Genomic DNA, 72089 nt, shown 5'->3' on the forward strand with positions numbered 1-72089 from the left:
CTTAAATGCATTCAAAAGTCGTGTTGGACTATATTCACCTTCATAAGAATGACTTTGTTTATATATCGGCTTTAAACCCGCGATCATCTTGCTTTAAAATGGCTTGGTAACCACATGAATAATTAGTGTTCATTAGGAGTGGTCCGACGAAAGAAATAGCATAGTTTGATCGATGTATATTTAATTTGCGCTATCGATGGCAGCATGATAAGGTAGGAAATTAGGACAATTGTCCAACCCCTCTGTGATGATGGGACTATCTCAGACTCAATTGTCTTTGAACGTTGGCATATGTCACAGGAAGTATTTCTTGTAGCTAGTACGTCTTGCATGTACATGTAATGCCACATGCAATCGTTCCATAGATAAGTATACCGGGCTACTATATCATCAATCACATCAACGCTTGATACGATGAACTCACCACAATCAAGTATCTGATAACCTTGTGTACCCAACGTCTATAATTCAGATCAAAGCTACTTCATAATGCACAATTCACGTATTCTACTGTAAAAGTACATCAAAACAACGTATGTATGTATGTATGTATGTATGTATGTATGTATGTATGCATGTATGTATGTATGTATGTATGTATGTATGTATGTATGTATGTATGTATGTATGCATGTGTGCATGTAGGTAGATATGTAGTTAAGTAGGTGGGTATATATGTATGAGCACATGTTTGTTACTACAACGCTTTCTAACAGATTGGAACTGACAAACGATCGACTTGATATTTATCGGCGGAATCTCAAGAAACCTGTATAAATATCTTGACAATTTCTCTATAACTGTTTGATGTCAAACGGTTTATGATTATTTTTCATCACCTCATCTTCTGTCAATTTGCAGCTGTTACTGAGATTGAACTATGTTTATGTCTTTTCTTGCAAGCTTGGTGGTAAGTCCTGTAGTCGTGGTGTGTCAAGAATTATGTTCGAAATCTGTTAAATTAAGCATGTTATTTGACCTTTATTGACTGTTGGATGATGTTTATGGCGTGTTTTTAGTTTTACGGAGTACTTTGGTAGTAGGCAACAACGCGTGTTTTGAAACAAGATTGGAATATCAACACAATTTGATTAACTCATATTAGTATCTGATGTCATTCATTTATCATCAGACTGTGTTACTACTGGACGGTAGCAAACATTCCTTCGTCGTATTTGAGACTCTTGTATGAGTTCAGAACTTTTACCACTAACCAGTAAATGGCCATATATACAAACAAACAAACAAACAAACAAACAAGCTGACACAGATAGACAGACAGACAGAAAGACAGACAGACAGACAGGTAGGTAGGCTGGCAGGCAAACAAACAAACAAACAAACAAACAAACAAACAAACAAACAAACAAACAAACAAAACACAAACAAATAAAACACAAACAAACAAACAAACAAACAAACAAACAAACAAACAAACAAACGAACGAACAAACAGACAAACAGACAAACAGACAAACAAACAAACAAAATGTGAGTCGAATACATAGATCAAGATAACCCGATAGCGCGGATCAAGGCAAATTACAAAAGTATAAAGTGTAAAGTATACCAAACCATCGTAACACATGCAAAACATGCAACAAAAGGAAACCAAAAACATCACAGTATCCACTAAAAGCACACCGTAACAAATCACATTGATAAAACTCAAAGTGGTGACTTCTGCTGAAAAATGAATTGTTTTTTTATTTGTTGTGTTGTCTATAGCAATCATGATGGGCTCGGGTGAGCCTTTTTATTGAAAACTGATATGAAGTAAGTATCTCTTTACCTGGGTCTAAATGGGTATAAAGGCTCACTTCTAACATAGAAAATAGTGGAATATGCTATCATTGCTGACAATGCTTCTAGCGACGTACGTTGAACGCACCGCACGGACCTACAGTGACAGTGAGGAGTGACTTGCAGTGCATACTCTATTTTTAGCTTTATAGTATCTGACCCCCTGAAGGGTCATCAAAAATTGCATCTACGACGGTATTTCACGTCGTTGTGCGGGGTATTGGGGTAAGTTTTCAACTAGCAATAATCACGCCTCGGATGGACCTCATTGGCTATGATATCGCCCCTGCGCAAAGATAACCTCTATGTGGTTTGTTCGTCTATACGTAGTTGAGTCATATAAACACGACTACGGTTTACTAGGAACGTTTACTGTACGTATGCTTTTGTAATTAGCATAACAATAGATGGATAAACAAAGTGTCCTTCATCGTTATGTCTAGGTCGCATTGCTACTCCCACAAACACCAATGTTTCCATAGACAGACCCTCTTTTCAGCTATAGTCCTTTGTTTTGTATGTTTTACATATGTACAGATAATTTATGTAAGGTATTTGGAATTCCAAAACGAATGGACGAGAAGAATTTACGCGTGTAGGTTTTTTTTTTTACCCTTAACCAAAGTATGTGAACAAAGATAATTGATTTAACGGGTGACAAAACAAACCTGAAGGACATTGAGCCAAACTTTATACGTCACAAAGACGTTTTGAGGGAGAAAATCCCTCACAATCATTTTATCGACATGTCCTAATAACGGCACGCTGTAGGCATAGCGGTCTGAGATTTGGGTCAGGTGACGTGTATGGTACATAGTCAGTCTTATTTTTCAATTTTCCAGAACTCATACTTGTGATTTGTATTTTTGGTTGATCAGAATTTATTTTTCATCTTGTATTAGAGGAAACGTGTACCCTGTTTGAGTCTGTGCGACAGATACTTCAATGAAGGGAGGGTATGTATTTAGTATTTCTTGAATTGACACGCAAACGAAATAATTAGACATAATGGTGAGTGGTGGCGATATATACAAATACGATGCGTACGCAGCTTGAATCAACAGAACGACACGACGTGGCTTGTGGAGAGCCTGAGGAGCGAACACAGGCATTTGTTTCCCGAGTTATGTCTCAGAATATTTATATCAGAATACAATGAAATGTCGATAATATTGTTAATATTGACGTAGTCAGCCAACTATATATGGAAGGGGTAAAATTACACTTGTTTCTGTGATCGCGCAGGTTCACTCACTGCTAAAGAAGACATTTCGCGGTGAGGAACCTGCGCGATCACAGAAACAAGTGTAATTTTACCCCTTTCGTATGTAGTTGGTTATGTACGTCAGTATTAATGATATAATCGACATTTTATTGTATTCTGATAGAAATATTCTGAGAAATAACTCGGGAAACAAATGCCTGTGGGGAGCGAAGTTGCCGCGGAGCATTCAGTAACTACAAAGGGGGGGGGGGATCAGGCCGGGGCTGTTGCGTAAAATATGACCATGTTATAAACTCATTATCTGAGCTGAAGGTCACAAACTCCTAAAGAATAGACAGGCACCCTCCTCGTTGACGGGACTGTTGTCAACATCGCCTCATTATTATCCCTTATATCGTATCCAACTGATTTACTCCTGTGAAACCCACTTCTCTCCTCACATCACAACTGGGAGTTAATTGAAAACATGATTGTTAGCAGCGATTTCATTGATATGGGCTGATATTATGATATCTAACCATGACCCAAACTCTTCCCCTTAACCCAAATGGCAGCAATATGGGAACCGGTAGCAGCGAGCGATCGGAGTGGCAAAACAACCCCATAATACAAAGTTGGACAACATAATTACGAGTCAAAGTAAAACGTGACCCTCCCATTTTCTAACACCCCCCCCCCCTTCAAAGCCACCCCCCCCCCTCAGCTGCCCTCCGTCCATTTAATTCCCCTTGTAAATACTGAATGTTCCCTATAACCCGGTTATTGAATCCACTGTATGTACATTGTATGGCCACAGATGATAAATGCGTAAAGCTGGAGAATCCGGGGAAAATGTGTCACATCCCTTTGCGCAATAAATTGATCTCTCGTAATCAGAACTCGGATGCCAAAATTGGTCAAAAAAGACACGTTTCCCGGTATTCTTTGAAAGGATAGTTAACCGTTTTTCGATCATGTTCATCCTGTATATTTAGAAAAACACCCTCTAACCACCAGAATATGGAGAAACGTAAAACGTGAACGCTTTCTTTCGTCTTTTTTTCAATTTGTTCTCATACTTGAAGTAATTACAATCTTTTCCATACAACCAAATCAAGCAAAGGAACAAACTTTCTCAGAAAACTGATACCGCCGCCGACGGAGGGCCTAATTGTCGACATACGTGAAATAGTTATTGGAAACCCCTGACCACTGGCAGGTCAGTGCACTAATGTGCATGTGTTCGTCTTTAATTTTGCGCTATTTTCTACTTGTTTACGTTCAGAAATGATGCTTATATGCAGTAGGCATGTAGTCAATTACATGTATATATGTCATAGTTCATTGACTTAGATAAGATAAACCAAACTACACTGTAATTGCGAGATAAAATATATCAGGAAATATAATGTATATATACAAACAAAATGTAGACTTTCATTTTTAAGAGGGGATATGAATGTTAATCCGGAAGGAGCCTGACATTTGAACGTTTAGCGTCAACTTTGCAATTCAAAAATGAACGTTCCATTTCAAACAATTAACCGACATTTCAATAAATTTCAAGAATAAACCAAAACCTGGTTGCAACTATACATTCTATGACAACACACGTCGTCGTGTGCCGGGAACGGAAGTGTTTGGCTTGTTTACGACTGCGGGTTAAGTTATTCATGCTATGTACATTGTATATGGGAAAAGTGGGAATGCTAAAATGAACACAGCTGCACCAAAATCACCACATTTTAGGTAGGTTGTGTGTAAACGTGGGAACTCCATGAGTACGGTAATCGGAAGTTTTTTTTTCTATATTTGTCGACCACCCGTGTGTGTGGTAAAATACTAGTGTTTGAATAAAAACAATGGATATAATAAATTCTTAGCTATAGTATAGTACTGGCTAGGTCTAACAAGAAACGTTGTGTGGTTCCGATTACGCTCAGTTTTAGAATACGTGGGGTAGGTAGATTTTTTTAACTGATTTTTTTTCATATGTGAATGTCTCGTTCAGGTAGTTATGTTTTCCATTGTTTTCCATATGGTCTCTGTGTTATTGGTTTCTTGTCATCAGATGTACAGCCATTACAGATTGGAAGAACAGTTTTATATTGTCTTTTCTAGTTGATGTCAGTTTCGGTGTCCGCTCTTCCTTGCGAGAATTCACAATTTTCTTGATTTTTTTCTCGAATACGGAAAAAAAAGTTTAGGGTCAGCGTGAAAAACTAGATGGGACCGTCGGGTAACCGGAACCAAACATTTGTTTATTAGACCCTACGTATACGTCGCTGAAAATATGTGCCACGCTAGGGATCGTACGTACCTGTTCTACTACTACGATGGCTATCGTTCTCACGGGTACAGAGCTATAGAGACTTAGCTAGGATCAGTGGAAAGAGATCGATTACTTGATCTTCTGAAGAGCTGTGTAAACTTGTACTCAACTATCTTAAGTATAGTTGTATAGTTGAGAGTGTCAGTATGAGACTTGTTTGGTATTTTAGAGGGCATTGTAACGATGTGTTTACGGGTACTTGGTTGATTTTACTGTTGTCGCTGTAGTTAGTATATAGCTGTTATATTAGCAGTCCTACACATGTACAACACGCATGCCATGTGTAGAAGAATGCTTTAATGGAATGACCGCCATATGTACTTTTCTGCGGTGTACTGTGTAAATTTTGCAAGCAACTAAAGATCAAATAGTCGTTTATTCTGTGCTTTAGGCCACTGGCAAATAAAAAATGTGTTTCCGATGACCTGACCGACACTAGCTCAAGCCTCCGACCCTAAACGTTTTTTAAAACCTTTAAAACACAAAGATAAGAACTTCTTTGTCTTCTTGGCCTTCATGCATGTCTGTTTTCTTTCCCCAGTGATGTCTGTACATATTTCACCAACCTATCACAGAAGGGTATTCTGACCGACATTTTGTTTGTTTTTATATGAAAGCCATGGCAATATTTTTTCACAAATAAAAACAATTTAAAAAAAATATGTAAAAAATAAAACAATGTAAAATAAAATCCCGACCTACCTATCCATTGTGTGTATGGGGGGGGGGGCATGTTATCGGAAACACACAAGTATATTTTTTTTCGCCATAGGGTCTATTCTTCAAGTCACATCTGATTCTAGATTTCAGTTACGAAATAAACCTTCCATCTACATTGGATAATATTTGTCCTTTTTGCCGATCCGAAACGTAGTAATAAAAGGTTTTAAATTCAACCTTATTGAAAGCAAGTTACTGTCATGTTATATTGAACTCGTAAAATTTATATTTCAAATTTGATTTTTTGCTAAAATTATCAATTGTTGTCACGTAATTTCTAGTGGAAGGGAGAGGCAAACTACATTGTTGTACTGCATTGATTTAATAAGTTTATTATTAAAAGAACCCTTTATCCAGCTGCAGTCTTGTCACGATAATAATCAATGTACCATTCTATAATAAGGCGTAAACAAAATTTGTGTTGTTCCGATTACATTTAATTTTAAAATAGGTGGGGTAGGTAGATTTTTTATTCTATTTTATTATATATTTTTTTCATGTGAGAGTGTCTAGTTCAGGTTTTCCATTCTTTTCCAAATGGTCTATGTGTTGTTTATTTCTTCCTATTAGATGTACAGCCATTACGTACAGATTGGAAGAATAGTTTTATATTGTCTTTTTAAGTTGATGTCAGTTTCTATTTCTTGCGAGACTTCACGATTTTCGCAATTTTATTATTATTTTTCTCGAACACGTTAAAAAAAAACGTTTAGGGCCGGCGTGAAAAACTAGGTGGCGTCGGGTAACCGGAACCAAACAACTGTTTTTATTTGGCCTATACTGTACGTCATATTTGTGAAGTTCAATTATGGCCCCAGTGCATTGGAAATTCAGATGTTAGGTACTGTTGGTGTTTTCATTTGATTTTTACAAACTAGGCACTGACTTTAGGTTCAAATATTGTAGAGGGCAGTGGACCGACTGTATTCCATAGTATCCACACTATAGCACATGTCGCTTGGATTGAGCATTTGGGTTTTATACCATTGACGGATACGGACTATCTAATAATGTTACTACGTATAAGCGTATACGCTATGCATGCTCGCTTGATACTTTTTTCTCTATATACTACATATTTTTGTATCCATCCATACAAGTAACGTCTTTTATATTCGTAACATTATATTTTAAAGTATCCACGTCCCCATGCCATACAAGCAAGATTACACGTCCCCTATGGCTATGCACTAGAGAGATAGGGCTCAAATAACAATTCTGTTGGTTTCTGTGGTTACGGGTTAAGGCTACGTGACACCACTAATGAACTGTAGTCTCATGTGACTTGAAGGTTAAAGATGAGAATAGAGTAAGCCTCATGAACTTAGCTCATATCGTCTGCAGTGCTATAAGATGACACTATTCTACATGTGCCCCAAAGTTCACTGCAATTTGGTTCTTGGGTCACGGGAATTAGTTACACTACAAATTCTAGCAGGCGTACTTGTATAGTTGTGATAGCACTGTGGCAACATTCAGAGTGTCACACTGCATAATGGAACATTCAGGTTGCATAGAATCACAAACACCAACACCAGCACCAACACCAACACCAACACAAACACAAACACAAACACAAACACAAACACAAACACAAACACAAACACAAACACAAACACAAACACAAACACAAACACAAACACAAACACAAACACAAACAAACATTGTAATCTGAAAATCGATTGTATGGATATGGTTTACCAATATTCATGTGGATGAATTTTCACTTGAAGATGTAACGAATACTGGTGTTACACTGTGCTACAGCACTGTAACAGCCCAGCTATACATAAGTGGTGGTGTTACTTCACCTCCCAATAGTATCATATTTACCATGGGATTCACCATGTCACATTCGTGGTTGACCGCGTATAAAGGAAGTAAAAAATTCAAAATCTCGATTGAAGTCACCACGTGCTCTTTTGACAAAACCGGACATCCCTGTTGAAAATTTGTGCTATTATAAAATCAAAACCTGTTCAAGCATACTTTCGCATTTTTGTAAAAAACAAACAAACAAAGTTCACATTATACCCAACGTATATCAGACGGTCAAGTACCTACCCCTCTGTGAGTTGTTTTCGATTTCATTAACACGTTATAACTTGCGAATTCATATTGACGGTTCTATAAAAAATATAAATTATTTGATAATATAAAATGTGTTGATTTCATTCATTTTCATGACAAATATCAATGGAGCGTAGTACACACCTACATTATTAATTAATCAACATCATTTGCAAAACAATGTTAAAATTAAAACACTTGTACAATAACAGACACATTTCGTTGACGTAATCAAACGTTGCCGATACGTTGTTTTCAACCGTTAGGTGCTTTTCATTCATACCCAAGATATCCCAAAACGTGTCAGTTCATTGTTATTCTTGCGCAGAGGCGATATCATAGCCAATGAGGTCCATCCGAGGCGTGATAATTGCTAGTTGAAAACTTACCCCAATACCCTGCACAACGACGTGAAATACCGTCGTAGCTGCAATTTTTGACGGCCTTTACGAAGGCCTGGTTACTAAATGCTAAGATTAGGAAACAATTCCTGTTCCGAGGACGAAGGGTGGGAAATACAAAAATTCGGGTGTTCCGTCTGCGAAACTTCCTCCCGTACATAATTCCTCCCACACTCTCCACATGTGTCCCGAATTTTGTTATTTCCTAATTTAGTTTGTTTTTATATTTGGCGGGATTGGTACTTGTTCCCATCCGTATTTCGTTTAATGTAATGTGGACACACCCCACCCAACCCCAGGCTATGTTACGACGTACATCATGTACTACTATAGATATGTATATACTACCTAACCCAACCCCTAGACTATGTTACAACATACTAGTATATTATACTTTCTGATATTATGTTAATGGCCGGAAACGAATTCTCCATCATAATTTACTCTTTTTATATTATATTACACTTTCCCTGGCTTTGCACTCAGCTGTCTTATAATAAATTAATGGCGGAACTTTTCTTGAGACCCTGAATTTTCTATTTAAAAAATCACGGCACAATTTCATAATTAGTTTTTGATGTTTAATTTCGTATTGTGTTGAAACACATACATACATACATACATACATACATACATACATACATACATACATACATACATACATACATACATACATACATACATACACACACACACACATTCATACATACATACATACATACATGCATACATACATACATACATACACACACACATACATACATACATACATACATACATACATACACACATACCTACATACATACATACATACATACATACATACATACATACATACATACATACACACACACATATACATACATACATACATACATACATACATACATACATACATACATACATACATACATACACACATACTATACATACATACATACATGCATACATACGTACGTACGTACATACATACGCACGCACGCACGCACGCACGCGCGCGCGCGCACGCACGCACACACACACACACACACACACACACACACACACACATACATACATACATACATACATACATACATACATACATACATACATACATACATACGCATATTACATAATTTGAAAAAGTCCTTGTTACTGGACAGTTTTTTAGGGGGGGGGGTTAAATTAACAACATTCATAATTACGGATCTGAACAATAACAAACACGCGGAAATCGCGATTTCCAAGACAAAGTCCATTTCTATTATTAGCTTCTGGTCATGACTTGAAACTAAAGCCTATCAATCTACACTACGTATTAATATTGTTCCTGAACTGCCTAAATGATAATAGGAAAACAATGTATCCGCGTGACCTAAATTGTAATTACTCATTGAGGTTGTGATGTTGCCCTTAGGCCTTGTAGTGGATTGTATATGGAGTGTGTATTGTTGACCCTAAAGTACGTGGGGAACGACCGCCGTTACTGTTCGTGGGTGATTTATGGTGACTTGTATGTACAGTACACACCCCGAGCAAATATTTCCAGTGACGATATAGCTCACACGCAGTGTAGACCCGGTCTATATGCGGCTCGATCCTGAAACCATATCGTCGCCTTTTGTTGTTGTCATGACTAGTCATGTGGCCGCATGGCTATAGTTGGAGAGTTCGTGCTGTACGTAGTATTGTTATAGTTGTTGAGAGCGTGCATGTCAATATTATCCTATTGGGGAGTGTCACTGATTATAGTATATGAAGTTGTGTGAGTCCTACACAGGTGTTAGTCGAAGTTGAGTTGTTGGGTTGAGACCTTCTATATATTTGTCGAGACTATTTTGAGGGAATACCCACAGCAAGAATTCCACGCCTACTGACTCAGACTACGAATTTCTCACAGAGGGTGTGTGACACATGCTAGATCGTGGGTGTGAGGACATTTACGTGGTTGGAGTAGTAATAGTATTGAACTTTGTGTTTTTTCACACCGTTTTGAGTTCAGAACTTCTGAGGTATGCGTTGGTCGTGGTGATAACAACGGTATGTGTCGCAGCACGATCTAAGCAATCAATCTTTTCATTTTGGGATATTTCCGTCGCGCATGTGAAACTTGGAAGTATTTTTCTCGAGGAATATTTCAAGCATTTAAGGAGTCTGATACCTGGAACAGTTGTTAGAGGTGAGTTGTGCTGTTGTATAACAATAAGCTTCATTTCTATTGTAGTCGTCAATGTAATTGTCAAATCCTCGGAATTGATCAACACTCCGAGGTAACTTTTGTCATTTGTAACCGTTTGCGTTTTCTTGATCAACCATGTTGAATGTCAGAAAACCTACTTCAGGGGTGTGTAATATGTTTGTTCAAGTTTACTCGAGTGTTCAATACTCCTCATGCCGGTATTTAACCTCGGAGACATCATAAACCTGAGACAGTGCATGGAATGTTATCACCCACATATACATTTGATAACTCATGATTGCCTCAACAATTCCGATATTAACCTGTTCTTATGGCTACACAAAACTGCAAGGTTCAAAGTCAAATACTTATCACCCGTTCTGGTCTAAAAATGTATGTCTTTACTGTCCCTGGACCCTGACCTACATAAATGTCAGAATTTATCAAGTTGTCGCAGCAAGAAATCACCAGTGGTATAGAATTCTAATTTTAGCATGGAAAGTTAACCGTTGGAGACGACATTTCGAGAATTTTCTTAAATACTTGTTTGTACCTATAGTGATTCCATGTATTGCAATATTGCTGAGACTGTGTAGAAATTGATAGGTCGTATTAACGCATAAACTATTGCTGATGACATTTCAAGAATTCTGTTGCATGCTTATCCGTTTAGTCTGTACTACCAGGTGATTGCACATTCATCGTGAAACTATAATTGGCGTGAAACTCAGTGATGAATCATTTTGGCGCGTAAACATCTGCAGACGACATTTCAATGATTTTTCTGAAGCGTAAATTGCAGACGATATTATACGAAAGTTGTAATTCATAATACGTGTCTATGTACATGTGACCGGTCTAACCGACCGATTGTATTGTGTCAATATACCAATGTGTGAAACCAAGATAGTCCTTTTGACGCGAAGAAAGGTCCAGACGACAATTCGCTCGTCTGCTATGAAAACAACTTCAGGTGTTAGAGTCTACCATATCACTTCAGGTGTTTAGAGTCTACCATGTCACTACCACGGCATTGACAACATTTTATTATTTGCCTAAAGGTCATTCTAAGTTGAAAAGTTTTGTATGGTTTTTGTTTGTCGTAAAAGAAATAACGAATGGTATGATGTCAAATTAGTTGTTAAGGTACGGGTATATTGTCATTTTGCACTTACAGTGCCTCGAACCGTCCTTTTATTTCAAGAATACTGGAGAAACCTGTTGATTGCATTCTTTACCGCCAACTGCAGTGCGTCGTTATCAGACAGTGTCGATAAATCTCTGTTTCTTACAAGGAACCCACCTGCCGCTTACAAGCTTCTAGTAGGGGCACGATTTATGTTCGGCTTCTCAAAACTTTGACCTCTGTGACTGTTCGGAATTAAGACTAAATTATGACTCGTACAAATTCCTAGCTATAGCTCTTTTTGTTGGTTTGTTAAATGTTTAATGTCTAAATCTTTGTGTTGGAAAAAAGATATCATTTTCACAAATTATCAAATAATGCTGTTTTCAAGATTTAACTTCATTACGCCGAAAAAATGGTGGCTTATTTGAGACATGGTCGAATTATATTATATGGTCTGTATGATTAGTGGGACATAAATGAGATCTCGCGGCGGTGTATACATTTCGGGGGTGGGGGGGGGGGGGTTCTACATTCGTCTCGACTGATGCAAAGACCTACTTAATGAAAATAAAAGACAAACATTCTTTAAAAGTGAGAATGTAACATATTTTCCAGACAAATAAGAGGGTCAATTGTTTTAGTTTAACAAAGAGACAGACTTCTGAACTCGAGGCGACAGAATATCGTGATGAGGAGTATCATCGGAATGGGAGTGTAAAGCGTTCGAACTACATTGCGCCCCTCCACTGTCTATATAATTGCACCACCCACGCTGGTCATTTTCATGACAACCGACTTCGCCATTCTTTGTACAGCCGATACCAAGTCGACTATTTCTTCAGATCTGTTTTGTTTCTTTTCGGTTTACAAGTTTTCGGTATTTTCTCCCTTGAACAAATTGATTATTCTGAAGACCATTCAGCCGTGTTTTGTTTTCGTTCACGCTTCATTTCAATTGTGATAAAGTCCCATTCTCACCCAACACCATTATTAGTCAAATATTGATTTAAACAATGTACTATTTTAGTTCAGTTGTCAGCATAAGAATCATTAAATACTATCTGTCAATTCTAAAATTTTCTAGTTCTATACGTAAACCACTGTTATTTTTTTACCTGAGATTTACATGTAAATGGACTTACTGACACATAGCAATACATTGCTTGTCTAACCTTCGTTGCCACGAGGCTTTCGGCGGTTAGTCCAAATCATACTCACGCCTTGTATACAGGCGATCGTAAATGCCTTGTATACAGGTGATCGTAAAAAAATAGTTTCCGAACAAAATATTAGGGCCTAGCATTGTTATGCAAAGGCTAAACTGCATATCACTGGTTGTGGAAATTGTCGTGATTCGCGTGAACAGCCTGAGTGCAGACACGGAGCGGTCACCCACGCTTTGCTACTACTATAGGGCCCGACGCGACAGTCGACCAACTGCGATTTCTGCATATACCTTGCATGACTACATGTACATACATACATTCTATTTATTTTGAATTCTTTGTAAACCTCCGAAGTTAACCAACCCCTACTCTCAAGTCTCAAGCTGCACATTCATCGATAGATCAGTAGATCAAGTGGTATGTTTTCATTGCTTTTGTCAATAACACGAGTACATTGGTCAAACAGCTACCAGTCGGTCAGGTAATCAGATAAAGGCAGACGTTCCGTGACGTGTTCAGTAGACCAGAGACATGGCTTGTCACTAGCTCTGCCAGAGACGTGTCTTTCGGGCTTGCCATTTCTATTCGGGTGATCTGGCGAACAACAGCAACGTCTCAGCGAAGTCTGTAGGTTAATCTGACGAACAATGCTATCGAACCTCAGACTGACAGTCAGGCTAGGCATACATGTACAAATGTAGATAGCCAAGCCCGTGGGCGACGTTTTCTGTGTACTAAACTTCTGTTTTCATCATTCAAATCACCGCGTGTTACGCCTTCTTGGTATTGATGTACAGCCCACGAACCACAGTAGGGCAAGTGATAAAAAATGTTGATCATAAAACACACTTGAATGGTGTACAGCCGTCTCTCTCTCTTTAATATATAGACTTAGCTAGATATATCAACATAAATTTACTATAAGCCCAGTTCGGTTTAAGATTGAAATGTGGGTTCGAAATTTTAACAGTAATTGTGTGGCTGAGACTCTCACATGGCTTTGCAAGGAGAGATCTCACATTGGGACGTAGCCTAATACTTGGAGATATTTTAGCAGAGTTCGCCTCGTCAATCTTGATTTGGTGAAAAAACAAGCGACCTATCGGTCAGAATAGCTCCGCTGGTTTTTTTTTTAATTTAATTTTTTATTTTGGTGACATGTAGAAGTGGTTCAGGTCTTCACTATGCAGTTTTGTTTTAGCGATGCAATAAAGTGGTTAGTGGTTTCATATGATGTCTCACTATAAAACACATTTTACACAGAAGTTGGTAATGTATTGTACTTTTATACCATAGTCACCATTTTATAACAAAAATCTACTGTTATGAAAAATTGCACAAAATCTCAGAAAAAAATGACTGGGAAATGCACACAAGAAAAAGAAAAAAAGAGGATTTTGAGGTTGGCTATAAATAATTCCAGTGTCTTACAGCTGTAACCCTGGAAAATTTTAATGATGAATGAAATAAACTAGGGATCTAAAATAATTTTGAGGCAATTTGAATTTCAATTTTCTAACAAATTTACAAAGTCAACAACATTCAACTTGTACTAGTTGTGGTAGATATACTAGTATATAGGGAAGAAATGTATTAATCGCCATCTTAGTTTCCGTACGGCGACAATCTCAAGTACCCGGAAGAGAGTCATTCTCAGCCATACGTTACAGTGGTAACACTCGTTCATGTTCGGTTACCTTTCACAAAGAAAACACAACGAAATGGTTGAAATGATCTTTTTTTTATTTCTTTTCATCACAACAACAAAATCTGCGTGATTGATCAAAAGTGTTGTAAACTAAACCAGAAAGAATTATCGGACTGGCTAAACTTCCCGATGAACTGGAGTAAGGTCCTACTACTTCCAAGTAAGCCTCGATAGTACTATAGTACGTGAGAAAATCGTCTCAAACTAGCGATACAACTTTCAAAATATAACTTGACATGTCTTCATTTGTTAGAGTTATACAATTCAAGACGGGTTTTCACTCGAAAACAACAATTCTGTGAATAATGACACTCTGAACGCAGCGATTTCTCGGACGATGTTACCACTGTAACGTATGGCTGACAACGACTTGCTTCCGGGTTAGTCCCTCGTGCATACGGGTGGATTGTCGGCGATTAATACATACATCGTCTGATATTTTAATTCACAGTGTTTCTTGTGACCGGCGCCTGTCAGCAGACTCTGCCATTTTTTTCATCATTCCATTGTATTTAAACCTTGTACTTGACATTTCGCAATATTTATAATTCTCAACAAAATACCTCAACATGCCTCACTTCGCTCGTACTCAAAGCAGCCCCGCGCGGTATGATCACTGACACTGATGACATGATGAGAGAGAACCTTTTCGGATTTACATGTAAAACGGGGAAAGATACGCAAAACATAATGCAAAGTCTGAAGCCAAATTAAAGTTGTAATTATTTTAATTATTTTTACTTGCCAAATATTTGCATTTTGGAAAGGCAAGACACGTTCATGTCGTTTAACTTTACATGTGAACTGTCGGCCATAACTTCAACCGCATGTCTGGCATGCCCTTCCTTACGCAAGTTGTCTGAATTCTGGTTCACTGTCATTCCAAATTGCACGACAATATAGAATTAACCACAAGTTACATGTTATCTGAAAACATCACACTTTTATAGTGGGTCTGAAGTGTGATTTTAGTGAGTACCAAGAACGTCCTGTGTTGATACTCAAGATACTTGCTGTGGAAAATCGCTCGGTCAAATGAGGTCACCTTCAGCTTCTGGTCGAATCAGGATAGAGTATGCAAATGAGGATGTTGCGGACTGATTTGAAGTTTACAACCCTGTTTCGAACAAACGCTTGTCATTTGGGCGCCCAATGCGTAGAATTATGACTATAGCACATATTACATTGCTTGTTTGACGTCAATAGTGTCTTTTGAAAAGTGGCAGTTTACTTAAAGTCTCGTCGACTGATTTCCAATATGGCGTCGGTCATTATGCTCATTAACATATTCATTTTTTTTTCAAATTACAAAAAAAAAATCATAAAAAATAAAAATGAGGATGTGCTGACTTGAAATTAACAAATCTGAGTAAGCTACCCCCTGCGCATCAACACGCCAGATATCAAAGCAATCTAATAAGAGGTTTTCAAGGAGTTGATGAAAATGACATTTTATGAAAAAAAATCATAAAAAATTGAAAATGGCACAGATCAACTTGGCATGAACAAATCTGAATAGCCTCCCCCCAGGGAACATGCACACCAAATATCGAAGAATTCCGACTGTCACTTCCGGAGTAGATAGTAAAAATATAAAAGTTTGACGGACACCTATGATTCACTCTACTCTCTATACCTCAATACCCACCTATACCTAAAGCTACGCTTTCAGCTTTCGCTGACAGCGGAGCTAAAAAACAGCATCTGATTCACCATAATCGCTGCTAAGGGAGGGGATGGAAAGGGTGTCTCCTTCCCATGGTGAGCGCACTTTTTTGAAGATAAGGACATGTAGGAGACATTTAAAGGGATGGAATCTCACCTTACACATTATTGAAAGCTATAGGGTACTTGAATATTGTCTTCAATACACCAAGTTTACTCTTTATACATTTATGATATAACTATATTGTCTACATTTTAACCTATAATAAAGATACGTTATGGCAGACAAACATTCACTTGTTCGACTCTACTACCTATCCTCTATACTTTGAACGTATTCATCAGTTCCTGGTATTACAAACAAAATGAGTTTAGCTATATGATAGTGTTCAACATCTTTCCTTTTTATAATACTATTTTTACATATTGTATTCGCATTCGGAAACATACAAAAAAGAACAATCGGTAGAGCAAATGAAATTTCGAAGAAATTTCTGAAAGCACCGCATCATCGTAGTCTAGTCCCTATACGGTATCGTCACGATTCACACCTCCACTCACTTGTTATAGTTAGAGACTACAATGGCATCCAGACTACGCGGTGCACATTGTTAGTACGGTTGCACATTACGCTGTATACCTGCAACTTTACGTTTTAACAATTAAAAGCACTTTGTGAGTGTCATCTTATTTATTTAACAATTTTAAAATACAATTTTAGGAGAAAAATCCGAAAATGACACGTTTACATACATATTATTTACATGTTAGGTATAAAAAGGTGTGTGAATATTTTCAATCTGTCAGTATTTTAGATATACCTCCGACAATATGGTAGCGATTCCACACACCCCCCCCCCCTCTATTCGCGATTTCGTGGCATTTGCACGTGAATTGCTTATCTTATGTTAATATTATAGGCGTGACAAATCCGTCTACCGTGGATTAATGATAAGATACGTGAAATGTACCAGTATACTTGCACGTGCAAACAGTTTACCTACAAACCGATTCAACTATTAGTAAATAGTGTGTATTGTTGGTGGTCACTGTTTTTGGTGTACATTTCAGATCGTTAGGTTGACATAACTTCTCAAATTTGTACGGGTATTTACTTTTATTACATCTATCTATTTATATTTCACCCAATTGAACAAACATGGTTCGCACGTTCCAAGATCACCACAGATATTACGAATATGCTATGGATATATTTAAAATAATAACCAGATGGACACTTAAACTAGGTTGGTACTTTGAAAGTCACTCCCCCTCCCAATCAAATTACCATATTCATTGACATAGTTACTGGTAGTGGTAGGTTAGGGAAATAAATAAGGCCATTATGTGGATGTGAGTTGATGTTATTGTTCCTACAAAACTAAATTTTATAGTACAGTTAAAGATAAAATAAATGAATATGACACCAATAAACCTGGGTTGTTAAAGAGAATGTCAAATTGTCATCACTGAGTATATAGTTACCGTTTCGTCATCTATCGTTTTAGTACATGTATATGTCACTGAATGTTGATGACGTAATGGTGTTACTTGTAGTCTATTGACTCGGACCAGGTTCTGTAGGTGAGAAGCTGATTACCATATTTTATATTTTTGTGCTTTAGACTGTAAGTCTTGGCTTGTATTTGGGCTACTACCCACAACTCACATGTGGCTAGCTAGGGGGCCGGCCATACATTCAAGTTCAAGACACTGACATCTCGCCATGTTTACTGGGTACCTGACAGTCGAAATGGAACACCAACAGTAGTAAACTTGAAGTACTGATAAGCTTGAACTTGAAGTAGCATGTGTAGATGTTATTTTTTATAACGTATTGGATTATAGCGTAGTTACCTATCATTTACAGGTACACATAATCTCATAGATACATACATGTCGTACATGTTTTAGGACTCGCCTCGCACAACTCACTTCTTCAGACCTCAGACCTCAGACCACCAAAGAATGTGGTGGTCTGAACCATAACTGATGTGTCGTGCTCGCCTCTCCCAATGGATGTCGTGATCAGAGCGCTGTATAATTATTACCCTGGGCATACATCTTTGTCCGCATAACGACCCTATACGAATTTCCTCACCAATTCCCCCATGGAGCATACAACCAATGGTAGTCTCTGTAAGTGAAATATTAAGCATTCGCATTGCAACCTCTATCCGACCAGGTCCCCGATGATACAGCTGAGTCTACTGGGGCACAATCGCGGTTTGTCCTAAAATTAAAATCACTCTTATTTTGGCTGGTAATACTTGTTAAAACATTCTCAGAGGCTTCAACTAAAAACTTATTAAGTCTTATATTATTTGATTGCATTGAACTCTGGCTAGACGGACATGACGTTTTGCACTAGACACCGTTGGAGCAATGTTTGCTTAAAAAATGGCACCTACGCAAATTCTTTCGATTCGGAACTAATTTCTGTAATATCGAAACATTTACTATTTTACTCAACACACAATTATTGTACTGTTGCTATCAAAATGTATTATTTGTAAGATGTGAGCAGTAGTTCATCAAATGCAGTCTACATTTCCACATAAACCCTTTTTTGTAATAAAAAAAAAGTCAACTGGGGATATTTTTGTTTATGAGAATAATTTAACTTATCATTGTTAGGGACACACTATAATCATTTCCAGTACGTGTACAAATATTGCAGGTACATGCAGTTTTAGAGGAACTAAAAAAATCACTTTCTAGGAATATGCGCGCTTTTCTTGAAAATATTTAAATTTGTTATCGATTTGGCAAATACTGAGATGTAGTCCCTGGTTACAGAACTTTAGAGGTTTGAACAATCACTTTTATGACAACGTGACTGCTTTAAAACAATAAAACTGTCCATGTTAGGAGTTCGTTCACCCCGTTGACATTCTCTGCTATGACAATAAAAGTATAAAATCAATACTAAAGTTCACTTCAAGTCAGTTGTTTGACTTTATCTTTGATTTTGAGTGCACTTCACATTGTCACTGTGCTAGGCTGGGTTTATAGTAGACTGTATCCTACATCTCCACATCAGATTTTAATCAGGTTGGGTTTATAAACTTTAAAATTCAAATACAAACACACAATACAATGATATTCCACATCACCCCATGCCATCGTGACGTCACATCACACGTGACCACACTGCACTGCTGCACTATACCACACCATACTGCAATGCACTGCTTAAAATGTAAATTAAAAAACCACCACAATGCTACAACACATCACGCTGCATTAAATTGTACACTACACTACACTACACTACACTACACTACACTACACTACACTACACTACACTACACTACACTACACTACACCACACTAAACTAAACTGCACTACATTACACTACGTTAAACAAGACTAGTCTTAGTACACTACCAAACGCTACTCTAAACTACACCACAATTCACTGTTCTACACTAAACCAGACTGCATTGTACTATACTACACTATTACTAAGTTGCACAAGCTACAAGACAAGGCAAGACGAGACAAGACAACTCAGCGCAACGTAGCGCCGCACAACGCAATGCAACGCAGCGCAACGCAACGCAACGTACGCAACGCAACGCAACGCAACGCAACACAACACAACACAACACAACACAACACAACGCATCGCAACACAACACAACACAACACAACACAACACAACACATAACACAACACAACGCATCGCAACACAACACAACACAACACAACACAACACAACACAACACAACACAACACAACACAATAACATACAACACAATAAATTCCAATACAGTGCCATACAAATATACGACAATAAGATTAGTACAGTAGTGTGCTGCACTGCACTACACTGCACTACACTGTAGCACCCTCACCATCATTTCAATACAATACACGGCACCGCACCGCACCGCACCACACTACTACACCACATATAATGTAATTACAACACTATACATTTTTGTTGATGCCGTCAATCGTCACTTCAGATGAACTACATTTTGTAAAATTAAACGGTATCTCAACTTCCAATGAACACATCGAGCTTCTTTTTGATAAAAATATCAATATTGATCTGATATCACTAACTGCCAAACATATAATATTACAATACATCCCGACCATAAGTGATAATTTACGGGGAACCAACACATCGCGAAATCTAACACGCAGTTAGAAATCAAACGTGTTTGTATTCCGAGGAAAATGATCAATTTAACCGGACAGATGATAATGTACACCAATCTGTGTCCGGAGATAAAAGTCGTTAGGACCGATATAATATTTCATGTTTTACTTTTTTTTTCCAATGAATCACTTTGAGTTTCCCATCTTGTCAGCTTCCTGTGTATCGTATGTAACTAATTGAAACTGCAGAATCCTGCACAAAGGTTTTGGTCATAAAATATGTAATATGCAGGAACAATAAGCATCATTTTGGGCCAACTTCCCATTTAGTTTCTTGGATTTAATAGTCTTCGTGCGATTACAAAGATAAATGGATATATGTCATATATATTAGACTGTAAGATACGTCGTGGTGTTCCGCCCTCACCTTGACCAACGTGTGAGGGCGCCCGGCCCACTCACGGGCTTACCTTACAGACGTGTAGATCATACTGATCATTTATCTCTTATGTGTGCTTCATGATGTGAAGAACTACTGTGACTAAATACCTCTAGGAAAACCCAATGAATAATTCGATGACGTGTTTGCGTGTACACAAAATAACTCATTACTCACGTCATCAAGAGTGTCGATAACAATGCCCATGCATAAAGCCTTCCAACGCTATAGGGTGATTGTATACCTACTAGTATTTCAATGCACACATTTAAGTCGATATCAGTGACTTTAACATTCAGACTTTTAAAAAAACTGTCTCAATTTGTCATAAAAGGCCCTTTAACTGTATATGTCAAGGGTATGGAAAGTAAATAAAAAAGCTAATTACTTCTGATTAGTCACGCTAGAATGTTTTACCAAGCTGTGAGCTTGTGAGCTGTAGCTTAGACAATTCCACATGGAGAGTGGAGGATATCACTCACTGTTATATTTCTATACATTTAAACCTTTTTGTACATTTTATTTGTTTATATTTATGTATTTATTTATCTTCAAAATATGAAATATCTTGTCATAGTTTGGCATTATTTATTTATTAATTTATTTGTTTACTTACTTACTTACTTACTTGCTTGCTTGCTTGATTGATGATTGATTGATTGATTGATTGATTGATTGATTGATTGATTGATTGACTGACTTTTTTTTTTTTTTTTTTTTGTTTGTTTGTTTGTTTGTTTACTTACTTACTTACTTACTAACTTATTTACTTACTTGCTTGCTTACTTATTTATTTTTGAAGGATAACTTGTGGAATGAATTTTATTTAGAGCTCCAAAATTTCTTGAAATGTGAACTATTTTAGTCGTCTGGCAGCTTACTAATAGATGAACTTTTTTCAAGTTATGACGAAATATTTATTATGAGTAGTGGAAATTTCCACATTTTTTTTGCAAAATATACCTAATATTATGGCATTGCTTATTATGACATAATCACCTATACATCACGTCATTGAATAAATATTAATTTACATGAGACTACTAAATAAATAGTTATCCTCGCTTCACATTAGGTTTTCTTTTATACATATTTGTGTCTCCAATCATGATGTTGCTATCAAGCAATGTTTGGCTCTTCACGCCATCTCCTATATTTCAACAATTAGGTCAAAGGTCGGAGTTGGGATAAACTAATTCCCTAGAACCTGAGATACTTCCGGTTTCGGTCATATCCTTTTTCATACTTTGCATACGTACAGAAATGATAAAAAATCGTATAAATCACGTACAACCACCATTCTTCGTAGTTTACTGACTTCCATAACCAAGGAAAGAACTCGTTCCTGAGTTTTCCGATATTTTGAGTATCTAGGGAAATTCAGCGTTTGAAAATTTAGGGTACGTAATTTCTTTACTCCTATTGTAATATAATGTTTGGAGTCTTATTTACAGGAACAAACGCCCATATCCAATTTTAAGAAGTTGGTCCAACAATTTGGAACTTGTACCTTCAGAGTATCGCGTCAACTCAACGTCAAACTACCCTAAGGGCAAATATATTTCAAATATATACTTTAGTCTTTTTTTAAGTTAAGCCAGGAACAAGAGGGTTGCATTGTACATGTATACGAGGCTGTGGTTTGTTGAATATACATAATTTACAAAGTGTACTGCAATATTGAATTTCTCCACCGCACGCAGATCTAGACGTACCAACGGTACATATAAGGTTAAACCCACTTCCGGGTCTCATCCTCAGAGAGTTCATCCCTATACGAGGCAAATGCAACGAATATTGTTTTATATCCTGAAGTGTCATCGACGCGAACTCACGCAACTTTTATGGAAAAGTAGTATAACACGACAAAATATACCGAGATGTGTTATTTTATGTTTATATTTTAGTGTGGTTTGTAAAGGACATACATTGTCAGTATGTCTATATACAATTAAATCGTCGCAAAAAGAGCTGCGATGTCACCGGTGTCGCGGTTGCGGGCACAGTATGATTAATCCTACGACAACACGTAATCTGCCAAATCACTAATTCTTTGCCATACATCTGAATCAATACATATTTCCCCAGGTTGCGATCGGCTGACTCTGTTTTATTTATTTTGTATCGTCAATTAATCTCTTATAAAAAGAACCAGTTACTGATAGTAGTATTTTGGAGTAGCTTTCTTTAACGTTGAAATTTAACATACACTTGTGTACTAATGATGTACCGATCATCTTGGTATGGTTGGTTTTGAACTGGAACCGGTAAATTGCAGAAATCGGGTAACTCTTGCGATTGCCGTTGCCGTTGTTGTTGTTGTTGTTGTTGTTGTTGTTGTTGTTGTTGTTGTTGTTGTTGTTGTTATTGTTGTTGTCGTCGTCGTCGTCATTATCATCGTTGGTGTTACCGTTCCTTTCGATCGCAAGCATTTATACCACATGAATTTCAGAATGCACTTGTGTGTTGTTATCTGTATTTCAAATATGAATAGAAGGTTTGGCTTACATTGAGTATGCTGTACGTCAATTTAAACTGCATAATTTTGTTATCAAATTCTACTATGATATCTGTAATATGCCTTCTATGTCGTCGGGATATTTTTTGTTGAACAGTAAAACAGATTTTGTTTTGGGGGGAGGGGCTCTTGTTAATGTAACATATAAGCTATAACAGACTCGTATGTTACACTAGTTTATAACTCCGTACTTCCACTCGAGAAGGAACTATAGGACGGATATTTATTTCGATGAAACTCAAATGCTAAAGTCGTCGTATGAAAATTTATAACACGTTCTTTTCTAAATTTATGACTTTAAACACATGTTTAGGAGGAAGGTTAGGCCTAAAAAAAATTGTTTGGTTCCTGTTACCCGACCCCCACCTAATTGTTTTCACTGCCGACCCTAAACCTTTTATTACGTACTCGAGAAAAAGATAATGAAAACGCGAAAATTGTGAAGTCTCGCACCAAATAGTGAATGCGAAAACTGGCTTCAACTTTAACAAAACAACAATATAAAACTGTTCTTCCAATCTGTAATGGCTGTACATTTTATGAGAAGAAACCTTTGGAAAACAATGAAAAACATAACTACCTGAACTAGTAGACACTCACGTATGAAAATACATATATTTATATAAATAAAATATGAAATTTATCTACCCCCATCCAATCTAAAATTGATCGTAAGCAAAACCACACAATGTTTTAGGCCTTAATAAAATATTGTACTTAAAATAAGAGCAAAAGTTTTGTTAAAGGGGCACGAGTTGAGTTTATACATATATGGTTGTAGATTTTGCTGCATATTTTTTCAAGGTACTTGCAGTATTGTACTTACTGAAGCACACTTAACTACCACCTGCCATTGACTGAACTCAAACCTGGTATTAAGAAATAACCCATAAATGATCCGATGACGTAATTTATGATACGTATCAAAAATGTTCATGAAATCCGTACAATGCAATCAGCCGTTCTAGCCATGCCAGAAGAAGACAATCGTAATGTTAGAAGACATGTATTGATATTAACAATCTACTGGAATGTGGTTTTATTTATAGTATTATCATAATTATTGAGTAATTATGTTTATAAACTGGGCTTGTGTCACTTTAACTCGTCCATACCCCCCCCCCCCCGGTTTTATTACCACGATCTGAAAAAATCTATGAATTCTAATTATTTTATGAGCAACATTCATTGAAACCGTTTTTTATTTTCCCGGATCATATTTTACTAGTAGTTACGGGGCTCGTACAGGCAATAATATTTGGTGTAAAAAGTTACACTAAAAGTATTGTGTCACATATTGTTTCACTTCTTCTTTAGTTTATCTGCATTCTTTGATATTATAGGAAATATTTGTCATTGTGAATAATCAGTAGAAAATTAAATGTGCAACCAGCAGCAGACGACATGATGACTGTTTTCCAGTAGATGCCAGAAGCAGATGATATTTTCTAATGTAAAGACCTCCAGGGAGTTTGAGAGTTGATATCATATTTGATAGATGATATAGTGTGTGTCGTCACATCGTACAGTCTGAGGATTCGAATGGTTTATAAGAAGCTGGCAATATTTTGTTATGTATCGCCGAGAATTTCTTACAATGTTATTCTAGAAGCAGCGACATTTTGATGGATATTCCAAGCATTTTTTTTTCAGTATCACACAAGAAGCAGACTGTAAGACATCATATACATTCACTAGAGATAAACTTCAGGAGCAGATAATATTTTTAAAAAGTCGTCGAAATCTTACTATGGAAGCCAGTTGACATGAAACAAAACGTCATCTGGATGGCTCAAAAAATACTAACCTTTGCTATATTTTACATCTGGCTCGACAGCAAATTGGCTTTTTTAAACATTACTTCTTTTCATCCTCTGGTGTGGGAAAAATGTTTTAGTTGGTGAGCTACCATTGTCGGAGCAGATCGTCACCAAATTATGTACATTGTAACAAAGTATTCTTTACTAGGCATGTCAATGGACTAAAATGTAACAATTTTACTTCAAATTGTGTGAGCCTGACGATAAGATGTACCAATTCCAGTAAGATATTTATGGAGCAGACGATAAAATGTAGCAATTTAACTCAGACGACAATTACATTTGGACTGGCCTCCATTGTATAGTGAATGTTATGCTGCGCAAGAAGCAGACGACATTTTAATACTGTAACATTAACACAGATTTTTGTACAGTGACAGCGCTAGTGATACCAGGAACAGGCGAAACTCAGCTGGGGTTTTAGAGCTGAACGACGCCCTTGGAACCATTCTTCCGTCTGGTCAAGGTCATATTAATAATTTGTTCCTCATTTATTAGAAACACGACATCCTAGGGTAGAAAGGATCATATCATGGCATTTGCTACATGTGCACATAGAGTATTAAATAACCAAAATGTCCCTATCTTCTTTAATACAGAGAATTTCCATAACCAACTTTTCCTGAACTATTGAATATACAACTACAATTATAGTTGATGTGATTCAACCTACTTTCTTTGACGTCATCAACCATGCAGTCACCGTTGGATCACAATCCTTGGGAATATGCAAATTGTCTTTCAAAAACTTTCTTTTGGTGAGTACTTTTTTTTTCAAAATCTATTATTATTGGCACAAACTTCCGCACCATAATTAGCAAAGTTTAGTTGAAGATTAGATAAGGTCCTAGAAGAAAAAAATATCAGTTTTTCATCATTTCCTGCTACCAGACAGACGTGATAAGGTCACGGTGTTTTGAAGCTGAAATAGTTTTATCGTTGTAGGATTTTGCAGTGACGGTATGGATGGGAAATGAGTATTTATTTTGATGTATGCATCAATTCAGTTCATACCTCGGCAAACTACCAATTCAAACAGGGTTTTTTTTTTCTCAAACTATAGTTACTGTTTTGTATGAATTGTTGATATATCAAGAATCATAATCAGAAGGTTTATCAACATTTCAGCACCTTTACTTTGGTGTTACGGGTTGTACATGTAAGATATAGGCCTTAGGCCCCTAGTGGACGGATAGAAACATAATTATGATAATGTCACATCAAAATTACCGCTTCAAAATGTTGTCCGAAGTGACTATATTTCGCTGTGAGGGTGATTTTTGGAGCCACGAATAATAAATTTCCCAGATTACAATACTATTTTCTTTCTATTTTTTTTATTTTTCAGTTGGGTCTGTCCATTATTTCGACAGGGGTACAAGCATTCGTTGAAAACAGATGACCTTTATCAAGTACCACGACCAGATGCGTCAGATTTACTAGCAGATAAACTTGAAGAGTAAGTCTTGCCAATATTTGTGATGATGATGTAATTTATTGTGCGTAAAGATACTACGTCATCACTCATGACGTCATTTACTTCAATTCTGCATCACGTACTAGTCTGACTGCCTGTGTGTTTGTATTTGAAATTTGTTTTAATTTACATTTTTTAGTTTATTTTGTTATTTTAATTTATTTTATTCTATTTTACTTTTTTAAGAATTGACAGACTAACCTGTAATGTTATGAAACTCTCCGAAAGCGTCATTTAAGTTTTTGCCAGGTCTTCCTTGCTGTGATAATGGCGATTCTGTATCTCAATATTCTCGAATGATGGATACTGAAAAAGAAAACCGTCGGAAATCAGTAAAACTTGTCTGTTTCGGTCATTTTCATGAAATGATGTTATGACTTATTTTGTCATAATGTTATTTTTGAAGGTTATTATATTCATTTCCAGTTTATTTTTACGTTTTGACTAGTTTACGCGTTCTTTACATTATATCCATACCTTAGAGAAAAACATATATTTTTAGATTTTGATAGATATTGTGGTTTGATTTGATTAATATTTGATATCTATTAAAACAAATTATATGAAAATCATTTAATTTGTATATTTTGTGTTTTCTTTTTTTGAAGGGAGTGGGAAAAAGAATTACAAAAACATAAAGAAGGGAGAAAGAAAGAGCCGAGTCTTCTCAGTGCAATATGGCGGGCTTTCTGGTTATATTTGATAATGTGGTTTCTTGCAGCTTTTGTACAGGTAAGTTTGTGAAAAAGTAAACTTGAATCCATTGTCTGTCTGTCTGCTGTCTGTCTGTCTGTCTGTCTGTCTGTCTGTCTGTCTGTCTGTCTGTGTGGCTACGTTCCACACGACCTCAATTCAGCTAATACACCAGGTGTGTAGTAAAAAATTGTTTTATAAATTAAAAATACAAAATGAATACATAACTCATCCATATGGCCACTTTGATAAATGTTACACGTTTTTACTTATATAAATTGGTTCGGTCAGTAAAGCGTACGCAGTTCGGTTTTGTACATTTCATATCACCCGCGCTCATTTGATAGATTCTCAGTATTTTAACAACAATTGAAAATATCAATGGTCAAGGATGGTATTGTTGATAATAATGTTATGTCCAATGTTCTTTGTTTCAGGGGGTATTTTCTATTATGCAGTGTTTTTTTCTTCAACAACTAGTATGGTATTTCACACCTAGTTCTGGTATCACACAATATGAAGCCTACAGTTACGCAGCAGGTCTTACAGTCAGCGTTGCTGTTATCGTCGCCTTGAGTCACCCTGAGGCTTTCGGTCTTGCGCACGTCGGCATGAGGATACGAGTCGCTTGTTGCTCTCTCATTTACAGAAAAGTAAGTGCATCTGAAGACGACTAACTCTTTTGTTGCTTTGTTATTAGTGTTTCTCTCCCCCCCCCCCTCTCTCTCTCTCTCTCTCTCTCTCTCTCCCTCCCTCTCTCTCTCTCTCCCTCCCTCCCTCCCCCCCCCCCTCTCTCTCTCTCTCTCTCTCTCTCTCTCTCTCTCTCTCTCTCTCTCTCTCTCTCTCTCTCTCTCTCTCTCTCTCTCTCTCTCTCTCTCTCTCTCTCTCTCTCTCTCTCTCTCTCTCTCTCTCTCTCTCTCTCTCTCTCTCTCTCTCTCTCTCTCTCTCTCTCTCTCTCTCTCTCTCTCGCTTTTTAGTAGTCAATTGGAAAATTACGATACAGGCTACATATACATGGAAGCCACAACAGTCTTGATTGGCTGAAGTTATAGCGTTTTAAAATTCTAGGTGTGAAGGAGAATTTCTATCATATACGGTCAGATATACGAAATTGGCGATCACTCCGGACCCGCGAACAACAAAATCGAAAATAATCGACACTAAACGAAGGAAATAAAGCTACATAAAGAAATCGAGTCGTACAGTATTCACTACCGTCAGATTATATTCATTCGATCAAGAAGTCTCACATGTATTAACGACAAGTATAAAGTTTTCGTAAGTATCAAACAAAAATTCTAACTAAACTCTCTCCTAAATCATGAAAACGTATTGGCCAATATCATTCTAACGTTAAGTAAACGATATGAAAAAAACAAACACTATTTTGAATCATTATGTCATGCTTAAAGCTTCGAATTTCAGGGACAGTCCAGAATGTGACTATTTTTATTACAAATATATGATTGATTAGAGTGTGTGTGATATGAACAGCATGATCACATATCTTTTAGCATAAATGTCATCTCATAGAACAGAAAAAAATGGTAGAAATGTTCTGAAAATTGCAGCACATAACTTTAATCAGTAGAAAAGAATGTTTGATCGTCAACGCAGAGGATCGAAAATTTCCCGCCAAAATTATTTATCTAAACTACATTCAACATATATGCATTATTGTCACATGGTATTCTGATTATACAATAAAAACGATATTTTGAATGTTTGTCAGAAATGTTATCATGGTTGACCATTTTTTAAAAATCTTAACTCAGAAGTTGGTGACAGTGACGTAGATCAGTAGTAGATGATAAATATAAGTGTGTTTTGTTTTCAACAACTATGTAGATGATATGTTATCAGATATTTAGTGTTTACCGTTTAGCTCAATACCAAAAGTCGCACGTCATCAAAATGCAATGAATACCACGTGCTGATGACGTCAGACTTCGAGGGGACCTTGGTTTAATGCACTCCATCACCAAAGCTGTATAATTGTCTATGCGTCACCTCTAAATGTTTCATTGTACGAAATGGATACTCCCATCGTCGCATTATCGCATGATTCGTTTAATATAACCAACAATAAATTATTACAATTCAAAGTTATTTACAAAAATAAATTACGTCTTTTTATTTCTTGGCACCATTTTCCCCGGATTATTCTGGACTTTCAAACAAATTAATTTTTTTTTTAAAGTAAAACTTTCAAATTTTTGTTGTTAGATCGTTCAACAAAACTCCAACCTATTCTCAGCTAAAATCAATATTACAAAAATCTGGGGTCACATATTTTTGAAATACAGGTCAACATAATATCAAAATTTAATCATTCTAGATTCCAATATGGCCATCGAATACATCGCTATAGGAAAATAACACATTGACGATTTCCTTGAAAACAGCACTGTGAACCCCCTGGCCACATACTGCGGCCCAAGGGGCTGGGGCGTGCGCCCTGTGTGTTCGATACTTCTGTCCATGTGTTTTTTGTAGGCTCATGAATATTAATGAGCACTGAGTGAAAAAAATCGCTGCGGGTCAGTTCGGCATAGTAATTCCTAATTTTGCTAATCGTTTTTGAGGACTACTCATACCATTATTACAATTTTTGATGTATATCCGAACGTGTAGATATTTAGCCACATTGGAAAGAATTGACCATGAAGATCTTTGATTGCCAGTGTAATTTGTCTTCTAGGCACTTTCTACCCTAAAGTTTGACATGGGCCCACTTGAGATACTAATTTTATCTAAATGTTAAATATTTATATAAAACTCACCAAGTACCATATATCACTTTGATACCATAAAATGAGTGTAACATCGCCCTCTATCGATGACAGGATTATGTGTTATCAGTGTCCTCTGATGAGATTCTGATGTCAACAGTAATTTTGGTGTACACCCAAACTGTTGCCATTCAATATTATTCCCTATTGTGTTGATTGCTAGATATTTCATCAGTATTGTTTTTGACAAAACATTTTCAGTCAGTACAATAACATATGTAATTCTCTAACATATAAAACAAAATTAAACAGCCAAATTTTCAGATCTGGCTCATTTCCCTTTAAATGTAAATTCTAATCGCTCGTGTTTTGACTCGTCCTCCCATCCCCAAAGGTTGACCTTTGACCTCATCAAACATGTTTATAGTCAATATTGTACTTCTGTGGAACTAAGTCGTTGGCACGTTTTCACATGTGTTGTAACAGTTGACTGAGATTGATTGTACGTTGAGACATGTCTTTGTATGTTGCAGGCCTTGAAGCTCAACCATATAGCGATGCAAGATATTAACACAGGTCACGTGATCAACCTTTTAGCTAACGACGTGTATAGATTTGATACGGTAAGTATTCTTTGTTTTGTTTTGATTTCCAAAACATGAAAAAAAAATGTTGTTTTTTTCTTTAATCTGGTTTTGTCATTTGTTGGTATCTTGCTGTACAACCGATAGGAACGCAGTTATAGTCTCGATTACATAGGCAAATTGGAAATAAAACGCACTGTAATTTAGGAGAACGTTTCTATGAGGTGCACTGGTTGAATTTTGCTGTTTTGAACGTTATTTTCTAGCCTATACCTGCAGCGTAGACTTGAATAACGATCGCTACTACAGTACTCCGTTACTAGTCCTAACTGACATTTTGATTTCTTGAATTTCGCTCTCGTCAAAATGTCACTCAGAACAGTGGAATAGCGTAGTATAGTAGCGATCGTGGTTCAAGTATGCGGGTAAGCTATTAATTTATTTTCATACATACATTCAAATATTGATTTAAAACTTGTATCTTGGTTTTTTGAAAATGATAAGTTTCTTATGAAATTTATCTGCAGTTATTACAAAATGTTACTTTATCTCGATGATACAATATTAAACATAAAATTAATCTGTTCTTACCAGGCGTTAGCGTTCATCAACTCACTGTGGACGGGACCACTTATGTCGTTAGCTGTCTTTGTGTTAGTTTGGAGAGAACTCGGAGTATATGCCTTAGCCGCCTTGGTTCTTACTATTGTAATGATACCTGTACAGATAGGAATTGGACGATGTGAGTCACATGTTAGGTGAGTACGCCAACGTACGGGATATTTCTACGTGCAGTAAACAACTTCTAGTACAACAGGTGAACCTACACGTGTAGTCGATATTATGCACACTCAGATTTGAAAGTTCATTTGGATTTGATCGTTCTTACCAGTGCTACAATACCAGTTTGTAATGTGTGTAATAATGTACATATTCTGTCCCCACCCCTTAATGATATGATTAAGTTATAAGTTTATCTTCATTTAGTCTTATCTTTTCTTACAAAACAGGGACAAAACCGTCATTCATACAGACGACAGAGTTCGATGTCTGAGTGAAGTCATCACGGGAATGAGAGATATCAAGATGCACGCATGGGAAGAACCATTTATAAAACGAGTCAAAAATATGCGAAAGTAAGTAGTAACTTACATTTCCTTGAAACTAAAATAATGATAGGGTTTTTTTATATCATGCTTTTCCCAAAATTACTTTTCAAGTATTACCCCTAGTACAAACCTATAGCGACACAACAACTCTCCGGCCATCCAAAACTCCCTGAGGAGCAAACAATTGCAATCAATTGCACTACCCAATTATACAGCTTGGTTGTCTAGTACGTAATCGTGGTTTAAATGTGTGTGTGTGTGTGTGTGTGTATGTGTGTGTGTGTGTGTGTGTGTGTGTGTGTGTGCGTGCGCGCGCGCGGTTTTAAATAATTGTCTATGCTACTCAACCGCGAATTTGAAAGAACAGTAACACGAAGACGAAGTGTTACTTGTTATGTATTATGCATTCACTTCCACTTTTTCCATACAGAGATGAAGTTAAACGAATCAGACAGAGTGCTTTCCTGCAAGGTATCGTTTTCTTCCTCTACTGCTCCTGGAGTCTTCTCAGTGGATTTTGTACTTTCTTCCCCTACGCCTTGACTGGCCATGTCTTACAAGCTTACCAAGTATTCTACGCTTTGGCACTTTACGACGTTTTGAGAGAATATACGTTTTACGACTTTCCCACTGCCTTGCAATACAGTTTTGAATTGGGCGTATCACTGCGACGACTTAAGGTAAATCTTTACATTCACTTCCACACGATTTTCTTGTTCCCTCCGATTGTCCATCATACTATACACGATACAGTCAGCCACTGGGCCTAAAAGAAATTGTTTGGTTCCGGTTACCTGACCTCACCTAGTTTTTCACTGCCCACCCTAAACTTTGTTTATGTATTCGAGAAAAAAAATGAAAAAATCGCCAAGTCTCGCGAGAAATAGTGGTATAAAACTGTTCTTCCAATCTGTAATGTGTGTGCATCATAAATGAGACTCAAGAAACCAATAACACAGAGACTATATGGAGAACAACCGTAACTACCTGAACTAGACACTCACATGTAAAGAAATAAAATATAAAAATTGTTTAAAAATCTACCTACCCACCTATTCTATACTTGAACGGAATCGGAACCACATAATTTTTTCAGGCGTTGGTGGCGCTTTTATAATCTACGAGCTCTAGTCTACAGTTACATAATGTAATTGCACTTTCCAATAGCACCATCGTGGGCATGTATAATAATTTCAGGAATCGTAATTAAAGCTACACTTACTGTAACTAGAATATCATTTTTTCGACCAGGTATTGAAGAACACATTCACTCAATAATTAGACACTGTGCATATGTTAATTAGGATTGTCTTTAGAAACTTTTTAAAAAGGTTGAAATCGTAATTGTGTTGGAGCGATGATTGTTTTGGTCCGGACCTAAAATCAATTAGATTGGACAACAATTATTATATATACAAATACGTACAAATATGTTTACCCACAGGTGATTCAATACTGTTCAGGGTGAACAATATTACGGAGTAAGTCATTAATATCTGACAAAACAGTTTCAAAACAAGTTCCAGTTGCAACTTTAATATGTACACGATGTTGAGAATAGTTTGCATTTGCGTATACGTCATTACTGTTTGATTGTTTTTGTGACGTCACAACAAAGAGATATGATTTATACAGTTATATAGGTGAGAGTTTGGTAGTGTCTATGGTTTTCATAGTTTGTGAAGTTTTGACAACCGTGTCTGTACTATTCATTTCCATGTTAAATATGGAGATATAACAGTCACATTATTGCATTAGATACTATACCTGTTTATCTACCTGCCCTTTCTAACTTAGACAATGTTTAAGTGTCTTAAACGTATCGTATTTAATATCTTTTCAGGAATTCCTCCTTCTTGGTGAGTGGGAAAGGCTGGGTCAAAGTTCAGATGAATCGAAGCAACAACGTGGAAGGATTTTAGTGAAAAATATGACAGCGTCTTGGTCAACGGTAAGTAGGTAGAGACACTGTTAACGGATGTTTTTCGACATAATTTCAAGTCACTGACGACAGATCCCGTTGCATTTTACATTGTCTATACCTTATATCATTGGCGTATATAGCATGAACCTTAGATTGCCTTTGGGCTTGGGATAAACTTGAATGTCTACTTTTTGAATGTATACGACACTGCGAATTCATCCCTCACAATATTATATTATATAAACAAATAATAGTTTAGCACACGTACCTTCCTTTATATTACACGGTACCGTCAACGAAACCGTGAAGCTAAAATGACATTGGCATTTCGTTATATTGCTGCATCCGTAGTTCTTAGAAAATGTTCATAATCAGCACATGAACTTGAAGTTGAGACCGAGCTGTAAACAGTGGTGTAATAGTCCGTTCAATTTGAAAGGGGTTGAATAAATGCAATGGCTCTCAGATGATCAAAAAAATCCCAGGTGTTACAAGAATATTATCCCTGTGCAAGTACATGGTTTCAGGACAGCAGATTTCAAACAATCAACATTCTGAAATTCTGTGTGCGAGACAAATTCTCTGTCACTGAATATTTGCCCATTTCAAGACATAGATGTACCAGTTACAATCGAGGTCCTCAGTCATATCAGACATTACAGCACTCTAACCCTTGAGCAAGTAAGCCACAATGTACAAGCCACACAACTTCATTCCAGGGAATTTGTTTCAAACGTTAGTAGCTCAGATCATCCATGTTCAGATGTGTTGTAACTTGTATATTGTGCAGATGACCTACGACGGTCATAAATCATACATACCAACAATCCCGATTTCGCGTAGACAACGTTTGATCGTACAAATTTTGCAGTCATCAGTTTGAATTCACTCCAGAAACATTGGTAGTTGATTCTGCTCAAACTTTGAGCAAAAATTCCTTTCAATCGAACATTTCTATCATCTTTCACGCGCACACGTGCGTGTACGTAAATGGATGTATCAAACATGGCTGCCGTACTGAACTTTTTTTCTATTAAGCTAGGGAGTCAGTAGCTCATAAGCCCATGTACAAATGTATGATAAGAAACCAATACCACATTACATTTAGACCAACAGTTGAAAGTTGCTGATTGTTTATTCGAATTTATTAAAGTGTGTCTGTTTCAAAGTATGTTATGTTTGTGAACATGTTTATTTGTTTGTGGTTTATTAATCCAACTGTGATGTTTCGTCGTTCTTTTGTTGTGCAGTTAGACAAAAATACAGTTCTCCGTAACATCACTATGGAAGCCAAGCCTGGAGAACTAATTGCAGTTATTGGTGCTGTAGGTTCCGGAAAGGTAACTCATTCCCGGTTTTCCCCTTATTTGGAGGTTTTGAAATGTACATGTACTGTTCTGAAGTTGTAGTACACATGAATAAAACAGCCAAGCGTCACTTTATACAATGAAATGTGTTCAAAAGTTAAGATTATTATTATCGAAATTATTCGATGCAAAAGATTGCAGAGACTACTTCTGGAGACTAAGGGTTACATTAGTGCTTTTCCATAGTTATTCAAATTGGACCTTAGTCGTCATCATCATCATCATCATCATCATCATCATCATCATCAGACAGACAGACAGACAGACAGACAGACAGACAGACAGACAGACAGACAGACAGACAGACAGACAGACAGACAGACAGACAGACAGACAGACAGACAGACAGACAGACAGACAGACAATTACGTAAATTTGCTCTTGAGTGCTTGTCATGGAAATAATCATCAATTTGTGGTCATCACTGCCACAGTCGTTATCATTTCGTTATTGTTAAAATGTAAAAAATATCGCCTCGGGTAACAGATTTCCTGAACCCAAAGTTATAGCTCCAAAAATCTGCTTTCTGAAAAATTGCCCCACTGCCCAGGTCCTTTTTGAAAATAATTAAAGAATTTCGTGTCAACAATCTTAAATTTTCATAAGAGTTAACTAGAAAATGGAACATAGCATTCATCGGCCATTTTTTATTCTAAAATGGTTAATTTATGATGTCGTTTTGACCGCTATTTCAAAAATATGTACGGTGACACCAGATTTTATCTTCTTGATTTTAATTGAGTAACAAAGTAACAGTAAAAGAGAGAGAGAAAAATCTTCAGAGTAGCTTATTACTTTAGTACGTTACGTCTGTTTTGGCCACGTGACGTGATTGTCGTGGCTTTCATATTAATATTTTATTTTTATTAACTAACCTAACTTTAAATAATCAAACTTCAAAACTTATCAACTTTTTGTTCTTCCTACAGTCGTCTCTTCTACGTGCTTTTATGAATGACCTTACCCAAGAACGAGACGAGTTCATCGTTGAGGGCGAAATTTCATATTCCTCTCAGCAGGCATGGATTTTTAAGGACACCTTCAAAAGGAACGTTATTTTCGGTAATGCTTTCAATCCAACGAAATACAAAAATGTCATCAATGTTTGTAATCTTGAACATGTAAGTAATATTTGATTATATACTGTGTGTACATATTGTCCAGATGTAGTTGGCAACAATTTATATAATTAGGAGAAGTTTCTAATGCGTTTCAGCATTTTAGTGGAAAATCGAATGGATCCAATTGAGACTGGAAAGACATAGATAAGCAAAATATATCTCAGATGATAGAAAATACATTTGCAATAAATACGTATACATTTTTATAAAAAGTTTGGTTGAGTATTATCAATTGTTTCATCTAGTGTTTAGAAGATTACTTCACAAACTTGTTTATCGTTCCTCATCTAAAACTAGGATATTACACAACTAGCTGATGGAGAAAACACATCCCTTGGAGAAAGAGGAGAAGGGTTAAGTGGAGGTCAAAGGGCAAGGGTCAACCTAGCGAGGGCGGTCTATCAAGATGCCGACATTTATCTGCTTGAGGATCCTTTCAGTGCGTTAGACTATAAAGTGGCACGTGACATCATGGATAGGTAACGTAGATCTGTTTCTCGGGTTTTTTGTCTGTTTATGTTTGCATTTGTTTTTTTTATATTTTGTTTTCTATGTTACGTTTAGAATGCTGACCTGTTGTTATTAAATCCTGTCAGACTTTATTATATCGAAGCAAGCTTGCTCATAAGTCATTATTTTGCCGTAAAAAGGGCAATGTACTTTTACGACACTGCCGCAAAGAGAAAATTTGATTTACGACACTGCTTTTTATTGCCGTCACTTCCATTCAAATTGTTCGAAAATTTCATCCGTGTACTAGATTGGCATTTAAATGAGAATAACTATACGCTGATTGGTTAGTATCAAACTTTGTTTTACTCCTTCACAGGTGTATCTGTGGATATTTAAAAGACAAAACACGTATCCTAGTAACCCATCAAACCCAGTACTTGGACGCTGTTGACAAGGTCCTTGTCCTCAAAGATGTAAGTACAATTTCAGCAATTTGGTGACCCCTGATTTATTTTATTGATTTGAACTGAGAAGGGGTTGCAGTTTTATTGAAGAAAGTAACAATAAAAGTTTAAACAGTTTATTTCCGAGTCACTTTTTACTATGTATTAGTAATGTGCTGACGATTGCTCGTATTTTTGGTCTTTTTTTTAATGAGTTTTAGTTTTTATTACTGTTTCGACATAAACAGACATATAATATTAAACTTTCCTCACATTAATAACTTCTTGGATTGATTTTTTTTACGAAACTACTATTTCGCAATGCAAGGTAGTTTATCGATAGCATGGTATGTGTCGAATCAATCCTCGGTATTTTCCCTCTTTTTGTAGGGTGAGATTCTTGGATTTGGAACGCTAAAAGAAATTGAAGAATCGGGTATTGACTGTGCCAACATTATTAGACAAGTACAAGAAGACAAAGAGAAGCGAATGCAAGCCAAGAAACGATGGAATCGTCTCATCTTCACAGTCAAAACTACCGGTGCTTTCAAACAAAACATAGTCCAAGAACCAACAACACCAAAACTTATCAAGTCAAGATCTGTGTCAGCATTTGGAAAGGGTCATTTTCTTAGACCAACTTCCAGTTATAATCCGCCGGTAAATACTTATAACATGGGGCTTTTTTGTTGTGAGTTTGATTTTCCCGCCAATTATTGTTACTGTCGTCAGAATGAATTTCCCGCTCAATATTTTATATCGTTATATCAATATTCATCCCAAGATTGTCAGTTAGATTTTCGTTTCATGGTTTCAGCATATAAAGTGGGTTCATAGAGGCCAGTGAAGCTAATATATTCCATGTTTGGTAATGAATTATTATCATAAATTTGCATACGACATTAATTGATATGCTTATCATCTTCGGGTCATGCATAATATCGTTAGGTTGTTTTCAAGTTTAGTTGCTATGGGATTGATAAAGTTTTCAATTAAACAAATAGAACTTGAAGGGACAGAATCATGTACAGTCTGTAACTAAAGATGCATTTTCGAGTAAAGTCCCTGAGCAGCGAGTTTTAAGATTATACAACCGGACACGCAAACCAAGTTGAACGCCTTCACTTCAAACAAAGAAATTTGAGATTTATACACTGGTCGTTCTACGTGACGTCTACGTTGTTCGTTCTGAGATGCTCAAAATATGAGTAAAAACTTTCAAAGTCACTTTTTTCACTTCCTAATTTTTCAAAACATATGCTTGCGCAGGTCTAATTATATTATTCGCCAATATTTTCCTTCATGCTTCAGGAAAATACTACGAGTTTGTAACATCTCGTCTCCGACTTGAAGTGCTGAGTCCCCTTGGATTACTTGTATTTTCCTTGGCTGAATGAAAAGACCACGATATCTAATTGTCAAGTTCTCTTCGTAGGTAAACTACTTGTCGGAGGAGTATCTGAAGGAGATCAAGGCCAGAAAAACTGGGGTGAAAGAGGATGAGACTGAGGTGGCTGAAGAGGAGGAAGATGAGGAGGAGGTTGAAGAGGGGCAAGTTAATTACGGAGTTTATGCTAAGTACTTCAGAGCTGGCTTTGGCATTCTGGGATTTATTGTGGTTATGTTAATCAGCCTTGTTGCCCAGGTAATTATGACGTCAATCACAAGATTTACATTTAATTTACAACACGAGAATTGATATCGCATTTCTTAATTCTTTTATATTCCAACATCAATGGCAAAGCCAACGATTGATTGTGATTGATTGATTGATTGATTGATTGATTGATTGATTGATTGATTGATTGATTGATTGATTGATTGATTGATTGATTGATTGATTGATTGATTGATTGATTGATTGATGGATGGATGGATGGATGGATGGATGGATGGATGGATGGATGGATGGATGGATGGATGGATGGGTGGGTGGGTGGGTGGGTGGTTGGTTGGTCCGCTGGTTGGTTGGTCCGCTGGTTGGCTCGACGGCCTGCTGATTGGTTGGCGGCTAGTTGGGTCGGGTTGCGGAACTGACTGACTCGACTGACTGACTGACTGACTGACTGACTGACTGACTATAACTGACTGACCCATTCATAGATTTATTTATTCAAATGAAAGAACTATAAATGTTAACAGAAAACGTCATACCAATTCCCTGATGACTATCCTACAATATCCGCTGGACAACATTCAACATTTTTCGTAAGTGGAATAATATAAGTATTTCATTATGAAACAAACAAAGGTAACCACCAACGACAATAGTATTTTACTTTCTACAACAGTCACACTTTCTTCCATATTAGACACTGTACGTGGCAACAGATTGGATACTATCTAAATGGGTTGACAGAAATATGGTCTTGCTTGAACATTTTGGTGGAGAAAATGACACTTTCCTTTATAATAACATCACCATGGATACCACAACTGACGGTGAAATGTACTACAATATATCAAGTTTGGGAGGCAATGGGACATTGATTTTACAGGTTTGTAAAAAAAAGGGATGACAAAATATAGCATGTTGCAGTATAGTAGTTTTCTCTCGTGGCTTGGCTGATAACGCATAGGCATATAGGTGGCGCTATAACAAGGATGATATTGGCAAACTATGTTAAATCATGAATAAAAGGCAGGAGCATATTTGCTACCATGCATAATGTGAACGAGAAAAAAATTGTGAACGATTTGATCAGTAGCTTACACTTTTGGTTGCATATCGAATTAACTAAGCAATTTAGGCATATACAATGGAAAACGGTTGGCTTGAAACAAAACGCAACGTCAAAAAACTAATAACATTAATTATATTGCTACAGTATATCGTCCGTCTCGACAAAATTAAAATCTTACTTCTTTCCATCGTCTCGCGTGACTCGACTAAAATCATCTAAACATTGCTGCATTTAATTCGTTGCATGAACACTTATTGTCTCCAAGTGGTATGAATTTGTAACAACATATGTTGTCATCGGGCATATCAATGGGTTAAAATGTAACAATTTTTGACATGCCGGACGCCGATAAGTTGTAGCAATGTTAATAAGATTTTTGTCCAGACGACATTTCAAGTTATCTGATTTCCGGTTTATTTTTAACTATTTGAGAAATGTATAATGTGTTATTGTGTATATGACTCACACATCTCTAACTCTCTTCTCTGCTTTGACCAATCAGGATCTAGGAGACGATCTCGAAGACGTGGACAATACGATTTTCCTTTACCTTTATTCGACGTTGGTGGGGACCTCTCTCATTTTTGGATTTATCAGAACACTGGCTTTGTTCTACGGTGCAGTCAATGCCTCCAAAAACCTCCACAATAAAATGTTTCTCACAATAATGACAACGTTTATAGCATTTTTCGATACAAATGCAACAGGTAAAGTAATTATTCATCGCCAACCCGATTTCATAGCCGTCACTTTATCGAGCATTACTAGGTAACAATTGTTTGATCGATAATCGATCGATAGGTAGGCTTGGTTACTAACTGATCAATTGATTGATTGATTAATTGATTATACACTTATTCATCCATCCATCAATCAATCAATCAATTAATCGATCGATCGATCGATCGATCGATCGATCGATCGATTGATAGATGTTTCTATTGAACTGATGATAAAAGTAGATATATTATTTCGTATATTGACAACTCTTTTAAATTAAAAATTGTTCACTAAGTAGCTATTCAACTTTTGTACCAGAGCTTAAATTGTTAGTATTTGTTTCTCTTCCTTTTTAGCTATCGTACGTTTATCGTCGGCCACTTTCAAATTAAACAAATATCCCTAGCTCGAAGTTACTCTAAAACTTGAAAAATCAAGGAAAACTATGATTCGTGACGTCATTTTTGTTCTATATCATGTAGGTCGAATTTTAAACCGATTTTCCAAAGACGTTGCTATTCTTGATGACCTGCTGCCATTTTCACTAGTTGATTTCATCCAGGTATGTATTTTTGTTGTTGTTGTTGTTGTTGTTGTTGTTGTTGTTGTTGTTGTTGTTGTTGTTGTCGTCGTCGTCTCAAAACAAAACCGAAACCTGATTTTTAGTTTTCTATACACCTGTGGTGTTGACCATCGCCTAGATGTCAAGACCACCTGAAGGTCGAAATACAAAAATAAAGTAACAAAAATATGTACATATACACATACTTAGTGAAAAAAGGTATTCCTATTAGTGTTGTAACACGTAGTAGTACCAGTTGCAATGCATGAGAAGGTCACCACTTTAAATATGATGGTATAATCTCTCCCACACATCCCAAACCCACTTAATCATCCCCACGCCTATCAAACAATTCTCTGAATATTAAAGCCTCGATCATGCTACGGTAAATTGCAATTTATGGTTCACCATGGTAACACAGTCATACTTTTCACGTTTAGTGAGTCATAATTCATATAATATGTAATTCAATTGAAACTTGATTTGTACTTATTTTCTTTGTGTTTTAATTTTTGTTTTAGATTTACCTTTCTTTCTTTCTTTCTTTTTTGTAGCATAGTTTAATTCTACTTGGGATTCTGTTCGTCGTCATTGTAGTCAATCCGTGGGTGCTGATTGTGACGGTACCACTCGTTATCCTTTTTGTAATTCTTAGAAGATTTTACTTGAAGACATCGAACAGTATCAAACGACTTGAAGGAACAAGTACGTATAAACAACTAAGATTGGCAATTTTGAGTTCAACAGCGAAAATAGTTACCCTCTTAGAAATTACTTAGAGTGGCACAAGCTAAGTTCATGGTCATTTTTACTTAGATGAAACTACATTCTAGTATAATGTTGTCTTGTATAGCATTGCGATTATCTTCTGACAGTTGGTTGCATAGTAGGGATTACCTCAACTTTTTTTGATACGTATGATAAATTACGTCATCGGATGTTTAATGGGTTATATCTTATTACCAGTTTTGAGTTCAGTCAATACAACGTTCTGAAACATTTTTTAACATCGATCCCTATTGTAATGCAAAGATGTTAGGATCGCAAAGATGGCTTTGGAAATGACAGCATTCAGACAATTCTGACGACAAAAAATGACTCCATTATTGTAAAGAAGATATATATACATAATTTAATATAAATTCATTTTTGTTTTTTTGCAGCTCGCAGTCCAGTGTTTTCACAAGTTTCAACAACGTTGCAAGGATTGTGGACGATTCGCTCAGCAAAAGTCGAAAAGTTGATGGAGAGGCAATTTTTCAATCACCAAGACAAGCATTCGTCTGCCTGGTTTTTGTTTTTAGCGACGATCAGATGGTTTGCGATTTGTCTTGACTGGCTGGTAGTGGTATTCATAGCAGCTGTCAGTTTTGGTTGTGTTGTGGCGGCTGAATGTAAGTATTCATCAATCACTCACTATACACGTGTTACATAGTCGCATCGAACTCGTAACTATTTAAGGTTGTCGTCTAGGTTATTTTTCATCCAATTCTTTTTTGTAGAAATATTTTTATCAATGTCGGATTGGGATTAATATTAAGAGATGAAAAAAACAGTTGTCTTGCAGAGCTGTAAAAAAAAGTTACACTAAGTCAGGTCCTATTTTATCTTTGTGGCTCCATTGACACAATAGCACCAATATGAGAATCTGGGATTGAGCCATGGGCCTTTCAGGGTTTGGACCAAATTAATGACACGTGTTCTTTTGCAGCATTTTGCAAGGAACACAACGCGCAGACGACCAAGGCGATGAGCCTCACTTTCAACACCTACGTCACAACTGTTACAATTCCGTACGTTTTCATTGTTAGAGTTATTGTTAACCGTCTAAAAAAAGTCGATTTGATTTTGCAAGAAATAATTCTTCGTGATTTTCAAAAACTTCTTGAAATTACTTTGATAGAAAATGTTTTCTACTTATGCTGTAACCAAAACAGTGTAATAATGTAATACTTTTAATTCGTATATTTCCACAGCTCTAGATGCCGGATTTGTTGGGTTGTCTTTAGCCTATTCTTTAAATCTCATCGGTGTTTTCCAGTGGTGTGTCAGAGCTAGTGCCGACGTCGAGAGTCAGGTAAAATATATTGATGAATCTGAACTATGTTCAAAGAACAAGAAACACAAACACATGCCGTCATGACAGACCAATTAGTCTAAAAAGTATGATATGGCAACTTGTAATTTAGACCAAGATTAGCCGTTGTGGGCGCTCTTCTCATACCGTTCCACAAACGGGGAGGGGTGTGAAACGGGGGGGGGGGGATGACCCAACCCCGGCAATGTAAAGTTTTACAGTCTACTTGCAATAGTGTGGACTGAAAAAAAGGAGAAGTTAATTTGATTACCTTTTTATCAGCTGGAATCTCATAAAACCACATTATGGATGTGAGCTAACATGAAATCTTTTCATACTTGTACATGTACTATGATTGGTCACTCTAACCTAAGAAGTATTTATTAAGATATTTGATTTATATACATGTACTTGAAATGACCATTTGCAAGATATCTCTGATTTTTTATCTGACATTTTCTTTTTATTACAAATGTCGCCACCAAACAAGCAAAACAAAATTATGGCTGTGTTTCTGTTGTTTGTTTGTTTGTTTGTTTGTTTGATTGATTGATTGATTGATTGGTTGTTCGTTCGTTCGTTCGTTTGTTTGTTTGTTTTGGTTCTCTCGGCATCCATCCAACCCTTTATCGACTATCTTGCATTTATTAAGTCCACATTTTTCCTTGTACACAGATGATATCTGTCGAAAGAGTGATTCAATATTCCAAACTGCCAGCCGAAAGTGTAACAGCTGGGACTAGACAACCACCTAAGACTTGGCCGAGTGAGGGCGCTATAACATTCACAAACGTAACATATTCGTATATCCCTGAAAGCCCTCCAAGACTAAAAAGATTGACAGTGTCAATTCGACCATCTGAAAAGGTAAAAATTGTGTTGAAATCCTCAGTAGATGTATCTGGAATATTCCTTTATAACATTAGTTTTCATTATATTTTCAAGGTTTTTTTTTAGTGGGTTGCACTTTCTCAGTAAAGCATGTCCTGTGGCCGGGTAAAAAATTCCACCAGCTTCAAATTTTCAAAATGTGTACATCACACCGTCAGTTCGTACTGTTTAAATACAGACCGTCACATTAATTAACACAGTGCCACCAACGGCCAGTACACAAAAGGATTCGACCCCACAAACGTTACCAGTAAAACTTTGGTGATGTTTCAACTGCAAAAAGACCGTGAAAAGATACAGTTCTTTTGCATTCTGGAAGGTCACAAAAAGTAAGTTTGACACTTATACTCTAGTGCAGAGCATGGGTGGTCGCTGCACACTGCATCTGTGAAACTTTGGAGAGAAAAATGATCGATTACCACAAAGTTTTTGGCGGACGAACTTTACAGTTTTAACTTTATCGTGTCAGATTCAACTACACAGCAAGACAGCCTGAGATTTAATCTCTGTAAACTTCACTGACTTTCCGACTATTTCTTCTAATCTATTATAACCAGGTTGGAATCGTTGGGAGAAGTGGTGCCGGCAAAAGTACTGTTATTGAAGCTCTTCTGCGCATGTCTACTCCAAGTAGAGGTTGTATAAGGATTGACGGATTATCGACGGGTGATATCACGCTTTCATCGTTACGTAACAGAATAGCTGTTATACCACAGGTAGCGTCATCAATGTGTGATAATATTTAAAAAACTGCTTGATATTTCTTTCTCATTTTTCACATTTATAAATTTTGAGATTTGCTATCCATCTTATTTAGATACCCGACTTTCACTTTTCTACAAATATTGAATTTTCAATGATTCCGTTAATAATTTTCTCGAAATTTTGTCGACAGATACCTATGTTGTTCAGCGGAACTTTGCGAATGAACCTTGACCCGTTCAAAGAGTTCCCGGATGAAAGATTATGGAAAGTCATTGACTTGGTAAGAATGACCATCAACTTATTTCCATATAGCCCGAGTTACAAAACAGGACTTGCCATATGTTGTTTCACATTGATTTTCAAGTCAAGTAGGAAGCCATGATAAAAAGTGTTTAAAAAAATAAAATTCCAAGATAAACATCCAATTCACACTCTAATTGGTAATCCAAGCACTGTACAATGAATAGAGCAACAAATTAAATAACTGATCGTTATGAAAAATACAAAAAATATGCCGTTTTGTATAATCAACTCTTGAATATAACCCTAAATCCGTTATAATCGCATTTGTCTATACAGATACATGTAGATTTGTATTATCTGTCCCCCATGCATTGACCATAATATACTTTCCATCGTATTTGCACTATTAATGATAAAGCATACAATGCTTACAGCGTTCAAACTTAATTTTTAATTTTCTGTAAACCGTATGTATCTGTAATCCCTGGATACTATTAGCTAGTACACGAATAGTGACTGACCTCCGTCATACAAGGGCATTATATACTACAGAAGCTAGTTGACTTAAAACATTGTGTTATTAATTTCAATACAACTATACAAAATGGTGGTGCTCAGTACAAGCGCGTCTTGAGTAATGTATCAATCTGTTACTGTTATGTACAGTGGGTTTCAAAATACCATTTAGCTTCCCTGTTTGATACAACAACACAGATGTCAGTAAATAAGAAACGGAATAAAAATTATGCTACACTTTGTAGCAAGATGTGAATTTATTGCTACATTTTGAACATACTGCAACATGATGCAGACACGCGGACGCCAATGTTTTGATGGCTTCATTTGATGTCTGTTCATTTCAGACAAAATGTAGCAAGAAGCTGTATTCATTCAATCTTGCTATCGTAAAGGGTAGCATGTGCAGTTCTCATTGGTTTCTGCATGGTAGTATCAAACAGAAAATTGGACAACTGTTGTACTGCAACGTTTGCTGTTCAATATTTTCAGGTTGATCTCCGAGAAATGGTTGAGGGAATGGACCTGAATTTCGACGGTGAGCTGTGTGAAGGCGGTAGCAACCTGAGCGTTGGCCAAAGACAATTGGTGTGCTTGGCTAGGGCTATCCTACAGGAAACCAAGATATTAGTAATCGATGAAGCTACTGCCAATATTGATGCTGCGTAAGTAATGAACGAATGCACCTATTATGATAATGGTGTTTGACTGGGGCTTAAAGGTCAAAGTCTTAGTGTAACTGTGTGGTTTTTGAAATCTTTACAATTTTCAAATTTTGAAATATGTTTATATAATTATTACGCCTACCAAACGTTTTAAGTCATGAATCATATCTAGTAAATGGTTGGGCAGTAATTTGTAAATGATATACTAATTTCATCATGATTTAACCTTTTGGGTAACAATGATTCGAACAAAGCACACCCACACAATCACTTTCCGTCTTTAATATTTAATGTAGATTTTGTCTAGAACATAAACTTTCAACTTTTGTTGTTACAGTGCTCAAGAAAATTCAAAACCTATTCTCAATCAAATCAAGAAAAACTTTAGGGTTACCATACAATTTCAGTTAGGGATATCAAAATGCTATCAAATTTTTAGTCATTTTAGAATCCAATATAGCCGTCGAATACTGTGTCAACTCTAGTAGATTATTGGAACATTTTCCTTGAAAACAAAACAATGTACCTCATAATCAGTGATGTACATACCAACATCTATTGACTGAGATCTACTTCTACACACAAGTTTTTTTGTTTGTAAATGACGTCGTCAAAATGGCGCCTCTGAGCCGACTGTTCCAGTGTAGGAGGTAATGAAAGATCTCATCACATTTTCTTTTTTCCCATATCTTACTCTCTCTTGATTGTTTATTTTCTCTCCTAGCACGGATCAAAAGATTCAGAAGACGATAAAAGAGCAATTCCGAGATTGTACGGTGTTGATAATTGCTCATCGACTTGATACTGTTATAGAGTGTGATAAGATCTTGGTAAGTATCAACATATAGTCTGTAACCAGACGAATCTACAAACATTACAATCATGACATATAATTTCCGCAAGAGGGCGCTCATCAGCGTATATTGTATCTGGGGGAAAGGGTGTAGAAAGTATTATTGCTACTATGAATTATTTATATAGTTGTCCGAGTTTTTCCTTATCAAAAACTGTTTTTAAAATATTTGCATCAATTGTAACATACAAACAGGTTATACAAGATGGAGAAGTAGCCGAATTCGACGAACCGTACAAGCTGATGCAAAAGGAGGAAGGCGCTTTCCGTAACATGGTAACTGCATCCAAGGGAATCAAAGCCAAAATTCAAATGATGGCAAAACTCCGAATGCAGGAAGAAAGGAAAAAGAAAGAAAAGAGAAAGAGTAGTGCCAGTGACGAAAAGAGAAGGAGTGCCATTATTGACAAAGACAGTAAAACGAGAAACGGTGATGTGAATTTAAATGTTAAAGTGAAAGCAGGCGAAGCCGACGACAGTGGTGATGATGATGAAGTTAATGCCCCACTTGTTAGCAGTAATACTACAGATCTTTGAGATTGCATATGTGCCTTAGCTGATGCTACTAAGAGACATAAGCTTGGAATGAAGGTCACATTGTTGTCTGTGTGATATTGCCGATATTGGAAAAACCAGGGTTTCGACACCTAGTATTCCTCACGGTTTGGAGCCCCGTCGTCTGATGTGGCCACAACGTGAACAAACAGACAAGAAATGTAAATTTCATTGGACAAATCACGACTTGAACACGTGTTGAGCACGTGCAGTGCACGTGAAATACACGCGCATGTGCATGCCTGTTGTGCATGTAAGATTTTTTAAATATTGTAAACAAAGCAATTGTCAAAGGGTGAGTGTAACGGAATTTATAGAAGGTTCGGTCTAGGCTCGGTCATGAACGGTGACATTTTTCAGGTTTATGTAAATTCAACAAAAGATCTGGATTAGAAGTTATATATTCCACATGAGTGTGAGACATGCATGACTACTTAAGATGACGTTTGTATCAAAAGCCTATAACTTAGAAGAATGACGTCACGTCCGATGTATCTTTTGAATATTTCATCCAAATTCTCAAAACCTACACTACAATCGTAATGTCGAATGGCTTCCGGTTTATTCACTATTATGATTATTGATACTATTAATTATTGCTCAATCATTATGCACCTACATTAAATACATATAGAAATATCTCAATATATTTGGAACAAAAGAGAATTATGTTTCCATCTTTGTGTCTCTGAGTAATTTGCATAACAGAAATCCTCAGCTGCAAAGAATGTTTCTGAACGTTTCTGAACGTCAATTCTTCTGTGTAATTGATAAGTATCCAGTTAAACGTGTCAAATTGATATAGTGAAGATACAATGGAAACCAATTGGAATAAACTATAACCTGGCTTGACAACAACTCTTGTTCAGAACATTGGCATTGCTACATTTTAATCTGTTTACATGAGTGATAAAAGCATATGAGTTGTAATGTATATAATTTGGTGATGACACGCTTAGATAAAGGTAGCTTATTCACAGAAATGTAGCAATGTTGATACGGGTTTTCAGTCACGATGGACAATGAAAAGTAGGCTAGTAATTTTCTGTCTAGCTAGACAGTTATTTGTTTTAAGTCAGCTGGCTGCCATACAGAGTTTAGGTTTATTTTCGCATCCTCGCTATTCAGAGGTATGATCATTTTGCGTATTCCTAGGGGGTCAAATATTTGCGATATGGCAGACTGGGTGTACCTCGGACAAAGGTCGAAAACCAAAGACAGCGCACTCCTATACTAAGCACGGAGATTGTTGTCGGCAGTAAACTTACAAGCTTTCTGGTTAGATTAATTTTGATTTGTGTTTTTGTAAACTGTTACATGTATGTGTTCTTCTATGACGTTCTTCAGACTTCACGATATTGTATTGTTAATCTTCAAGTACTCTCAGCTAGTATATGTTTTCACGAGAAGTCCGAGTCACAGTTTCTTCGCCAAATATGCAAATTTGTTATATTAAAAAGCTATCACGTGTTCGTCTATTTCGGGTTTTACTCTTATAGGTAAATCATTAAATCATATAAAATCAAAATGAATTTTATACCCAATTATATTCGAGGGACATCTGTTTCTTCAGAGTCTGACCATTAAAGTGGTCTGAGGTGATTATAGGCACAATTTAGTGAGACAAAGTACGTTAACCTAATTATTTATCAAGTTTTCTCCAATTTTAGCGATAAGTTCTTAGAAACGAATATAAAATAGGCCCAAAAATAGCTGAGTGGGTGTTTCAGTCGCCATAGCAACAAAATTCATTATATTCCAGAACCGGCTATTGCATAATTGTTAACATGCTTATACCAAATCAGTATCCATGGTAACATTCACAGTTTTAGAAATCAGCCATTAATTTTATATATATAAACATGTTTATGATAGCTCCGGCCGATAAAACAGTGAAATGACACAATACATACACGCAATGTTAATCTTTGCGAGAAAATGATTACATACATGAGAATAATGGACTTTTTTAATAATCAAATTTAAAGAACAACGTTTCCAATTTCTTTTAAAACGCATTTATACATTTTCATTGATAAGATTTTAAATTTGAGACAAAAGTTATAAACTTATTATACATTATATAATTCTGGATGTAAAATCATTTGTACATATACTCCAGAATAAGGCCTCTGGTTATAATTGGTTGTAGAAATTAAGAATAATTTGTATAAAATACAAACAATCGTTGTTTAGCAACTATTATCTACGGTGTTATATGATTGATTATGTGAGTATTACAGGTATATGGTTATTTGGTTGTATTACTACCAAAATTAAGAGAGTATAGCGTTTCAATTACAAGGCGAGATGTCTCACATGGTGTTTTTTATTAAGAATTTCACAAACAAAACAGACAAAATAGCGCGCGCGCGCATTACACTTCATCTCACTGTTGTTAGACTCTTGCTTGATTCACTGATGCGACATTGATGTTGTTTGTGTTTACAGTGATCAACAAATGTATCATTTAAACTGTGTATGTGTATGTGTATGTGTATGTGTATGTGTATGTGTATGTGCATGTGCATGTGTGTGTATGTGTGTATGTGTGTATGTGTATGTGTATGTGTGTCTGTAGTGTGTTTGTGACTCGTAACAATAACAATAACAATAACAGTTGTCTGAAACGTCAAAGATAGTGTACCACCAAATTGAAATTCGATGTTCTCTTAATGTTGGTGTTATCACGCCATCAGACTTTATTTGATATAAATATACAAGGAATATAGACAGTAGACCATTGTTTATTTTACTGCCATTATTGTTTCTTGGACAAATCTTACTGGCTGACTTGTTAAACATGTCTTCTAGCATTACATATTCCAGAGATTGATCTTCTTGATTTATTTGTATGAAATAATAAATATGCACTTTTTTTCAAAAAGTCGAAACTGTTTGTCACCGGTACCTAGTTGATAAGGAGCATACATATGTACGTACATACGTACATACGTACGTACGTACGTACGTACGTACGTACATACATTGCTTAGTCATACTGACACACTGAATGTAAGTGTGTATGTAAGAGTATTTCTATTACAATTGCAAACACGGTTCTGGAGAAGATTACCGCCAAAAAGACGACCTGAATTTTACAACCGAACTGCCATTAGTAATACGGAAAACGTTGCATTAACAAGTAACAAGTGCCTTTCTTCTCAGTCGTATCATGTAAAAAAGAAAAAAATATGGAAAGTCAACAAACTGGAACTCTGCTAGATTTCTCAAGGCGACATTTCTTTTAGATCTTCGTTAAAAATTGTCAGTAGACAAAAAAACATGGTGACAAACATTTTTTTCAAAATCCCTTGACTTTGACAACGCGTACACATTCTACCAAAACAAATTGTGCCTCAAAATTATGACAAAAAATTAAAATCTTGAATTTTGAATGAAATACGTTCAAAAAAGAAGAAATCGCCACCTTGGGAAAAGTATCATAGTTATTACCGAATGTAATGTTTTTCACTAAGCTGATCTGAAAACCTCAACTTACGATTTACATCTTGCCGATTTGACAAGGTGTTTTTTTTTAAGTTAACAGCATATATTATTTACTGAAGACTGTTGGCTATTGTACAGTATATTTCAAACCCAGAGGAAACCAGAATTTCTTGAAAATAGAACATAGGTACTAAGCTGATATCCCCACTGACACCAACAAAAGGGGGACATGTTTGTCGCAATCTTTTGTCTTCGTGGTTATGGCTTCTTTTAAAAGTCGCGGTATACTTCTAAAGAATTAAACCGTGCGATTTCTTTTACGGAGTAGCTGTGAAGGCGACTTATTGAAACTCGTATATTCGTGGTGAAAATATCGTCACACGGAGCAATGATTTGAAATTGTGTTTGTTTGTGTGTATGTGTGTGTGTGTGTGTGTGTGTTTGTTTGTTTGTTTGTCTGTCTGTCTGGTTGTTTGTTTTGGGTTTTGTTTAAATTTGTTTTGGGGTTGTTGTTTTTTTGTTTCTTTGTTGTTTGTTCGTTGTTGTTTTGTTTTGTTTTTGTTTTGTTTTTGGGGGGAGCAGATCTGACACTCATTTTGGAGAACTGGTTTTCGCACATTTCTGACGACAGTTTTGAATTGAAAATTTTATTAAAAGTGAAACTTGCATGTGTGACTCTTCTTTTTAGATCCAGACACATGCCAGCTTTATATTTGTGTTAATATATTTTCAATTCGAGTTTTCCTTCGGGGGTGGAAATATCACATTACGTCTTTATAAATAATATATACCATTTATGTTATGTACATTTAGACAGCGCTGAAACAAAAACGACCAAACGGCAGGATCTAATCGGCAGGATCTCATCGGCAGGATCTAATCGGCAAGACCTGGTGTTCTTTAAACTCGCTGGTGACAAATAATACACAATTATGTATCTGACTTTGAATAATATGTGTCGTTCTGTGATATCTTTTATTATTAATCAAGCTATTAAAATGGAAATGAAAAAATGAATAATTAAAAGTGAACGAATTGAAACTAAATATGATTTATGAATACGTTCTTCAAGATCTTCCGTCGTGCATATTGATACCATACATGACCTTCTCTTGGAGATGGAATGGACTTGGAGCTAAACTCCGCGAGATACCATTCAAGTGCGTTTATTACCAATATATATTGACAATGCGAGCTTCTGAGAGAGTCCCTCTAGAATACAATAGCCATGTGATAGCGTCAATATCAATTTCAAAATTCAATGTTTAGAAAATGGAAAAAAGTCGTTTTCAATTTCAACATAAATGAATGAAAGGGAAACGTTATACTAAGTAGTGAATTGACTTTTTGTTTGTTTGTTTGTCTGTCTGTCTGTCTGTCTGTCTGTCTGTCTGTCTGTCTGTCTGTCTGTCTGTCTGTCTGTCTGTGTACCTGTCTGTCTGTCTGTCTGTCTGTTTGTTTGTTTGCTTGTTTCTTTGTTGGCTGTCAGTCTGTCTGTCTGTTTGTTTGTTTGTTTGTTTGTTGTGTGTGTGTTTGTTTGTTTGTTTGTTTGTTTGTTTGTTTGTTTGTTGTTGTTGTTGTTGTTGTTGTTGTTGTTGTTGTTTTGGGGAAAGAAACTAGCACTGGCGTCAGTGAGATGCACTTCACCGGTAAGGGAAACCAATTCTACTCACAACTTGTCATGAACATTATCACAGTAGAACACGGTAGAGTCAAAGAGTGCAGTGTTGCTTTCTTCAATTAAGCTGTTCAACCTTTACTCAGTTTACGAGAAAAATGAATCAAAATTCTCCCATCCCTATAAATAGATCACCAACTACAACTGTACCAGGGTGGTGACTTTTATGTGAAGTATATGTCAAAGGTTAAAATTCTCAACCCGTTGCTTTCGCCTAATAGAGTAAGGGGTAAACTAGACTAGCAATTTTGACCTCCTTCAGATAGATTAGTAATCAATTGTTCTATTGCCATGGTAATCTGGTAATTTTTCTTCTGATCTTTATTTGTATCTTTTTGCTTGTCTGTGAATTTAATATCTTTAAACTTATTCATGCTCTTTAACGGTAGCTGGAATATTTTTGTGAAATCCATTTGCATAATCAACGATTTTTGTATGAAGGCATTCACTTTACATTTTGGTTTGTATACGATAAATTGCTTTATCTTTAGTGGCAATTAACAACCTTCACAAAAGGTAGGCGAGATTATGCAAACATCATTTTAAAATAGTCCCCTCAGAGAAACGTTCGACAGAACATCAGTCACGTAAGTGTTTAAAAAAATAGCAGAGACAGACAGACAGACAGACAGACAGACAGACATACATACAGACAGATAGATAGACAGACAGACAGACAGACAGACAGACAGACAGACAGACAGACAGACAGACAGACAGACACAGATGTTGGCAGATAAATAGATAGACAAACAGACAGACAGACAGACAGACAGACAGACAGACAGACAGACAGACAGACAGACAGACAGACACAGATGTTGGCAGATAAATAAATAGATAGATAGATAGACAGACAGACAGACAGGTAGACAGACAGACAGACAGACAGACAGACACAGATGTTGGCAGATTAATAGATAGATAGAAAGAATCATCAGTGACAGACAGACAGAAAGAAAGAAAGAAAGAAAGAAAGAAAGAAAGAAAGAAAGAAAGAAAGAAAGAAAGAAAGAAAGAAAGAAAGAAAGAAAGAAAGAAAGAAAGAAAAAGTGACAGACAGAGTGAGGCAGGGGATGGGGTCGGTCACGTTGTAGATTTGCACATGGCAATACAAGTGTATATCTTATGTACTTAATATGAAAGCGTGCATAATTATGTAACGTCACATGCATGTACACGCACTCACATGTAATAGCAGGTGATTGAAATAAACGAACTATTAACATGAGGAAAGCACACGTGGACCTGTCAACAATAAAATGTAGACAACATCATTATAAATCGTACTTTCGTCTCGTTTTGAATTATCATGGATATTTTTTTCCTTCAAATTATGTTTACCCCGTCGCTTGTATATTTCTGAAGTGTAAAATGTACATCACATAAAGCCATACGTACTCACTTTACAGTTGTATTGTCGTCAGATCTCTATGGTTACAGTCACGTGGTGTTTTCATATAGCTTAAGGGAGAAAGCGGCTTCCTATAAGAATGATTGTATTTTATCACAGAACTAAAGTCCATCAAATATGCATCATACGTGTATGTAGGAAAGCAATGCCGGCAGATGGACCATCTGTGTAGCATTACAACTACTATAGTTGCAGGAGTGGACGAAAATGAGGACTATCAAGCCATAATGAGTCAACAGATTTCAAGAATCTTCCCCCATTAAGGTCACTTGCGAAGATATTTCCATTTTGGATTTTTGCTGGTACGATTATCACGGAAAATGGGATCAACAGTAGAAAATAACTCTACAGGGGCGAACAACTGCAGTGGTTGTCACTCACACCGGGAGCACGGAACTAGCGATGTATTTTATGTTGTTGTTTTAGGAGCCACCTTTCCGATAATAGTTGTCGCGAATGTACTGATAATCATCGCAATTATGAAAATCCAGATTTTAAAAGCAAAGAGGGTGGTGGCTCCATACTTCGCGCTGAGTCTCGCTATTTCGGATTTGTGTATTGGAGCTATACTTCTGCCGTCAAATATCGTGGTCAATCTTTCAACTTCTCGGGAATCTGTAGATAGTTTCTGCGTGTTCCAAGGATACTCGTCGGTTGCTCTGTTCACCGTGACACTGAGTAACGTAGTGGTTATCAGCATCGACAGGTACATTTGCGTTTTACAACCGATAAAGTACAAATCGTTGCTGAAACCCCGTCGGGCTATCACGATGATCACTTGTTCCTGGTCGTACGGTCTTCTTTGTGCTGCAGTACCTCTTATAACGAATTCAGGATACAGGTACAATGGTTATCTCAATACTTGTTTTTTACATTTACAGGAGGGAAGGAACCGTTCTGTTTCCGTCTTTCTATTCGTTGCAAGTTTCTCCTTTCCCTTGTTAATAATTTTGTACGCGAATTTAAAGATTTTCCGCACAGCTCGACAACGTTCAAAACGCATTGCAGATTGGCAAGGCAATGGTCTGCAACCCCGTCATCATCTTTCCCCTCCATCACAATGCCCACAAGTAATGACTGTTTCCGGCCAACAAAATGAGAACGCGGAATTTCCTAACATCGATAGTGCCTCACAGGTACCAGTGAGTCGACCACCTACAAATGTTACATTGGAAAAACGTCTAACCAAGGCCATTTTGCTTATTGTTACCGTTTTAATCGTACTTGTAACGCCCTATCATCTGTTGGTTGTAACAGTAGGGATCGCTGGACTATCCGGAAATTCTCATTCCTTGGTTTTGATTTTCGTTCGACTGTTCTCCTGGATGATCTATTTCAATTCCCTAATCAATGCCTGCATTTACAGTTACATCAATACAAATTTTCGACGACGTTTACAGCAAATTGCATGTGGGAATACAACCATCAACAAAATTACTCCGGTGAAGAAAAATGTATGTGCTGTGCAGCAGGCTCGAACACAGGCCAAAGTAATTCTGTCTTACTCACCCAAAGCGGAATCAATGAATTCGGATATTTTTGGTCAGTATAGCCAGGTTATTAGCCGTCATACACCAACCGACGACGTTCCAGCTACATGTTCATATTCATCGGGTAGCAGTTCGAGCCACACTTCGCCTGATTTGGGGAGGAGGGGGAAGCGGGAAACTAAACATGGGAAATTCAGACGACACATGTCGCACGTTGTATTACCAAGCCAGAGACAAAAGGAAGATATAGAACAAGCAGATAAGAGAGTGCGAGGTGGAATGGCATCCGATTCCAATCTGAGAAAGATTTCAGTCGATAAGGAATGGTTATATGCAAGTCATGGTAGGAAATCGAAGAGATTTCGAGATTTGGATAAGGCAATGATGAAATTGGACATTCAGTGTACTACCACGCCAAGCATCAAAAAACCATAATAATGATTCAATACCAGTAAATCTCGACTTCATAGCTTTTAAGTCGTAATCGTTATAAATGTGTGTTTAATATTCATATGTTTCGTCATGAGTATGGATGTATACACTAATCTAAAAAATGTAACTTATTTTTCAGTCTCGAACATTTTCCCGCCTAAATATTCAAACGAATGTTCTTTTTTATTTCACGGTTGTTAAAAGTTGCTTTTGGATTGGAAACATTGAAGCAATACTCATCTACTAATTTATGCAAAAATGTATGTTCAATTTGATCGCTTTTACCTACATTTGTGAAATTTTCATCACAATGTCAAGTTTGGGGGACATGATGTCAGAAAATATAACAAAATACTGTCAATGCAGTAAATGGTGGAGAGAAGTTCATGATACGATTATTAATATTTATCCTCTTGAAAAAAATTGTAATACTTTTTCAACAAAAATTAAAATCTTTCAACAACATTCATTATTTTCCACGTATTGTCTCTCGTTTTGTCTTTTTGGACAGGAAGTAGAGCAGACGGAAATAAATAAATACATAAATTTGTTGTTCTTTATTGAACAAGCCTTATAATATGTAGTCGTGGTTTTGTTTTGACACTTAAGGGCCTAAAATACAATTTCAGAACTATATTACAAAAATATTAATGACTTTGAATGCAAAGGTAATTTTGATAAATATTCCTTTACATGAATGCTGATATACTGAATGTGTATTTTTATCGATCAATCTAAAACACACAGATTGGCCATGTTTTATGGCTAGCTTTTATGGGAAATTCGAAACGAAAACTGTCATGACCTCGAGCAAAATGGCTTTCAGAAATTTTTCTAAAACTCTATAATTTTAGAAAATGTTGGTCGTGCGGTAATCTAATATTTATTGTCATCTCCGCTATTTGAACACTCTGTGGTTGGACATTGGGTGGAAATGTAACGTCAAACCGACAGGATATGAGTAACATTCATTTGTTTATAAAAAATAGTCGATTAATAACTCTAGGTTTTGAAATATATTGACAAGGACATATATTTTAAGAATAATGAAGATACACTTCAACTGTGACATGATTACTTAAAATACTAAAAGACAACCTTATAAATAGTCATTGTTTATTATCGATAAAGGGTAATTCGCTGTGCTTTCTCTGTAAGAGCTATTTTATGTTGAAGAACTCGAGAAACGGGTAGAATAAGGGCTATCTATCTATCTATCTGTCTGTCTGTCTGTCTGTCTGTCTGTCTGTCTGTCTGTCTGTCTGTCTGTCTGTCTGTCTGTCTGTCTGCCTGCCTGCCTGCCTGCCTGCCTGCCTGTCCTGTCTGTCTGTCTGTCTGTCTGTCTGTCTGTCTGTCTGTCTGTCTGTCTGTCTGTCTGTCTGTCTGTCTGTCTGTCTGTCTGTCTGTCTGTCTGTCTATCTAACTATATATCTATCTGTCTGTCTATCTATCTATCTATCTATCTATTTACCCATCCATCCATTTATCCATCTTTTAAGTTGACAATCTAAGTTAAAACGTTCGTTGGGAACTAATTAAAACGTTTTTAAATATCCACATAAATATATTTGCAATTAATACGAAAACTTGTTCCTGGTTCTTCTTATAAAAACAAAATCTCACGAGTTAGCGTTAACCCAGTAATCTCATGAGTTAGCGCTAACCCAGTAATCTCACGAGTTAACGTTAACCCAGTAATCTCACGAGTTAGCGCTAACCCAGTAATCTCATGAGTTAGCGCTAACCCAGTAATCTCATGAGTTAGCACAAACCCAGTAATCTCACGAGTTAGCGCTAACCCAGTAATATCATGAGTCAGCGCTAACACAGTAATCCAATGAGCTAAAACATTATTTCTAAGCAATTGTATTGGTTTATTTTTTACCCATATTTCAAAAAATTGTAGTGAAAATGGATTGTTTTCCTTTATTTTAACTGAGAACGGGTCTTAGATTTTTGAACAAAATTAAACCGACAGTTAATAATTGTCTAGGCGCATACTACATTTATCATATAATGGTCATGCTCTGTCGGAATAGAGACAGTTTCAGTCGGTGATATATGGTGAAGGAAATTGAGCTCATTATTTGAGATATTTTCAAAGGCCGCTTGAAATGGAAGGGAAAGAAGCACTCGCTTTTTAGCAACAGATGATCCCTGTACGAAGACTCATACATACCCACAGGGTATTCTAAATCAGATTTCTTTCTCTCATTTCTGCAGTAGATGACACATCTGTCAATGTTATTATCCTGTGTAAATATAATGATTCATTTTTTTTGTCGGGAGTAAAAGCTTTTTTTTGCGATCATTTGTGTATACACTGTGGTATGAATCACAGCTAAGATTAAAGAAAAAAAGAAAAAAGAAAAAGAAAAGAATTGTTTCTGGTCAGGACATTTTATCTAAAGTGGTGCGACGACGTGATTTTTTTTTTAATTCTTATAAAACCCGTCGCTCAAGCTACTATGGCAGTTACTGTTCTTTTTGTTCAGTACTTTCGAACAAGTGTATATATATGTGTGGGGGGGTGGGGGGGGGTGGCAGATGTCATTTGCTGAATGATTGGCTGTACATGTACAGTTGTCTTTCAACGAAGTAGCAATTAATGTAGGGAGGGTTATTTTTGTGTTTTTCCCCGGATCTGCAGACTGCATGGGCTGAACAAATACGAAAAAAAGACCGACGCGAGGGTATTTAAGTGATGCGCGGGGTTTTTTTTGCCTATGGAGTGAACTTATTTTCTGTTGTAGCGTTAGTGAGAAAACACGCACTTTAAGAATGTGTTCGTTAATTTGAAATGATTGTAATAGGTAATATTTAGTTTCGACTATATGAGATACGCCGTGTCGCCACGCCCTCACCGGCCTGTTCAATTGCAAGAACACGTGTACATACGGAAATCAACTAGACACACTAGTTGACACGTACTGTCTGCATGTACGTACGTACGTATATTCCGTGCGAAGCGCGGGTTATTTTACAATACTGGTACAGTAATAAATAAAGTTACACGTCAGATGTTTTAGAGTCAGAAGAAAACTGCAAATCTATTTATTTTCAGTACTACAACAGTGTTTACACAGTGTACAATTGTTTTATAGTATTTTGTATTTTCGCAATTAAAAAAAAATCAGAAAAATGCTCCATTTCTGCACTGTGAAGAGACACTGGTAATAATTTGAAAACAAGGAGCAAACATGATTACAAATATTCAGAGTATAAAATACCAGACATCCTCGCTTTCCTGAATATACTGTAACACATTTACAAATTTATGCAATAAATGTTTAAACCAACGTTAAAAAGTTACATAATACAAATTTATCTGAAATTGTTATTATAAAATGTAACAATTTCCTGGACCAGGTATTTTCACAATCTTTTTGTACCTTATATAAAAAAAACTTTTTGTCGTATTCTAACAATACCGAATAAGAGAATATGTGTTTTTGATCTAGTTCTGTAAAAAAAAAATTATGTCAAAATGTGCTGTCAGTAATAATACTTTATCATCCTGACATACAGCCTCAAAACTTTTTTTTCTTTTTTGAAATTGTTTGTGTATTATCAGGAACGTTACAATAGAAAGTAGAATCAGAGAACAGTTGTTTCTTGATGCTACTCTGACAAAAATATATTCAAAAGTGATAAATGTTTACATATTGTCCGCTTTTTAAGGAAGTTCTGAGATTATGTTTTTCTAAGCTTGTGGCGTAATTCATAACAAACTTTTAGACTGAGAACGAAAAGAAATGTGTTTGTCAATCCAAATCTCTAAAAAAAGACATGTTGAAACGCGGTCATATGTCGTCAACTTTAATATTTCAGTCTCGGTGTTACGATAGTTTCACAAATTCCTACAACTTTAATTTTTGGCGTATTTCAGAGTAAAAGACGTGACTATTAAGAGAAAATTGCTCCTTAACCCAATTCTGTTAGAATAAAAAAGTTAGAAAGTGAACCCGTTTGTCTCTTCTAGTCCTCATTCATTTTTCAACTTCAGACGTTTCACATAGTCTGGTAAAAAGGTGTTATGTTAATGTCGTAATTAGTTATTTACAGGTTGTGCCCTTAATTCAGGTCATAACTAAATCACAACAAACAAATCACTAGCTACGTTTTCATACATGTTTCGTCTACCTAAATTTGTTCGTAGTCGTCATCACCCAAATGACAAAAGTGGAAGTTTGAAACACTTTTTGTGTACTATTTCCCGTGCAGACTAGTCGTCTGCTAGTCTGGCCTCTATTTTAAAGTGCCGCCATATTTGCATACATGATGTATTCACAGACAAGTGTCTGTGATGTATTTGAGGTCACTAAGCTTACAGAATTAGCCATTTTAACGATGTGCTGTAAAATACTGTGACATTTTACTACGGTCAGGAGACTTTCTGAACAACGAGTTCACCTTGCACATTAGGACGGAGATAGGGTTTCAGGAAACCTCCCTATCTATCTATCTATCTATCTATCTGTCTGTCTGTCTGTCTGTCTGTCTGTCTGTCTGTCTGTCTGTCTGTCTGTCTGTCTGTCTGTCTGTCTGTCTGTCTGTCTGTCTGTCTGTCTGTCTGTCTGTCTGTCTGTCTGTCTGTCTGTCTGTCTGTCTGTCTGTCTGTCTGTCTGTCTGTCTGTCTATCTATCTATCTATCTATCTATCTATCTATCTATCTATCTATCTATCTATCTATCTATCTATCTATCTATCTATCTATCTATCTATCTATATTGGGACTATAAACTCATACAGATAATTAACCTTGTTAGCTAAGTGCTTGTCTACAGGTCCCTCTATAAAGACAATGCGTTAACGAAGACAGGACTTAATGACCAACACTGAGATGTAAAATACAAAACAATTACTTTAACAGTAAGGAATCAATTGCAATAAAACTGATAGAAACAAAATGTTATCCATCCACCCGTCCGTCCGTCCGTCCGTCCGTCCGTCCGTCCGCCCGCCTGCTGCATGCATGCATGCATGTATGCATGTATGCATGTATGCATGTATGCATGTATGTATGTATGTATGTATGTATGTATGCATGTATGCATGTATGCATGTATGCATGTATGTATGTATGTATGTATGTATGTATGTATGTATGTATGTATGTATGTATGTATGTATGTATGTATGCATGTGTATGTATGTATGTATGTATGTATGTATGTATGTATGTATGTATGTATGTATGCATGTATGTATGTATGTACGTACGTACGTACGTATGTATGCCTGTCCACTTGCCTATCTTTCTGCCTGTGTGGTTGTATGCCAAATTGTTTGCCTGCAAATTGAGTGCACTGTCTATGAAAAACTGGTGAAACAGAAGAATGAGGCTCAAAAATCGAGAACATGGCAACTCATTTAATATATTTATCCAAGTCCGATCGCAATGTATTTTTTTTTAATCAGGATCGCCTTACTTAGTACATGGATGTATTAGTGATAATACACTAATACATCCATGTTTAGTAAAAGGCATGAAGGAAAACGATATGAGGGAAAATGAAAGTGACTTATGGGGGCGCTGTTACAATAAATATTACACATCCGCGCCTGTTCGAAGGTCACACGCTCGATCTCGAAGGTCACGTCGAACGCCGTCATCATCTGCCGTCTGCTTGCTTGTGACTCAGTGAAAGGGTAAGGAATTTCATTCATGATAATATGCACCCATTTTTCTGGTGTAATGCGATGGATAACATTTTGGAGACAGGGTTAAGAATGAATTTAACGGTATAAAATTTTATCAATGGTGCGTTCATCGCCGACAGTTTCCTTTCAAATTCAGTCATATCGAGTAATGACATGACATTCGTCAGTGCCAGTCACTATAAATACACTTACCGTACACACAGTGAATGTAACTGGGTCGGGTTCATTCTACTCGGACACTTTCCTACGCAGTGCAATGGGCTAGGGGTGCTATTTTTAAGGCTCTAAATTATGTTAACTTAGTGATGGTGCGTATGAATTTGTCTAGCTATAACGTGTATGTGTTGTCTGTACGTACGGGGTTGATGAAAATAGTTGCGTAACATAGCATAGACTCGATGATAGAGTAAACATTGCGGCCGGTCAAGACGATCAAATCTAAATTTGCATTTGTTGCCATCAACATGTTTGCTTTCCATTTCTCGCGCGAGTGGTATTATTTTCCTCAAAGCTTACTTCCAGTTTCGCAGACACCTTGAGTGGGGACTTTTGTACTATGATTAAGAATCTTTAAACTGAAGAGAATACGTGTGATTTATTCACGAGTCACCTATTATACTCCCCAGTAACGACGGTGATGTAATTTTGAAAACAAAAACAACACCAACACAGTCTAACACGTTTTTTCCTTCAAATCTCGGTATCTCTATATTCTTCACGACACACCCTACAGACCTTTGTAATCCCTATGATTTCGCAGATGAGATAACACTAGTTTGAGAATGTAGGAGCGAAAATCTGCGGCAATTTGTTAGTTTTAAATGTCGACCATAATAATGTAAATGCAAAGAATTCGATAAGTGTAGTCTAGATGCCCAGGTGGTTTCTATTAAATTACGGGAGTGGAGGTGTATATGGTATGGAAACTAAATTACGATAAGTGGTACTCTATTTTCATTTGTAATGACTGCATCTTTATAAAGCCTAAAACAAAATGAGCGTAATTGGAGGAACAACACAATTTTTTTGTTACGTCTAAGTATTATTTTTTCGGAGTGTCTCGTAGCCGGCGCCTGTCAGCAGACTCGGCCGCAGTGGACGTGCTGGTGACATGTTCGGGATTTTTACGGAATCAATTTGATGTGTATTGAAAAACACGCTCCGGTTACCTTTGAAAATGATTGCCTTCGTACCCAGGATACACAGATCTTTCAAAACATGTCTAAATCATGAGCAAGCGTGAAACTTACATGACGGGACTGGGGTTAATTACACTACTCGTGGTCTGAGGGTTACATATAACGTTCGCCGATACGTTTCAGCCTATTGTTCTATATAGCTTTGTAACGTTGTTATTGTTGTTGTAAAGATTCAGTTTACTTCATCATGTTCATCGTACACTGTAGTATACATTTTTCGGAGTGTCTCGTAACCGGCGCCTGTCAGCAGACTCGGCCATTTTTTTTTATCTCCCTGTATCATGAAATATTATGGTATCAAGAATGTGTGACGCCTACAGTTTCGGTCATTTCTGATGAAATATTGACTATATCTGTACAAAAGTCAGTTTGCATCATATCAGTGTGAAAAAAGCACGTCATAAGTGTGACCCTGAGTGCCAAGAAAGGAGATTTATTGTGTTTGCACTGGTAGATAGATTGTGTACTCAGTTGTATGAAAGGAGGTTATACTTAGGTGTACGAGCACAAATGCAACTGTGATGTAGAGCAGTAAATTTTCTTGAGCATTGTGTGTATGGTAGAATGCTATTTACATGTCATTCTCCCTAAAGTTTCATAAGAGAGGGGAAATGTAACATGAAAATTGTTAAATCGGTCAAGCAGTATGTAAGTATGTCATTGAGCAGTGAACCTGGAAGTGACGCGTCAAGTAATTATGTATTAGGGACAACAGGCCACAGTCTCTAGTCTGCGTCCTCGGATCTAGTTCAAGATAAAAATGCAAGTCATGGACATAGAATCTGTATACATGTTATCTTTCAAATATTTCGTAAAGTTTGATTCTAAGTGGCAAAAAAATGAACAGAAAGTGAAGCTCGCTTTGTAATTTTTTTTTCACTATTTTTAGTATCTAGTTTTTGTTGCAAAAGTTTTGTCGTGTATTTCTTTTTCCTTTTTTTTTTCGTGATATAAATAAAATTAAAAACAATTGAGAAAAAAAAAAAAAAAAAAAAAAAAAAAATCTTTCAAATATTTTAATGCATCTTAAAAGCTAATTGTTTAGTACTAACAAAAAACCAGTACAACCGTAGGAACTTACATGTAACTTGTAAGCGCAGAGAACTTGACTATTCCAGGGTTAGCTAGCAACCCAAATATTTTCTCTTATTTTACCCCCATAAGTACATCTTAAAGTAAATAAGGATTTATGGTATTCCTTGGTCAGACCATACAATTTGGTTCACTTTAGGTCAATGGTCAGACTGACTCAGCATCAGACAGTGAGTTTGTTGAAGATCAGATCCCCTTTTGAAGTAAAAAAAATATGATCAAACTGATAATTTATAAGCTACCGTGTTACCATAAAGGAGCACAGGCTAGACTTGAATGATTTCAGCACATTTAGAAGAATTGTGAATTTCAAAATCTTGTTATACTGAAATGACACTGGTAACTTGTGTGGTGGGGATGGGGAAGGAGGGGAGGGGAGGGGTTATGTACCTTAATCATCAAACCAAATGAATATGATTGCATAATTTTTGGACATGTCCCAAAATTATCATAAATCAATTGAAAATTTGCACAGTCATTCAAATACTGTTTACACTATAAATCATGACTGTGCAGTTTCTTTGTGGTGTTAATGACATCACTTCAAGGATCTTACACAAATTGCAGTCTAGATCATAGATGCTATAAACATGGTATTTAGATGTGTTATTTGCCAATATTTTTCTTCATTCAGTCAAGGAAAATATGAGTGACCTAAGGGGCCGTTGTCACTATTCCTTGAAGTTGCTAGACGAGTAGTGACAACCCCTTATGTCAGGAGTAATTCCAGCTGAACAAAGAAAAATATTGGAGAATAACATAATTATACCAGTGTCAGTAATATCAAAGAAAAATTGGGGGAAGTAATGGCAATAACATTTTAATTCATATTTCGAACACAGCTGAACTAGTCACACAGTGATGTATAAACACGTTGCCATGACATAGCTGCATGTTGTCATGACATAGAATGACCAGAGTATATATTCCATATTTTTTGTTCAACTTGGCTTGTGCATGGTATAATGAATTATATGTGAGATCTTTAGATTATGATGCCACAGATAGCACCAGTGTGCCCTCTAATGATAGCCACATTTTGTTGTTGTGAGTCAAAATGAGAAAAACTGGAATTTCTTGTGAGTCGCCACATAGTAAGAAATAGGGGAACACCAAATTTTGGTGCATCGCTAGAAATTGTGTGCATCAGTGGTGCATCAAATTGACTTAGAGGGCACACTGGATAGCACTAAGACTAGTTTACAGTAATACATATATATTCCTTTTCCTACCAGTGGGTAAGTGTTTGTACACAAAATATCTGGAAGTTGGGAAATACAGGAATAATGTGTAGTCATTTTTAATAGCGTACAAATAAACATGAAATTCAATATGGCACTGGATGAATTTTATGCATATATTTAGATAAATTAGTCTCATTTTGAATGTTTTGATGTTAGTCTAGTTCCAATTTCTTACAGGAATGTGAATGCTGTAGGCATTGGGGGTAAGGCAACATTTCTAAGGTAAGTTGATAGATGGTGCTGACATATAGAAATATGTACACATGTATCATTGATGTACACAAATAAATAGTCTAAATGCTATATACTGGTATGAATCATCTCTGCCTTCCCATAAACACCAACTTATCTCCTCGGCAAAATTCTATGATTGAGTAACAAATACATCAGTGGTGTTAGTGACTGTGGATGGCTTCAGTTAAATTTGAAATTTCATCTCAAGACCGCATTGACCTAGATCATAGATGTAAAGTAATATATTGAGTTTCAATGCACACAAGCACTAGATTTAAAGAATAGATATTGATGATTCTTGGTGCGGTAATATTATTTTATATGACAGACCCCCCCCCCCCCATACCCACACTGGCATTCAGTACCCACACTGGCATTCAGGAGCCATGGGGTTGGTATTTTTACTAACTGTTATCTGAAACACCAATTTCTGTAAAAAAATCACACTGTGCAATCTGTACCTGCTGTAGTGTCCTCCCAGTCTATTGTTTCTGTAAAACAATAGAAATACTAGACAAAGCTAACAGTTAATTGTTTTATTGTTATGAGTGTTTTCAGCTAATGTTGGCAAACCCAGGTGAGAGAAAGGGTGAAATCGGGTAAATACTGCAGTATCCCCATACATTGTGGTATAATTTTGTTTGAAAATTTACCCCAGGGAGTAAAATAACTAGGAAACTTAGATAGGTGTTATTACCCATACTTATTGCCTTTAATTAGCTAAAGTTTGTAGGGAAACACTAGCATATGAGACCTCTGAGTACCCACAGTATACTGACTCTGATATTGATTTATGGTGGTGTGACCGATGTGTGTACTTTGGTCAGGTCGTGGTGATCTGCAATGTTACAACTTACAAGTGATTACTGAGAAACTCAAATTTGAAACTTGTTCTACACTTTTATGTAAGTTACAGTCAAGACTCAACATAAAAGTTCCAGATTACTGTTAGTGTTACACTACCCTGGGTTTTATGTTGGGTCTTGTAAGTAAAATACATAAAGTCCATAACAATTTTCACCTTTTCTACACCAGTCTGTGTTGTATAACATTAACCCCCCCCCCCTCACACACACACACATGTTATGTAACAACACAGACTGGTATATAGAAAAGGTGAAAGTTCACAAGGAAGACTGCTACAGGTAACATTATATAACCATATTGAATTGTTAATACACACAATGATACATACAGACTCAATAGGAAAGTCAATTATATCTGGTTAAAGGTCATATTGTCAAACTACCTACATGTAACGTCACATGTCTGAATTCCATTGTATATATACAGGTTGCTGAATTTGATTGAACACATAATAAAGAAGTCATGATACATGCAGTGTGAAGAATAACCCCACGAGGTTAAACAGCTAAGATGAAACTCTGAATTGCACAACATAGTACAGTTTAACAGCTAGCTAGTTCATCAAGAGAATCCAGTGACAGTGTAACTACGTTATACATATAGGTAAGTACATTCCCCATACTTTGTCTCTGTATGGTATTTGATGTCATGTCCATGTTAAACTATGTACTTAGTTTGTACTGGAATAGTTTTCGATCAGACAAACAATAGTGTATGCAGTGAAAACAGTTTTTAAAAAATCAATAATTAGACACTGTACAGGTCATGGATGACTTTGTTCATAGCTTAGTACCACAGTAACATATTAGTGATTGTGTTAGACTGCTGATTTTAGGGGTGCGAACTCCAAAATCAATTTGATTTGATTTACAGTACCATGTGTACAGTAGACTGGATGCCATCGTGCATGGTGTCTAACTGTGAGTGGAGGTGTAAATCGTAATGATATGATATAGGAACTACATGTAGTCTATAGCTGTAGAAAAGTGTTTACCCTTAGATATCAATAATGTGTAGGGTCATCATTCATGTATTATGAGTGAGTTACTAATATTTAACAAAACTGTTTCAAAAATTTTGCAGAAACCACTTTGGCATTAGAAACGACATTGGCATTAGAAACCACGTTGGCATTAGAAACCACGTTGGCATTTATAGAAACCATGTTGGCATTAGAAACTACATTGGCATTAGAAACCACGTTGGCATTTATAGAAATATATAGAAACCATGTTGGCATTAAAACCCATGTTGGCATTTATAGAAACTATGTTGGCATTAGAAACTACATTGGCCTCCAGACTAGTAGTGTGGATGCCAATGTGGTCTATAAGTGTGAGTGGAGGTGTAAATGGTAACAATACTGTAAAGGAACTAAACTGCGGTTAGACCACAGTTGGCATCCAGACCAGAACTAGACTACCAGACTAGGATCTTCCAGCCTAAACTTAGTAAATGTTAAGCTGTAGTGAATAGAGGTTCAACACAGTAGGAGGTGGAGTAGAATAATTGCTGTCTTTGGTAAAGGTGTGATTTCACATTGAGGTGTGTGTGTGTGTGTTTGGAATAATACTTTAATCACCTATTAAGTAAATGCTGACAGCAAGTGACACAGTCTTACTGCTGATTTTAGGTCCATTACCAAGTACTCAGAAGTAGTGGACATACAAATTAGACTTCATACTGTGCAACAGCCATGGCAAGAAACCTGTTGCTCCTTTAATGGCCAAACAAGGTACCGAGAAACATTATGGATCCAAACTTGGAAGTACATGTATTACAACTCATAACACCACTTTCTCTATGTGCTACACTTGTTTATAGCATGCATATCAATTGTAAAAGTATGTGTACTGTTTCAGTTGGTTTATTTACAAGCCCAGCATGTGGTCTTTCTAATATGGTCAATTAGCAAATGAAACAGTGTCAAAGTTCCTAATTTTATTCGTTTTTGCATACATTAGGCTGATGCAAGGGTCCAACAGACAGAAAAGTAAACTACAGATCATACTTTCCTATGCTAACAAATCATTAGTAAACCGCTCCACTAAAAGAATGGTATTCAAACCCCACCTGTCTTATCTTAGAATTAAACCAACTCGATCATGTATACCCAGGCAATTTATAACAACTTCATGATAACATGCATATCAATTATTTCTCTATTTATGGCCAAACAGATCTCTCCTTACATGTATGTCAACAGTGCTCAAACTGAAGTTAGAGCCAGGAGTTGACTGAGGATGTTTGAAACTATAATTGTGTCAACACAATAATTTGTAAGCTGTGATTACATCATGTACATTGGCAACATTTATGTGGTCCATTAATTAGCCCCACCAAAGCTGGATAACACAGGGCATTACAGGTAAAACATTGAGGGATCTCAGAATGACTGTGCATATCATACACATTTCATGTTCCCAAGAACAATTCAGTTAGAAAAGAAACGGGCTTCCCACACACCACTCATTACAAATATATACAACACCACACTCCTGCTGACAAGCAGGCACTGTATGTGTACACACATATCACTCGAAAGTTGTAGCTTTGAATCAATACACTTGTATGTATCAAAATCTGAGTCTGCAATGCGATTACCCGATAGCTTGTTTGTTCCAAGGATGATGTGTGTGTCTGTGTATAAGTAGGGGTCTGATGATGTTGTTTATGTTTGTATTGAGTGAAGCCTGTTTCTTATCTATCTAAATTGTTCTTGGGGAACATAACATGTGTATGATATGCACAGTCCTTCAGCGATCCCTTGCTGTTTTACCTGTAACAGGATTGTTCATTAGCCGAACTGAATGTCATGTTAACAATACAGATAATAAAAGTTAGCCATTGTTTACAATGTTGACCAACTGTATCTCTTAGCCTGTCCATAGACAGTAGAGGGGAGACTGTCTATGGCCTGTCCCAAGCTGTGTTAAAACTACCTACTATAATAATAACATCAAATGCTGGAGTTCTTTGTTTACCGTCTGAGTGAAGTGAGTGAGTGAGTGTTATTTGTGTCATATATGTGTAGTGACTAGCCAGTCTTGCAATGGTCTTATTAACAATTTGTTTGCAATTTAACATCATGGAATGAAAGATTACACTGATCAATAGAGAAACTTGCTGCTAGTAGGTAGTTGTAGCACAGCTTGAGACAGACTCATTGTAATGCTCTTTCCACCAGGGGTGTATTTGTTTGTACACACAAAAAACTACAATTTGGGAAAAAACTACACTAGCTGCAACAACTAGGCCTTAAATTTGTTTTCATCAAATAACCAAAGATATATTCTCTGAAAATTGGTCAATTATTTGAATCATAAAAAGAGTTCTGTTCTGTTGATTAGTGCTCAGTATAAGCTTGAGGTAGTGTAGTGGCAAGTGTACATCTTGAGTGGAAGCTTGGTTTTATCCATGTTAAAACTGTAACGTTTTTCGATCAGACAATCACAATCAATATTCACTAAAAATTGTTAAAATACGCAATGATTAGACATTCTACATGTTAACCATATGCATGTAGTCGATGTTATCAATAAGCTGTACAGAAACAGGTTGAAATCATGATCTCCATTGATGGCACTGTTTTTCAGCTGCATGCAGACCCAAAACCATTGTGATTTGATTTATTGTATATACATCTACAAAAACGGGTCTATCCACAAGTGACGCGATACAGTTCATAGTGTAATACAAAAGATTTTCATTCAACGAAAATGTTCCAGTTGGAGTGCAGCTAGAGAAGCTTTAGCTTGAAGTGACCTTATTCCATTACATAACCTCTTCATGACTACTTCCTAGACTGTTGACAGTCGCTCGCGCCTTTTTTTCCTACATCTTATCTAAACTCTGATCCGGCGCAAAACTACTATAATCGCATACTGATATCATGGGCCGAAGGCCCGAGCTCGGGACTTCGGCCCTCGATATCAGTATGTGATTATAGTAGTATTGCACCAGATCGGAGCGCCGCAACGACTGAAGTTTAGATAAAACGTAGGGAAAAAAAGGCGCGAGCGACTGTCGACAGTCTACTACTTCCTAGCGCTTCAAAGATACTGCATGAATTCCATACTAGAAGACACTGGAAAGTGTCATCCCAGTTACATTGACTTTAGTTCTGTGTCCACATATAGTCATTGTTAGAATTCAATAGGATTGAAACTGCTTGTTTGCCTCTTAAATTCTTTGAAGTGATTGATTAATTGAACAATGGCTACTTACAAGACTTTTGTTTTGTTTTCAGTCAAACATTTTGAGCTGTCCTGAAATAGATTAATAATTGGCACTGTTAAAATCTGAACATAATATTACATAACATGTGTACAATGATTATAGCTTGAGTGTACATGTACCTGTATCTGTGCATGTTTTTACAACTCCTGACATCAGACCATGGACACAAACAGAGCCTGATACAAACAAGGAAAGTAAACAAATGAATTCAATTAATAACACTTGGCTCAGCATGTTGGTAGTGCAGAGATGTGCATCACATTTCATCATTTGACAAGATCAGTTGCATGACCTCTTAACATAATTAATAATTTATGTTCACAAACAAATTTGAAGTTCCTCTGGTATGTACACATAAAGAGGCCATAAAACCGTTCTTATCAAACCATAAAATGTATTACAACCATCTGCTGTTCCAATATGCTGAGTCAAGTGTTATTAATCCAAATTGAACAAAGTGCACAAAATGCAAAGTCATGTTAATATTTTTTTGCTATGAAATTTACTGTGGTTGTACCCCCATTATGTATGAGTGCATGGGCACTCAGGAGGTGCTTGGATTTTTGTTATGCAGTGTTTTCTGCTGCATTTTGGCTCGCTACACACCTCTAAAAGTACAATAACAGAGAACACATCAAGCACTCATCTAACTAAACTTAATCTCTATTTCTTATAAAGAGCACATTAAAAAATATTTGCAATGTGCTGTACAACTGACAGGAAAAACAAACAAACATAAAAGACAAAAAAAAAACATGATTTAAAAAACTGTTAAAAATGTTCAGATATAACTTATAAGGAAAAAAATAGTAAAAAGGTACACATGCATAAAGGTAAAAAATATCAAATGTCTATTGAGAAAATGACCTAATTTAAAAATGTAAGTTTTCAAACTGCTTTTAAAACCGTCGAATGAAGAAGCAGCTCAGATCTGTCATGGCAAGGCATTCCATAGATGAGGGGCACAGATTGAACAAGATTGATTACCATTATAATACTTAGTATCATGTGGTGTAATGCTGGGTACCATTGGACTGAGAACAATGGATAACACTATGCATATTACAACTAGTATGCCACAGGTACACATACTGTCATGTGGCATTCACTGCAAATATTTGTACATGTATAATGTGACTAATATTTGTAGTGCACAGCACAGATTAAAAGATATAAATAGTATACATTTATACCATGCACGAACCATGTTCAACAAAAAATATGAAATATATTTTATCTGGTTGTTCTATGTCACAACAACATGTGTCTATGTCATGACAATGCGTGACCGTGTATACGTCACTGGTTCATCTGTGTTCAAAATATGAGTCAAAATGCTCAAAATTGCCATTACTTTCCCCTAATTTTAAAGATATTACTAACGATGGTATTAGTATGATTATATAATTCCCCAATACTTTTTCTTCGTTGAACCAAGGAAAATATGGGTGACCTAAGGGGG

General features: G+C 36.5%; 1 protein-coding gene and 2 non-coding genes across 4 annotated transcripts; 2 read left to right on the forward strand and 1 right to left on the reverse strand.

Annotated features, from left to right (window-relative positions):
* Window positions 1-1962: 1962 nt before the first annotated feature.
* LOC144442872 (U4 spliceosomal RNA) lies at window positions 1963-2101 on the reverse strand. The gene has a single exon (XR_013481666.1). It is a non-coding gene; the product is annotated as a U4 spliceosomal RNA (small nuclear RNA).
* Window positions 2102-8445: 6344 nt separating this feature from the next.
* LOC144442873 (U4 spliceosomal RNA) lies at window positions 8446-8584 on the forward strand. Its single transcript, XR_013481667.1, has one exon. It is a non-coding gene; the product is annotated as a U4 spliceosomal RNA (small nuclear RNA).
* A 17312-nt stretch (window positions 8585-25896) lies between these two features.
* LOC144442416 (ATP-binding cassette sub-family C member 4-like) lies at window positions 25897-50449 on the forward strand. Of its 2 annotated transcripts, none has more exons than XM_078131760.1 (27): window positions 25897-26008; window positions 26599-26709; window positions 27336-27459; window positions 27858-28073; window positions 30686-30775; window positions 31331-31494; window positions 31747-31872; window positions 32276-32525; window positions 33689-33800; window positions 35024-35109; window positions 36066-36257; window positions 36555-36736; window positions 37087-37183; window positions 37544-37813; window positions 38589-38798; window positions 39466-39655; window positions 40350-40544; window positions 41040-41119; window positions 41674-41824; window positions 42283-42513; window positions 43096-43196; window positions 43872-44063; window positions 44645-44803; window positions 44983-45072; window positions 46044-46216; window positions 46941-47046; window positions 47265-50449. In XM_078131760.1, the coding sequence occupies exons 1-27, from the start codon at window positions 25944-25946 to the stop codon at window positions 47604-47606; spliced, it is 4305 nt and encodes a 1434-aa protein (XP_077987886.1). In that variant the 5' UTR covers window positions 25897-25943; the 3' UTR covers window positions 47607-50449. The 2 variants fall into 2 exon arrangements, with proteins under 2 accessions (XP_077987886.1, XP_077987885.1); XM_078131759.1 differs by having other exon boundaries at window positions 33689-33796; window positions 35020-35109; window positions 39466-39651; window positions 40340-40544.
* The last annotated feature ends 21640 nt before the right edge of the window (window positions 50450-72089 follow it).

This window comes from Glandiceps talaboti, chromosome 11 (genome assembly GCF_964340395.1).
Source record: "Glandiceps talaboti chromosome 11, keGlaTala1.1, whole genome shotgun sequence".
Lineage (NCBI taxonomy): Eukaryota > Metazoa > Hemichordata > Enteropneusta > Spengelidae > Glandiceps > Glandiceps talaboti.

Excerpts from the sequence above, each read along its gene's own strand:
- LOC144442416 (XM_078131759.1), top strand. The coding sequence starts at position 25,944 with ATGCAGTCACCGTTGGATCACAATCCTTGGGAATATGCAAATTGTCTT. Across the intron at positions 42,514-43,095 it reads TTGTGTTGTGGCGGCTGAAT|CTCTAGATGCCGGATTTGTT; the intron begins GTAAGTATTCAT and ends ATATTTCCACAG. Across the intron at positions 46,217-46,940 it reads ACTGCCAATATTGATGCTGC|CACGGATCAAAAGATTCAGA; the intron begins GTAAGTAATGAA and ends TTTCTCTCCTAG.